The sequence below is a fragment of the Pelophylax lessonae genome (genome assembly GCF_965119305.1).
Source record: "Pelophylax lessonae genome assembly, chromosome: 8".
Taxonomy (NCBI): Eukaryota; Metazoa; Chordata; class Amphibia; order Anura; family Ranidae; genus Pelophylax; species Pelophylax lessonae.
The window spans coordinates 8,355,868-8,424,519 of record NC_138775.1 but is presented as its reverse complement, the minus strand read 5'-3'; the positions used below and the strand labels follow the sequence as shown (position 1 = coordinate 8,424,519).

At 44.6% G+C, this 68,652-nt stretch overlaps 2 protein-coding genes across 2 annotated transcripts; one reads left to right on the top strand and one right to left on the bottom strand.

The window, feature by feature from the left end:
• The first annotated feature begins 8,069 nt into the window (after positions 1-8,069).
• Positions 8,070-47,761, top strand: LOC309561507 (aminoacylase-1A-like). Its single transcript, XM_082265461.1, has 15 exons — positions 8,070-8,190; positions 13,564-13,648; positions 15,211-15,279; positions 17,072-17,175; positions 19,892-19,986; positions 21,310-21,386; positions 21,546-21,635; positions 21,792-21,848; positions 30,366-30,439; positions 34,037-34,086; positions 38,816-38,960; positions 39,367-39,435; positions 42,763-42,842; positions 43,670-43,730; positions 47,426-47,761. Exons 2-15 carry the CDS (start codon positions 13,564-13,566, stop codon positions 47,588-47,590), a joined length of 1,221 nt encoding a protein of 406 aa, XP_082121587.1. The 5' UTR covers positions 8,070-8,190; the 3' UTR covers positions 47,591-47,761.
• A 17,319-nt stretch (positions 47,762-65,080) lies between these two features.
• LOC309561501 (proto-oncogene Mas-like) lies at positions 65,081-66,569 on the bottom strand. The gene has a single exon (XM_082265455.1). It carries the CDS (start codon positions 66,470-66,472, stop codon positions 65,330-65,332), a length of 1,143 nt encoding a protein of 380 aa, XP_082121581.1. The 5' UTR covers positions 66,473-66,569; the 3' UTR covers positions 65,081-65,329.
• Between the last annotated feature and the right edge of the window lie 2,083 nt (positions 66,570-68,652).

Here is a 68,652-nt window from a genome sequence, read left to right as displayed (position 1 = left end):
TGTCGCGATTTTGCCCCACCCGGGACCGGCTCTATGACTTCAGCCCCCTGCCTGCTGAAAACGGGTCACAGGAGTGCAGAACAAACTGAACTCCTGTGATTTACAGAAGTACAGCCAAAAAAGCTTTGGCTGTACTTCTCCTTTAAGCAATGTATTCTCTAAATGGAGCTTCCGTGTAACCCTGAAAATAAGACCTCTCTCCTTTTTCTATGATTGCTGCAATATAAGCTCTACCCCAAAAATAAGCCCTAGTTAAAATCCTTGTAAAATCAGTAAAAGTATTATATAAAGTCCAGTGTGTGTCTGTATGTAACATGATTGTAGAAAATACTTTATTTACAGCGCCACTGGGCGCTCATGTGACCCAACGGAGCTCTTTTCCCGGCTGACATCAATGGCCCCGATCCCTTCAGTGGTCAGAGCAGAGCTGACATCAGCAGGGATCCTGGCATCTCCCTCGGCAGTGTTCGGAGCGGGAAAGAAGAGCTCCTGCGGGTCATGTGAGCGCCCAGCAATGCTGTAAATAAGGTATTTTCTATAACATTACATAAAGACACACTGGACATTATATAATCCATTTACAGAGCAGAACAAATGATTTTACAAGGACTTTACCTAGAGATTATATTGGAGATTACAGGGATGTTGACTCCTGAGCTGACAGGGAGGGAGAGGGGGAGAGAAGACAGCTGACAGGGAGGGAGAGGGGGAGAGGAGACAGCTGACAGGGAGGGAGAGGGGGAGAGGAGACAGCTGACAGGGAGGGAGAGGGGGAGAGAAGACAGCTGACAGGGAGGGAGAGGGGGATAGAAAACAGCTGACAGGGAGGGAGAGGGGGAGAGGAGACAGCTGACAGGGAGGGAGAGGGGGAGAGGAGACAGCTGACAGGGAGGGAGAGGGGCAGAGAAAACAGATGACAGGGAGGGAGAGGGGGAGAGGAGACAGCTGACAGGGAGGGAGAGGGGGAGAGAAGACAGCTGACAGGGAGGGAGAGGGGGAGAGAAAACAGATGACAGGGAGGGAGAGGGGGAGAGGAGACAACTGACAGGGAGGGAGAGGGGGATAGAAGTCAGCTGACAGGGAGGGAGAGGGGGAGAGAAGACAGCTGACAGGGAGGGAGAGGGGGAGCAGAGAAAGCTGACAGGGAGGGAGAGGGGGAGAGAAGACAGCTGACAGGGAAGGAGAGGGGGAGAGAAGACAGCTGACAGGAAGGAGAGGGGGGAGAGAAGACAGCTTACAGGGAGGGAGAGGGGGAGAGAAGACAGCTGACAGGGAAGGAGAGGGGGAGAGAAGACAGCTGACAGGGAGCAAGAGGGGGAGAGAAGACAGCTGACAGGGAGGGAGAGGGGGAGAGAAGACAACTGACAGGGAGGGAGAGGGGGAGAGAAGACAGCTGACAGGGAGGGAGAGGGGGAGAGAAGACAGGGAACAAATAAGACATCACCCGAAAATAAGCCCCAATGCATTTTTTGCACCTAAAATTAATATAAGACCCGCGCTTATTTTCGGAGAAACACGGGTAGTATAGGTACTTGAAACTGTCTAGGTATCAGCCTTATGTCATCCCTGCATAGCAGCACTCAGACTGGAAGAGGGAGGAGCAACACTATAGACCACATGCCCGACACAAGGCTCACGGTCTGAATTTGGCCCTCCAGGTCATTTTATGTGGCCATCAAAGCTCTCCTAGAGCTGCAGTAGAGTTCCAGCCCTACTTTGGGCCTCCTCCAGACCCTGCACTTTCTGCTTTCCAGCTTAGACTCCAGCTTCTTACCAGCAGCAACACAAGGTAAGGGGGTGCACTTTGATGTGAGGGAAGGTGGGGGGAGGGACTCTTGACATCTGATGTAAGGGGGTGGGATACTCTGGACATCTAGTATTACAGATACAACTAGCCCTTTGGGGGCAATCATAATGCTGATGCGGCCCTTGAGTTTGACACCCCTGCTAAAGACCAATCAGTTTCTGCTACACTGCACATGTTCTGACAAGCGAGAGAAGATATGACATCATAAGTGTGTTGCTGTTCCTTTAATGTCTGATCAGCAAGTTGGGGTGTGTTCTAGACAAGATGTTCTGGCTGTGCTCTTTGGCAGGGGTGACCCAATCAGAAGACCAGGTGAACAGAATAACAAGAAAGCTATGTCATATTTATGTGCTGTATATTGATTAAGCTCTTTGCCTGGAGTTTAAAACAATCTGTTTCTGAAGCTTGAAGGACATATAAATCAGATACCTATCTATAATAATAATATGAGATTTCATAAACCGAACTTCTGAAGGAATTTCTCCTGGAGCCTACAGGTACCAGCACAGGTCTTTAGCGAGTCAGTTGAGTTCTCAGGTGACCTGAAACTGACAGATGTTAGTAATTGGTCATTTAGAGTGATGGACAGCCTCACTGACCAATAGTAAGGCGCAGGAGTTGATTGGGGGTGGGTCAGACCTCGACTTTGTATGCCAAAGCCGGTATTAGTAATTTTGTATGCCCTGAATTTTGGGCTCAAGGTCCCCTCTATACATTGTTGGTGTCGGTTTGTTGAGGTCACTGACACCCAATGGCGGCCCGTCCATTGGGGGTGCAGGGGCGCCGCCCCACCATCCATGCATCCGGCCCCCTAATCTACATGCAGGGTGCTGGATGCATGGATTCCAATTGGGTTTTTTTTTTTTTTTGAAGCACGTGATTAGAGCCAGGGGCTCCACCCGACGTGTTGCGTCACTGGGCACGTGACTTCTTCAGCATATTTACGACATAGAAAGGGACTAAGAACATAAATTTATGAGTCCCTTTCTTTGCAGACTCAGCTGCACAGGTGAATGAATAGGTAGCGCTCACAGACTTCCTATCCTTCCACAAACTGAAGCATAGCAAACACAGTTTACTATGCTTCAGAGATGAATGGACACAGGAGCAATTGGTACCGATTGTTCACTGTGTTCATTCGGAGAAAAAAGAGGCTCTCCATCTTGAAACATTTTCCTGTGTGCCTAAAGGCCTGTGTGACATTTCTCTGTCTGCCAGTGGGAGAGGAGAGGAGGGAAGTCAGCAGTGCAGCAGGGGAAAGGGGCCCACGGGACAGTAAGTGGATAGGGGTGCAAATGCTAGAACTGATCGCAGCCAGGGGAAGGCAGAGGGGGAAAAGCTGGTAGTGTTGCAGGGGGAGGAACAAGAGGATAGGTGTCTGCAATAAGACCTAGGCCCCCTTTTTTAATTATATAAAAAATGGTGAAACCAAAGAAACTGCGCAAAGGAATAAATAACTAAAGGGGCTGAGTAGCCACGAGAAAAAGCACAAAAGATAAAAATCTTTGAGGAATTTCTTCCCCACTGTGAGCTGCAAACAAAAAAGCTAAAGTGCTGTGACAAATTTAAAGAAGTAGATATATTGCGCTCAACATGTGCCGTACATCAAAGTGCTTGTGCAAATATAAATACTAAATATTATTTGTGGATATATGGGGTTAAAAAGTCTCTATAATAGCTTAATATCAAATAAAAAAGTCCATAAAGCAGCAACAATGAATCAATAAAAGTCCATGAAGCAGCGACAATAAATATGATAAAAGCAAAGACTTGATAGCAGTGTTAAAAGCCTCCACCTCCACACTTCCACCCAGTGTTCAAGCAAGGTACTTCTTACCAGAAGTATATGACCCCTTGATTATAGGGGGTCACATAGACATTTAGATCCAATCTATATACGATCCTTAGCTCCAAATTCCCATAGTCCTATGGTAAGCTCTCAGACCAAAAGCAGGATCTCAATACGGACCTGTCCTGTTCTGGAGGTTGATGTGGAGCTCCTCTGGTGACTCTTCTATGGTTGGGTGACTTCTGACTCTTCCCAGCACGGTGACCGGACATGAAAGGGGAAATCTCTCTCAACTCTCGGCTTCTCTTCCTCCTGCTCACAAGTGTCCACAATCAGGGGAAAGTTCCCCTTAAAGTGTCATTCCACCTTGTGGGGGGTCCTAGGCCTGCTGGGAAGAGTCAGCAAAATCTCCCCCCCCCCAAAAAAAAAAAAAAGAAATTGAGCACTAATCTGCATGCTTACCCCTAAGCATAAATTCCCCCTCCTTCAAATACAAATCCGCCCCCTGCTGAAATCCCCTTTCCAGCACAAATATATGCCCCCCAACCACCCCCAGCTCAAATCCTTTCATTCCCTATATGCTCCCAGCTCAAATCTACCGCCCGCCTGAAAAAAATTCTGCTTTCATAGCACAAATACACCCCCCTCCACTCCAAATCCCCCTCCCAGCACAAATTCTCCACTTCCCCCATCCTAGCACAAATCCTCCCCCCAAATTTCCCCTCTTAGCACAAATCACCCCCCAAAAACAATTCCCCTCCTACCACAAATCCCTTCTCCCTATCATATTACCTTTTCATTCACATACCTCCCAAAATTCCCCCTCTTAGTACACATCTTCTTCCCCCATCCCCCTCCCAACACAAATCCCCTCAAAGCACAACTCCTAGCAGCACACCTCCCCAAATTTCCTCTCCAAGAACAATTAATATCCCCTGCTTCCCGCCAAATTCCCCCTCCCCCAACCTCCTTGTGGTGCCTCCCCCCCCCCACCTCACATGATACCACAGTGCCCAGGGCAACCATCCCTCATGCCCACTCCTGTCAAGGCCCTGATGCATGCCTATGTAGCAGGGAGGGTAGCAGTGTTCATCTGAGAACCAGGATGAGTCTGACTGGTAGGGGGTGCCACCCATCCGACATGTGCTGGCCTTGCTCCCTGCATTTCACCTGGCAGGGTCTCTCATGTAGGCTGTAGGGTGCCCCATGACCTGGGGCTGACTGACAACTATTGGCCCAGGGGGCAGTAACAAACCAGAGGCCATGGTGCAACAACTCGACCTCCTTCCCACTTTCCCTCCTCCTGGCCTCCTGCTGACCCACATTCTAGGCTGTAGCTCCACTTCAGGTACTCTCTACTCACTGGTCCAATCCGGGTTCCCAACCTGGCCAGCAGGGGGCAGTTGGGGGGGGGGGAGCTGGGACAGCTCGGTTAGGGCTGCCTGGGGGAGGTGAGTCTCCAGTGGGACATGGGACCGACTTCTGCTCAGACAGTTTACACCATCCATGCTGGGGGGGAGGCTGCGCTCTGTCCTTGTCTTCATCCCACACTCAGTAGGTCAGCGGTGGGGACTTTTTACTTCTCTTCACCAGGAATCCTTTAGGCATGTCTGTGGCAGAAGTGGTGGAGAATTTTTATGGTGCATCAGAGCGGCCTGGGGGGGGGGTGCAATTGCCCCCCTGCCCCCTGGCCCAGTCTGCCCCTGCCCAAGATTTCTAATATCGGTCCTGATCTCTCCAGTGGGGACACAGATAGCTAAATATACTTAACCATCCCCCACTCCGTCCATTTTTTATTATTTTTTTTCTTTAGGTTTTGCTTTGTAGGAGAACACAGTGTCCCGGGACCCCAGAAACAGGAACTTCATTCTATGTGAAGGGTGACTGTTATTTCTGGAACCACGTGTCCATGCTGTGCAGCCTGCGTCCATATAGAGAGCGTCCGCCAACACAAATAGGAATGGATTCAGTTTATACAAAGAATATGTAAAATGTTACAAATTTCTCCAATGATTTCAGACACAGTTAGCAATTAACCACCTAAGGCTTGGAAGGTTTTACCCCCTTAATGACGAGGCCATTTTTTTGCAATACTGCACTGCTGTTTTTCTTTAATGGACAATTGCGCTGTCGTGCGACGCTGTACCCAAATAAAATTGCCTTATTTTTCCCACAAATAGAGCTTTCTTTTGGTGGTATTTGATCACCTGTGTGATTTTTATTTTTTGTGCTAAAAAAAAAAAAAAAAACAATATTTTTTACTTTCTGCTATATAACATTCCCAATAAAAAAAAATAAAAAAAACTAATTTTTTCAGCATTTTAGGCCAATTAGTATTCTGCTACATATTTTGTAAGCCTATTTTGATTGGTTTGCGCAAAAGTTTTCACGTCTACAAACTAGGGAAAAGATTTATGTCATTTTTATTTTTTTATTTTTGTTATTATTTTTAATGGCGGGGATCTGCGATTTTTAGCAGGACTGCGACATTGTGGTGGACAGATCGGACCCCTAACTGACATTTTTGACACTTTTGGGGGGACCAGTGACATTACTACAGTAATCAGTGCTAAAAATATGCACTGTTACTGTAATAATGACACTGGCAGGGAAGGGGTTAACTCAGGGGCGATCAAAGGGTTAAGTGTGAGCCTAGACCAGTGATGGGGAACCTTGGCACCCCAGATGTTTTGGAACTACATTTCCCATGATGCTCAAATACACTGCTGGGTACAGGAGCATCGTGGGAAATGTAGTCCCAAAAACATCTTGGGTGCCAAGGTTCACCATCACTGGCCTAGGGGGTGTCTACTAACTGTGGGGGGGATGGGCTTGTGAAATGATCACAGAAACCTGTGATCCTAAATAGGAAGAACGCAGGAGCTCTGTATTGATTCCAGAGAGAACAACGCTCTACAGCAAACCATTGTTCTCTCTAAGCATGGAGAGATTGCAGCCGCCAGCACCGTGGATCGGCTTCCCCTCTGCCTAATAGGGGCGCGCATGCGCCTCCGACTGCGCGCACGTGCCCCCAGGAGCACTCCCACGAATCGATGTACCTATACATAGGTTAGCTCAGCCAAGCCAGCCTGCCACCAGTATATCTGCGGTCGGCAAGTGGTTAAAGAAAAATCATGTACATATATGTGATTTTGCACTTAAGGGCCGCCCTGCCGCAGTGTATGTACGGTGGGCGGTCCTTAAGTGGTTAACCACTTAAGCCCCGGAAGATTTTACCCCCTTCCTGACCAGGGCCTATTTTGCGATTCGGCACTGCGTTGCTTTAACGGACAATTGCGCGGTCGTGCGATGCTGTACCTAAACGAATTTCACATCCTTTTTTTCCCACAAACAGAGCTTTCTTTTGGTGGTATTTGATCACCTGTGCGATTTTTTGATCACGCGCTATAAACAAAAAAAGAGCGTCAATTTTGCAAAAATAACAATATTTTTCACATTTTTTTTATATGAAATTCCCCAAAAAAAAAAGGAAAAATTTAAATTTTTTAACATTTTAGGCCAATTTGTTTTCTGCTACATATTTTTGGTAAAAAAAATAGCAATAAGCGTATTTTGATTGGTTTGCACAAAAGTTATTGCGTTTACTAACAAAGGGAAAGATTTTTGTCATTTTTGTTGTTTTTTTTTTTAACGAGTAATGGCGGCGATCTGCGATTTTTTTTTTTGCGGGACTGCGACATTGCGGCGGACAGATCGGACCCTTGACTGACACTTTTGACACTTTTGGGGCTACCAGTGACATTACTACAGTAATCAGTGCTATACATATGCACTGTTACTGTAAAAATGACACTGGGAGGGAAGGGGTTAACTTTATTGGAGAGGGAGGGGTTAAGTGTGTCCCTAGGGGCGTGTTTCTAACTGTGATTGGATGTGGCTACTTGGGTAAGAACAGAGATCAACGGTCCTACATAGCAGAACTGTCTGATCTCCATTCTTACACAGGGGAGAATGACAGGAGGCTGTGTTTACATTAGCCGCCTGCCTTTCTCCCGCTCTAACGGACAATCGCGAGTGACCGGCAGACATCGGGTCCGCCGGGCACACGCGCGGGGGGGGGTCCGTGAGCGAGCGGGAGCGCGCCTCCGGCGGCGCGCACTTGCTCCCCAGAGCCTCACAGGCTGGCGACGTAGATCTATGTTAGGCAGTTGGCAAGTGGTTAAATACCGCCAAAAGAAAACTCTATTTGTGTTAAAAAAAAATGATAAAAATGTCATATGGGTAGAATGCTGCATGACCGCGCAATTGTTATTCAAAGTGGGACAGTGCTGAAAGCTGAAAATTGGCCTGGGCAGTGTCTGGTATTGAAGTGGTTAACCTAAAAATAATCTGATCACATGACTAACAAATATAATAATGAATCTCTGTTGTCACCTGTCGGTATTTATAAACACATCTCCTTAGTTTGGGATTCTCTCTCTCTCTATTTATAGTTATTATTATGAAGAGTTACATTGTAACAGTTGTGTGTCTGCAGGAAGGAGGAGATCGGGGATGGATTGGTGATGCCTGCCTGGCTCTGGTATATAGAGCTCTGCACAGGGTGGAGTAATGATCACAGAAGGTTGGAGCAGTGAGTAAGGGGACAGAGGGGGACAGGAGGGTGGCACTGTGTGTGGCTGGTAAGACCACAGCCGGGGGGGGGGGGTTACAATGTGTGGTGATCTCTGCAGACTTGGGGGGGGGGGGCACAATGTAGCAGTTGCCTGTCTGAGCTGTGACATTAGAGGCTGCTTGTCAGCAGTGATAGAGGATACAGCTGGGAGAAGGGCTGAGAACTGACCCCCCCCCCCCCTCCTGGGGACAGTTTTAGTGGTCTGTGATTGGCTGAGTTTGGGGTCAGCTTCAAGTGTAGGGAACTGGAGAAGCAAGGAAGCCCCTACAGGGTAAGGCATGCTGGGACATGTAGTTCATTGTTGTGTTGTGCAGGGGGTGATAGAGCTCCATGACTCCCATGCGGGGACCTGTACTTTATTGTCAACACTGAAACAATGGGAGGGGGGGGGGGGGCATTAATAAAAATGGGTCATGCTGGAACTTGTAGTTCCACACCAGGAACTCATTATAGTTAATAAAAAAAAAAAAAAAAAAAAAAAAAGTAGTATTCAGAGGGCCATGCTGGAACTTGTAGTTCCACACCAGGGACTCATTATAGGGTAACAAAAAAGTATTATTCAGAGGGCCATGCTGGAACTTGTAGTTCCACACCAGGGACTCATTATAGGGTAACAAAAAAGTATTATTCAGAGGGTCATGCTGGAGCTTGTAGTTCCACACCGGGGACTCATTACAGGGCTGAAAAGGTGATATTGAGATGGGCATGCTGGGAGCTGTAGTTGACTGTCAACCCTGAAGCTGCATGTGTTTGGGGGGGGGGGGGGGGGGGGCGCTATACAGCTAAATGGCTCTACAATGGTTAAGAAAGTATTGATGAGATAGGGCATGCTGAAATTTGTAGTTACACACCAGGCACTCATAGGGTTAAAAAAGTATTATTGAGGGGGTCATGATGGGACCTGTAGTATATTGTGCACCCTGAAACTGCATGGGTTTATCTACACTGTGTGTGTGTGTGTGTGTGTGGGGGGGGGGGGGGGGTGATACAGCTCAAAGGCTCTGCAATGGTTAAGGAAGTATTAATGACTATGAGGGCATGCTGGAACTTGTGGTTCCTCACTGTGGACTCTCATTGTAGGACTCGGCTATTTGGGGGGGCAGGGGTCTAGTCCAGGCACCCACCGGAGCCACAGCTGGGGGGGAAACATGACACAGCAAAACAAGAAACAATATAGCAAGGATGGTGGGGGAGGGGCATACAGGATGCAGAGTATCAACAGGTGGAAGTTTTGCTGGTGCCTTACATAGAGTTGTTAGTTGGACAAATCGGGGTCATTCTTTAGGTCCCCAAACACTTGATTTTTTTTATTTTTTTTTTTTTACTCATCGGGCGATGTGAGAGATTTACTGTTATCTCTTGCATGCGTCTTGGAAAAAAGTAAATTGTTTTTTTTTTTTTTTGCGCAACAATGCACATTTTTGACCCTATAGATTATCTATAATTTATATTTGGCCCTATAGATTATGTATAACTTATATTTGGCCCTATAGATTATATATGAATTATATTTGGCCCTATAGAGCGCATGAAGACCACATAAGGGCTCATTTAGGTGCTGCGTTTAGTTTATGCGCCCATCTAAACGCAGCACTATAGTAATCAATGGGAAATACACACCGCTGCATTCACATAGCGTGCAGAAACGCATACTTGTGTAGTCATTAATTGGAATGGAAAAAGAATTGGAATCACAGTATGCATCGAATCGCATCATAAAGATGCCTAAATGGGAGTGCTTTGGGTGCTTTTTGTATGTAGGATTCTCCTGCCAGCCAGCAAGAACCTGCGTTCCCTGCAGACAATATCCATACGCTCGTGTGAATGAGCCCTAACAAAAAAAAATGAAGAGGCGCACGTGTGACCTGCGCAAGGGGTGTGTCTGTGGGAGATTGTTGCAGGGAACTGTATAGGTGCAGAATTCCCCAATCACAGGGCTCATTCACAACGGGGAGTAGACCAAATGTCCCCCCCCCCCCCAGGGAGGATTATAAAGCTGGCCATACACATACAAAAATCGTTCAAACTAATTTCCAAAAAACGAACCCTCGGCCATGTGAGCGAACAATCACGCCCTCATGTAATGACTGATAAATCGTTCAATGATAAATTAATCAGTTTTTTGTTCGTTTTTTCACATATAGTAAACCCCCCCTCCTCCCTTTCATCGCGGGGGGTTACATTCCAGACCCACCTGCGATCAGTGAAAATCCGCAAAATAGAAATACAATATTCAACCAGTTCTGGACTGGAAGGATTTTCCCCCTTAACGACCAGGCCATTTGTGCCATTCGGCATTGAGTTACTTTAACGGAAGTTTGCGCAGTCATGCGACACTGTAGTGAAATAAAATTGATGTCCTTTTTTTTCCCCCACAAATAGAGCTTTCTTTTGGAGGTATTTGATCATCTGCGCTTTTTTTTTTTTTTGCGCTATAAACAAACAAAAAAAAAAAGTGACAATTCTGGAAAAAATATATATATATAATTTTTTGTTTTTTTTCACGTTCTGCTATATAACATCCCCCCCAAAAAAATGTAAAAATCAAAATTTTTTTCATCACTTTAGGCCAATTTGTTTTCTGCTACATATTTTTGGTAAAACAAAATCGCAATAAGCGTATTTTGATTGGTTTGCGCAAAAGTTATGGCGTCTACAAACTAGGGAAAAGATTTGTCATTTTATTTAGATTTTTTTTTATATTTACTAGTAATGGCGGCGATCAGCAATTTTTAGCGGGACTGCCACATTGCAGTGGACAGATCGGACCCCTGACTGACATTTTTGACACTTTTGGGGATACCAGTAACATTACTACAGTAATCAGTTCTAAAAATATGCACTGTCACTGTAATAATGACACTGGCAGGGAAGGGGCTAACCTAGTGGGTGATCAAAGGGTTAAACGTGAGCCTAGGGGAGTGTTTACTAACTGTGGGGGGAGGAGCTTGTGAAATGATCATAGAGACCTGTGATCCTATATAGATGGATCGCAGGCGCTCTGTGATCATTTCAGAGAAAACGGTCAGCTGTGATTACAATAGCTGACCGTCCTTCTTCTCTCTCAGCGGGGAACGATCGCGGGTGCCTCAGTGGTCATCGCGGCCGCCATCGGCATCGGCTTCCCTGCTGTGTCAGTTGCACGCTTGCTCCCCCCCCCCCCCCAGCACCACGCGTGTGACTGATGTGCTACTACGTCGGTTCGCACAGCCGAGCCAGTTTTACTGCGGCAGGCGGTCGGCGAGTGGTTCAATACACCCTAGGCATGTTTTTAGAACTTTCACTGTACTTTTAAAAGCATTTTAAGGTCTTTAAACACACTTTTAAAACAATAGAAACACATTTAAACACATAAAAGATATTTAGAGAGAGCAAACACATCATAAAATAGTCAAAGACTCAGGCTACGTTCACATGTGGGCGTAGCGGATCGCAGGCAGAATCACAGCGATTCTGCCCGCGATCCGGAAATCATTGCAAATCGCGGGACGCCTGTGCGTTGCCCGTGATTTACAATGGCGCCCCAAACGCTGTGCGATGCCCGTGATTTGCAATAGCACCCCAAACGCTGTGCGATGTTGCCGCGATTTCCGCCTGCCGAATCGCGGTAACATCGCGCAAAAAAAATCGCGGGACGCATGACGCCCCAAAGAAGCTCTTGTACCTTTTTTGGGCGTCATGCGTCCCGCGATTTTGTTTGTGCTATGTTACCGCGATTCGGCAGGCGGAAATCGCGGCAACATCGCACAGCGTTTGGGGTGCTATTGCAAATCACGGGCAACACACAGGTGTCCCGCCATTTGCAATGATTTCCGGATCGCGGGCAGAATCGCGGTGACTCTGCCTGCGATCCGCTATGCCCACATGTGAACGTAGCCCTAAAGTTATGCGGCACACCGTATACTGTAGGGAGACACGCTGAACTGAGACAGAGCAAGGCGAGCAGCGAGATGCTTCTAGAAAACAGCCAATCAGGGGCCAAGAAAACCATACTGACGCTCTGATTGGCTGAATGGGTACGTACGGCTTTTCTATTGTGACGCGCAAGATATGAACTCATAAACAATGCTGCAAATGCCGCGAAATGGCGAAAATATATACAATATCAAAATGAATATGAACTGCTAAAACTGAACCGCGATATAACGGGGGTTTACTGTGTACCGAGTGCAAACAGTTTGGATGAGAAACTCATTAACCTTTCAATTTATTCTTCGTTCGGCAGAAAATTTCCAAACTTGTCCTTTTTTTGTTTTTTTTGTTTTTTTTTTGGCTCAAAAACGTCACAACTGATTTGTGCCCATTAACTGGCCGAGAAACTAAAGAACTGTTCAAATGACCGAATTTTGGCCGATTCTTCGTATAGTGTATGGCCACCATAAGTCCCAATACTTTGTCCACGCAGCAATTTATTACCATTCCAATCAGATAATCAGTAAATTAAAGTGCATAGTCCTCTGAGGAAATGCAACATTGAGAGGCACCGCCCCTTTTTGCAAGCATGGAGTGTATGAAGAGCCTGCAGTGCTTGGTGATGATTTCATGAAATATATATATATATTAATTTTTTTTTTTTTTTGTCGACGGTGTGTATGTATATATTTTTTGGTGTGTGTGTGTGTGTGTATATGTGTGTGTATATATATATATATATATATATATATATATATATATATATATATATATATATATATATATATATATATATATATAATTTTTTTTTTTTTTTTTTTTTCAGAATTGTCACATTTTTATTGTTTCTAGCGCAAAAAATAAAAATCGCACAGGTGATCAAATACTACCAAAAAAAAAAAAAGCTTGATTAGTGTGGGGGGGGGGGGGGAAACATCAATTTTATTTGGGTACAGCGTTGGGTACCATACAGTTGTCAGTTAAAGTAACGCAGTGCCAAATCGCAAAAAATGGCCTGGGGTAAGTCCTTCTGGTCCAGAAGTGGTTAAGGATCATTATTTTTTAAATGGAGGACGAATAAAGGGTGAATCTCCCTAACCGGGGCACAGACAGCAAGAAAGACCCGACGGGGTTCTAATCCACTCTTCATTCCTATGATACATTCTGAACCTGTAGGACATGCTGGGACTTGTAGTTTCTTCATAGGTAATGCTGGTTAGCCCTCTATTAAGACAAGAACTGGCACTGCCAGGGTTAAGCAGGGTGTGTCTGGCAGGCGTTGGGGAAGGGTGTCTGTAGGTTTGCCAGTCTCTTAGCTGTGGTTGGCACGGCATATACGGAGAATATTGGATTTCTGAGTACAGTTGGAACGGTTGACATTTCTCTACATTTCTATACTGAGAGTCTTGTTCTCCGCAGATGACGACCCCCCCGGAGAACCCCTCCACCGCTCGCTTCCAGGAATATCTGAGGATCCGCAGTATCCAGCCAGAGCCCGACTACGGTAAGAAATGGCGTGCCGCCAATGCAGCTCCCCCCCCCCCCCCCCCTTCCCGGTCTACCGCTGAATATTGAACTCTGTACAAAGCGAAGATCGGAGCTCTGCCAAGGAAAGTTCAGCGCTCGCTCACTGTTAAGTCTGTTTGCTGCTGAACCCCAACAATCCGCTTCTCTTCCTTCTGGTCCGATAAAGCCCTACTCTAGTAAACTGGAATATGATCCATTGCGGTGGAGCCCCTCCTGATGAGTGGGCACAGATCCTCCCTCCCCCCCCCCCCTTATTTGCTAACATAGATTTTGCCCCTCGAAAAGCCATTATTGCTTTAATAAATCAACCCCCCATAGTGAGAGGTTAGGCGGATACAGGGTGGCAGACTGGTAAATATTTGCTGACCTTCAACCTCTGACCCTAAGCTGAGGATGGAGCTTGGAGAAGCTCAATATGGCAGAATGGGAATCCTGCAAAGAAAGTGATATAGGATTATCACTGGATGCTCTTCGAAGGCTTCCTTTTCTTTTCTCTTCCCTATTTTCTCTTGTTTATTTTTTTTTCGCTCTTTCTCTCCTGCTCTCTTTGGCATGCCCCCGCTCTCTCCTGCTCTCTTTGGCACTCTCTCCTGCTCTCTGTGGGGCTCCCCCGCTCTATCCTGCTCTCTGTGGCGCTCCCCTGCTCTTTCCTGCTCTCTGTGGCGCTCCCCCGCTCTATCCTGCTCTCTGTGGCTCTCTCTTGCTCTCTGTGGGGCTCCCCCACTCTCTCCTGCTCTCTGTGGCTCTCTCCTGCTCTCTCCTGCTCTCTGTGGCTCTCTCCCGCTCTCTGTGGCTCTCTCCCGCTCTCTGTGGCTCTCTCCCGCTCTCTGTGGCTCTCTCCCGCTCTCTCCTACTCTCTTTCGCTCTCTCCTGCTCTCTGTGGGGCTCTCCCGCTCTCTCCTGCTCTCTGTGGGGCTCTCCCGCTCTCTCCTGCTCTCTGTGGGGCTCTCCCGCTCTCTCCTGCTCTCTCCTGCTCTCTGTGGGGCTCTCCCTCTCTTTCCTGCTCTGTGGCTCGCTCCTGCTCTCTGTGGCGCCCCCCGCTCGCTCCTGCTCTCTTTGGCGTGCTTCCACTCTTTGGCGCGCCCCTACTCTCTTCTGCTCTCTTTGGCGTGCCCCCGCTCTCTTTGGCACACCTTCACTCTCTTTGGCGCTCCCCGCTCTCTCCTGCTCTCTTTGGCGCTCCCCGCTCTCTCCTGCTCTCTTTGGCGCTCCCCGCTCTCTCCTGCTCTCTTTGATGTGCCTCTGCTCTCTTTGGTGCTCTCCTGCTCTCTGTGCTGCTCCCTGGCTCGCTCCCGCTCTCTTTAGCGCGCCCCTGCTGTTTGGTGCGCCCCTGCTCTCTTCCGCTCTCTTTGGCGTGCTCCCGCTCTTTGGCGCTCTATTCTTTGACTCGAAGCTGAAGTTTCAGGCTGGGAGAAGCTGAATAATGGGGGAAACATGTAAATCCTTCATACAGAACCCTGCAGAGAAATCTATGTATATAGTATTTATAGTAATTTTAGCGGAGGCACTTCATGGTTATTCTTTCTTTTTGTGTTACAGATGGAATCAAATGCTTTCTATTCAAAGCAGCAGAAGAGATCGGACTGGAGAGTAGAATACTGGAGGTCTGTACACTGAGCAATCGGTTTAATTTATCAAAGAGTCTGAAAGGGACGGCAGAGTTGGGCGGCGCGCTCCACGCCTACTTTAAATCTCTACAGCTTAAAGCTGAGCTCCGGGCACAAAACATTTTACTGAAATCTATTCTTTAATAGCTACAAGGGATATAAATCCCCTTTGTGTGCACAAAATGTCTTTGCCAACCCAGTTATTACCTCTTAAAGTAGCAGTGACATCATCATTGTGCTGTACATAGACTATGCAGAGAGCAGAACTGTAGGAGGAGCTCAGCAGGCTCCACCCCCTGCAGAAAAGTGCAGGAGGGGGAGCTGAGACAAGAAGACGCCACCATATTTGTTCAGGCATAATCCAGGGTCGCCATCTACTTCCTGCACTAAGATGTCGGTTTAGAGATGACAGTCATGTAAATCCTGGTGTTTGTGTTCAAAATTGTCCTCATTGGCAAAAGTTCCAATGTTGCAGTCACTGGAGGAGGGGGAGACTGAGGAAATACTTCATCTTGCCTGCAGCAGACAGCTTCTCAGCCTGGACAAATCACTGACTGGGGACCTGACCTCAGTCACTGACTGGGGACCTGACCCCAGCCTAGGCAACGTCACTGACTGGGGACCTGACCCCAGCCTAGCCAAATTCACTTTTACTGGTGAGCTGACCTCAGCCTAGGCAACGTCACTGACTTGGGACCTGACCCCAGCCTAGCCAAATTCACTTTTACTGGTGACCTCATCTCAGCCTAGGCCCAGATTTACTGCTACAAGGCAGCCGTTCTGTGCAGAATCACATGTGTCTATATACGTGATTCTGCAGGTCCGCCTACAGGGCGCTGGCATGCCACTTCTGGTGTGATTACTCGCAGCAGAAGCCAATCAGCGGGGGCCGGCCAATGACTGTCCACCGGCACCCACTGATCGCTGGGAAAAGACCCAAAGTGGAGCTCTGCCTATGTAAACAAGGCAGAGCTCTGTTCTGATAGGGGGAAAGTGATGGATTTTGCATCCCTGCAAAGCACATACCGGAGTAAAAGCACCACGCAGTATACCTAAACACTGGCTAGGCACACATTTAACCCTTTCATCGCCCTAGATGTTTAACGCCTTCCCAGCCAGTGTCATTAGTACAGTGACAGTGCATATTTTTAGCATTGATCACTGTATAAGTGTCAGAGTCCGATTTGTCCACCACAATATCGCAGTCCTGCTATAAGTCGTTGATCACCGCCATTACTAGTATAAAAAAAAAAAAATCAAGTGTGTGTGTGTGTGTGTGTGTGTGTGTGTGTGTGTGTGTGTGTGTGTGTGTGTGTGTGTGTGTGTGTGTGTGTGTGTGTGTGTGTGTGTGTGTGTGTGTGTGTGTGTGTGTGTGTGTGTGTGTGTGTGTGTGTGTGTGTGTGTGTGTGTGTGTGTGTGTGTGTGTGTGTGTGTGTGTGTGTGTGTGTGTATAATATATATATATATTATACCATAGTTTGTAGATGCTATAACTTTTTTGTGCAAAGCGAACAATCTACACTTTATTGGGATTAATTTTTATTTTATTTTTTTTTCCAAAATTGGCGTGTTTTTTTTTTTTTTTCCTTTTTTATAGCGCAGAAAAATGCAGAGGTGATCAAATACCACCAAAGAAAAACTCCATTTGTGTGTGTGTGTGTGGGGGGGGGGGGGGGGGGGGGTAAACGGCCTGGTCATGAAAAAGGGGGGTAAATCATCCGGAGGTCGGGCGGTAAAATGTATGTAATGTGTATATATAATATTTCTGTCTGATTTCTGGTCGTCTCTTGTAGTTTTTCCGGGGAAGCCCATCGTCATCCTCACCTGGACAGGGACGCAGCCTCACCTCAAGTCGGTCATCCTGAATTCTCACACAGACGTGGTCCCCGTGTTTGAGGTGAGGAGGGGGGTGGAGGGGCACTGGATGTTATCAATGATCATCCTGCTGATAATTATGGATAAATGAAGGTGGCTCCGGTCACTCACTTCCTTCTCCAGCATATCGGGGACTTTAAGGGTGAGTTTGTCCCATGGAGCTCTCAGATGTCCTTCCTTTTTGTTTTGTTTTTTTTGTTACCAGCCAGGGGAGTCTTCTTTCCTATGTTTCGGAAGAGGAGTCTCCATCCTCCTGCTGCAATTGGCGACCCTGCACTGTAGTTTTACTGCTGCAGTCCGGGCCAGGAAAAGGGGTGGGCAAGGAGGTACACTGTGGTATTATGTTAAGGGGGGGGGGCACTGCAAGGGGATTGGATTTGTTGGGAGGGGGGGCAGCAGGGGATAAGAATTTTTCTAGAAGGGGAAACTTTGAAAGGTATGCTAGGAGTGCTGATTCAGGGGGATTGGTGTTGAGGGGGGGATTTGGGGGGGCTTGTGCTAGAAGAGGAGATATGGTAGGGGAATATTTCTCCTAGGAAGGGAATTTTTTTGTTGGGTGGGGGGGTGCGCTAGTAGGGATGATTGGGGGGGGGGGGGGTAATCGTGCTAGCAGGAGGGATGGGAGGGAAATTGTGCTGGGGTGGGGGATTTTAAGAGGGGGGAATGTGTACTCAAGAGGAGAAATTTGAGGGTAGAGGATTTGTGCTAGGAGGGGTGTTTTTGTTTTGAGGGGGCGCATTTGTCCTGGGGGATGAGGGGGATCTTAACAGGGGAGTGGACTTGTACTGGGGGGGGGGATTTATGGTGTATGATGTATATAGTAGCAGAGCATCCCACAGAGAGCTGGGACAAGTCCTGTTGTACATCTCCCAGGCTCCTCTCTTACACATTTAGGGATCTCTGATCCACAATCCAGTTCAGGTCTTGGTCCTCTCCCCCAGGCCAGTTTAGGCTCACCTGGGACAGACAGCCAGTGCTCTCAGCCTGGGAACTCAGACAACTGCTGTCTGTGAGAGCAAGAGCATAGCTCCCTACTGTCCCTGATTTGGAACAAGGTCCCTCTGTCCCTCTTTACTCCTCATTTGGGTCTGATCTATATAGTTGTATATAAAATGCACTTTTTATCTTTCAAAAAGTGTTTCACAGTGCCAAACCTTTCATCCGATTTCTAAATTGTTGCATTTGTAATTTTCAAAAGCCAAAATAAAGGAATAGTAGTGGTAAAAAAAAAGTACTTGTGGGTTTAACCATTTTTTTGTGTATATAATTGTCCTTTAGGGGGTGTGGCAGGGGGTGTGTCCCATACCTCCATACTTTTGCTTATAGGTGTCCCTCGTTCCCATCTCAAATAGTTGGGAGGTTGGTAAAATCTTACAAGCTGTATATGTGGAAGCTGGCCAGCTGTAGGCTTGCTCAGCCTGTTAGGTAGGACCTGTATACTTTGTATAGTTCGTGCCGAGACATGGTTAGGTTTTTATTTTGCAATTTTGTTCCTGTTTGTTTTTTCGGAGACAATGTACAGCACTGTATATAGATTTGTATATATCACAAAAAAAAAAAAAAAAACTGCACTGTTTGTCACTACCTTCTTGGATTTGGTATCTGTGCCTGAGAGATTGCTTATCCCAGGGAGCTTTGCACCCGCTACCTGTTCCCCAGCTTACAATAATATAAATTAAAAAATATACGTGTGTGATTTTTACATCTCCGGGTAGGGGGCAGTGTGCGCTTTCCCACTTGACTATCATTGGTTGCTGGGCAATGATTTATGGACGGGACCCACCGATCATCGGAGCGAATGACAGGAGAGAGCTTTGTGCATGTAAACAACACAGGGGTCTCTTCTGACAGCGGCGATGTGCTGGTTTTTGTTTCCCTGCAAAGGAATAAGGGAATAAAAACCGGCACATCCCTTAGTGAAAGTAGCACACAGTAAACTTGGTTGGGCACACGTTTAACCCCTTGCTTGCCAGTGTCATTAGTACATAGTATTCGCACTGATCACTATATTGGTGTCACTGGTGATGTCCGTGGCAGCTGGTGTGTGTGTGTGTGTGTGTGTGTGTGTGTGTGTGTGTGTGTATATAGGTATGTATATGTGTGTGTGTGTGTGTGTGTATGTATGTGTATGTATATGGGTATGTATATGTGTGTGTGTGTGTGTGTGTATGTATGTGTATGTATATGGGTATGTATATGTGTGTGTGTGTGTGTGTGTGTGTGTGTGTATATATATATATATATATATATGTGTGTGTGTGTATATATGTGTATATATATATGTATATACTCTATCATTATTCGTAGGCACTATAACTTTCACGCAAACCAACCAATAAATGCTTATTACGTGTTTTTTTTTTTTTTTTTTTTTTTTTGTTTCTTAGCAGTATTTATTTTTGTGTGTGTGTGTATAGAGATAGAGATATATACATGTGTGTGTGTGTGTGTGTGTGTGTGTATATAATATATATGTATGTGTATATAAATTAAATGTATATATGTTTTTTTTTTGTTACAAATGTTTGGGTACAGCGTTGCATGACCCCGCAATTAAATTAAAAAATTGTCAGGTCAGGAAGGGGAGTAAATCTTCTGGAGCTGCAGTGGTTAAGGCAAATTCCAGCTGGGAGACCTTCTTGGAATGCCAGCATCGTACCTGGGATGGAGGAATGGGACGGAGGAATTGGCTATGCCTGTAAAATAAATTAATAAAACATAACTGTATCGTGTTTCAGGAGTTTTGGACCCACCCTCCATTCTCCGCCCACAAAGATAAAGATGGAAATATCTATGCAAGAGGGACGCAGGACATGAAATCTGTCACTATCCAGTAAGTCAGTAGAGCGGTGGGGGCAGTGGGAGGGGGAAGGTTTCGGTGTGGGAGAGGGAGGGGTTTGGTTCGGCAGTGGGGAGGGAGGGGTTTGGTGCAGATGGAAGAGGTGGTGTTTGAAGTAGGTGAAGAGGGCGGAGTTTAGTGAAGGTGGAAGTGGAAAGGGTGGGGGTTTGCAGGTGGAAGAGGTGGAGTTTGAAGTCAGGGAAGAGGGTGGGGTTTTGCACAGGTGAACAGGGTGTGATTAGGTACAGGTGGAAAAGCTATGGTTTGAAGCAGGTGAAGAGAGTGTGGTGGAAGAGGCGGAGTTTGGTGCAGGTGGAAAGAGTGGGGCTTGGTGTGGGGGAAGAGAGGGTGTTTAAAGCAGGGGAGAAATCAGGGTTTGGTACAGGTGGAAGAAGTGGAGGGGGTGACCCTTAGTGCAGGTGGAAGCGGTGGAGTCTGAAGTAGGTGGAGAGGATTGGCTTTGGTGCAGGTGGAAGAGATGGTGTTTGAAGCAGGTGGAGAGGGGCGGGCTCTGGTTCAGGTGGAGAGGGGCGGGCTCTGGTTCAGGTGGAGAGAGCGGGCTCTGGTTCAGGTGAAGAGGGGCGGGCTCTGGTTCAGGTGGAGAGAGCGGGCTCTGGTTCAGGTGGAGAGGGGCGGGCTATCTGGTTCAGGTGGAGAGGGGCGGGCTATCTGGTTCAGGTGGAGAGGGGCGGGCTATCTGGTTCAGGTGGAGAGGGGCGGGCTATCTGGTTCAGGTGGAGAGGGGCGGGCTATCTGGTTCAGGTGGAGAGGGGCGGGCTATCTGGTTCAGGTGGAGAGGGGCGGGCTCTGGTTCAGGTGGAGAGGGCGGGCTCTGGTTCAGGTGGAGAGGGCGGGCTCTGGTGCAGGTGAAAGAGGTGGAGTTTGGAGCTGCAAGGGTATGGTGCTGGCAGAAGAGGCAGGGTTTGATACAGGTGGAGAGGGGCGGGCTCTGGTGCAGGTGGAGAGGGGCGGGCTCTGGTGCAGGTGGAGAGGGGCGGGCTCTGGTGCAGGTGGAGAGGGGCGGGCTCTGGTGCAGGTGGAGAGGTGGAGTTTGGAGCTGGAAGGTTATGGTGCTGGTAGAAGAGGCAGGGTTTGATACAGTTGGAGAGGATGGGCTCTGGTGCGGGTGGGAGAGGACGGGCTCTGGTGCAGGTGGAAGAGGCAGGGTTTGATACAGGTGGAGACGGCGGAGTCTGGTGCAGGTTGAAGAGGTGGTGTTTGGTGCGGGTGGGAGAGGCAGGGTTTGATACAGGTGGAGAGGGTTGGATTTAATCGCTCTCCCTCCCCTCTCTCATACCTTCACTTTCTATTCTATAGGTATCTGGAAGCCATCCGCCAGCTGAAGGCTGAGGGAGTTCGATTCCCGCGTACCATTCACCTGACCATGGTTCCAGGTGATGTACCCTGGGGTGACATGGGAGGGGGGGGGGGGGGGGGGGTGTCGCATACAGGAAAATCTTTTTACATGGTAGCACAGAAGAATAACCGCACACCACTGCTACTAAACGGCATTAGGAAATGACATTATTTACCAACCTGTATCTCTATGACAGATGAGGAAATCGGGGGTCACACTGGGATGGAAATCTTTGCGGAGCACCCTGAATTCCGAGCACTGAACCCCGGAATTACCCTCGATGAAGGTATAAAATATAAAACTCCTCTTCCTGTATACTGGTGTTATCTCCTTTCCTTTATCTGCCCCCCAGTCTCTCCCCTGATTCTCTCTTGCTCTTTTCTTCTTCTTTTTTTTTCTCTTTTCTCAAGCATTCTCTCCTTTTTGCCTCTCCCTTTTTCAGGTCTTGCGAACCCCTCAGAGGAATTCAGTGTATTTTATGGAGAGAAGTGTGTATGGTGTAAGTAATTTTACCTTTTATTAGTAATCCATAAAATGGTTAATAAAGTAAATATAAAATTGAAAGTGCTAAAAAAAAAACAAAAAAACAAAACACCTTTTAAATAAAAATAACAAACCTGTCATACCTTATACTTGGAATGGTTTTGCACAGAGAATCTCTGATCCTCCCTCTCTACTCGGGTCCTGACCCTCCCCAGTGTTCCTGGCTCCACCCTGTAGCCCTCAGGGAGAACCCCTAAAGAGGGTGAATCTCTCTAACAGGGGCACAGACAGCAATAAAAATTGACAGTGGTTCTAATCCATCTCTGCTCCACCCAAAACTAAAATAAAAGTTTGGCATTAGTTATACTTTAAACAGGTTCCGGACCGCCCGCCGCACAAGCGTAAGCCGACGTAGCCCTATGTTGATCGCGCGCTTGGTGCTGGGGGGCATAGATGCCGATGCACGGTGGCGGTGATTGCCGCTGGGCACCTGCAATCGCTCCCCGCTGAGAGAGGACGGTCGGATGTTATAAACACAGCTGACCGTTCTTCTCCCTGGAATGATCACAGAGCGCCTGTGATCCTTCTATATAGGAACACAGGTCTCTATGATCATTTCACAAGCCCCACGCCCCCCCCCCCCCCACAGTTAGTAAACACTTCCCTAGGCTCACATTTAACCCTTTGATCACCCCTAGGTTAACCCCTTCCCTGCCAGTGTCATTAGTACAGTGACAGTGCATATTTTTAGCACTGATTACTGTAGTAATGTCACTGGTCCCCCCCCCCCAAAAGTGTCAAAAATGTCAGTCAGGGGTCCAATCTGTCCACCGCAATGTTGCAGTCCCGCTAAAGATTGCCGCCATTACTAGTATAAATAAATAAATTAAAATGACACAAATCTTTCCCCTAGTTTGTAAACGCGATAGCTTTTGCGCAAACCAATCAAAATACGCCCATTGCAAATTTTTATTTTTTTTTCAAAAAGGATGAAAAATTGTTATTTTACTTTTTTTTTTTTTTTGCGAATGTTAGATATTTTTTTTTTTTCAGAATTGTCGCTTTTTTTTTTTTTTTATGTTTATAGCGCAAAAAATAAAAATCGCACAGGTGATCAAATACCACCAAAAGAAAGCTCTGTTTGTGGGGAAAAAAAGGTCGCTGGTTTTATATTGATTCAATGTCGCACGGCCGTGTTAAAGTAAAGCAATGCCACTTATGGCCTGATCATTAAGGGGGAAAATCCTTTCGGTCCAGAAGTGGTTAAATAAATATTGAATATAATGTACATCTATATAGAGCTATAAATAACCCCCCCCCCCCCCCCCCCCCCATAAAATATGACCACCTCATTGCTTCATATAGAATTCTAAAATTCGGTTGCGGCATAAAATCCTTTCCAATATATTTGATAAGAAGGGGAAAAGAGGGTTAAGAGAAATTATTCTGAATCTAATGTGAAATATGGGCGGCGGGTGCAGGGAGGGGCTTGTGTCTGCGCCTCCCTGTTGATGGAGCTTTAACTTTGGGGTGGTCAGGGTGATATTCTTTGTGTGGGCCTTTTGGCTAGTTTTCCCCTTGATTTAGTAGTGGGATTGTATCAATCCATACTGTGATACATTGTTTTAGGAGATCCTTTTTATATTACGGTTATTTGCGGGTGTTGCATTATTTTCAGCAGAATGCACTTCTTACATCCAGATTAATATTTTTCAGTTTTTTTTTTTTCCTTTTTTCAGAAGTCTTTACACAGCTTAAAAAGTCACAGGATTTGATCGGATCCTTGAGCTGGCCATACATTATACAATTTTATTACATTCTCTTTAGCATAACTTTCAAGTAGGTAGTGTGAGGTCTGGCCTGATTGCATACAAATTGAAAGTGTTTAGGTTAGACCTCCTATTATATAGTTTTGGTAAGTGCAGAAACACAAACACTAAATAAATAAATAAATATATATTAATTACAGTATCTCACAAAAGTGAGTACACCCTCACATTTTTGTAAATATTTTATTCTATCTTTTCATGTGACAACACTGAAGAAATGACACTTTGCTACAATGTAAAGTAGTGAGTGTACAGCTTGTATAACAGTGTAAATTTGCTGTCCCCTCAAAATAACTCAACACACAGCCATTAATGTCTAAACCGCTGGCAACAAAAGTGAGTACACCCCTAAGTGACAATCTCCAAATTGGGCCCAGTTAGCCATTTTTCCTCCCCGGTGTCATGTGACTCATTAATGTTACAAGGTCTCAGGTGTAAATGGGGAGCAGGTGTGTTAAATTTGGTGTTATCGCTCTCACTCTCATACTGGTCACTGGAAGTTCAACATGGCACCTCATGACAAAGAACTCTGAGGATCTGGAAAAAAAGAAAAAAAAGAATTGTTGCTCTACATAAAGATGGCCTAGGCTATAGGAAGATTGCCAAGACCCTTATACTGAGCTGCAGGATGGTGGCCAAGACCATACAGTGGTTTAACAGGACAGGTTCCTCTCAGAACAGGTAGACCAAAGAAGTTGAATGCACGTGCTCAGCGTCATATCCAGAGGTTGTCTTTGGGAAATAGATGTATGAGTGCTGCCAGCATTGCTGCAGAGGTTTAAGGGGTGGGGGGTCAGCCTGTCAGTGCTCAGACCATACGCCGCACACTGCATCAAATTGGTCTGCATGGCTGTCGTCCCAGAAGGAAGCCTCTTCTAAAGATGATGCACAAGAAAGCCCGCAAACAGTTTGCTGAAGACAAACAGACTAAGGACATGGATTACTGGAACTATCTCCTGTACACTGATGAGACCAAGATAAACTTATTTGGTGTCAGATGGTGTCAAGTGTGTGTGGCCGCAACCAGGTGAGGAGTACAAAGACAAGTATGTCTGCCTACAGTCAAGCATGGTGGTGGGAGTGTCATGGTCTGGGGCTGCATGAGTGCTGCCAGCACTGGAGAGCTACAGTTCATTGAGGGAACCATGAATGCCAACATGTACTGTGACATACTGAAGCAGAGCATGATCCCCTCCCTTTGGACACTGGGCGGCAGGGCAGTATTCCAACATGATAACGACCCCAAACACCTCCAAGATGAACACTGCCTTGCTAAAGAAGCTGAGGGTAAAGGTGATGGACGGGCCAAGCATGTCTCCAGACCTAAACCCTATTGAGCCTCTGTGGGGCATCCTCAAATGGAAGGTGGAGGAGCGCAAGGTCTCTAACATCCACCAAACCCTGTGATGTCATCATGGAGGAGGGGAAGAGGACTCCAGTGACAACCTGTGAACCTCTGGGGAACTCCATGCCCAAGAGGGTTAAGGCAGTGCTGGAAAATAATGGTGGCTACAAAAAATATTAAAACTTTGGACCCAATTTGGACATTGTCACTTAGGGGTGTACTCACTTTTCTTGCCAGCCATTTAGACATTATTGGCTGTGTGTTGAGGGATAGAAATAGCAGGGCCCTCTACAGACTACATGCCAAGGCCCCCCCAAGAAAATATTAAAGCTATATTTTGATAAAAATACATTAAAATCATTATTAGCAAACACAAATGCAACATACATCTGTGCGTGTGTGGGAACGGGGGGGGGGGGGGGTGTTGGTTCTCATGCACATGGGTACTGGAGTCTGTACAGTGGAAATCGGGGGTTAATTTATGTTGCTCGAGCCGCCTGGAGCCATAGGCGTGCGCACAGGGTGTGCCAGGTGTGCCTGGGCACACACTAATCACCTCTTGTGGTGCAGATTCCCCCTGTTTAGACCCCTGATATTTCACCAAAGCTCCCTAACTGTGCTAACAAAAAAAATAAAATTGTAAAAAAGAATAAAAAATAACAATAGAACTACAGACACCGATCTCTACCCTACTGGCACCATCAGTATATATACACACGGATATGTGTTTGGGCTGTGGGGTGCACACCCTAATGCACACCTATGCCTGGAGCAGTAAGAACACAGCTGCAGGTCCTAATCTGACAGGTGTGGGGGTGCAGATGTATGGCCCAAACAAAGACAGTGTGCATTTGGGTCCACTCGCCTGCACACCTGTCCAATTAGGGCCTACAGCTGTGTTTGTACAGGTGCTGCATCCCCATAGAATGACAGGCGGCTCCAGCCCAACCCCCTCGTTCACCTGTGGAAATGAGCCCTTAATTATATTTTTCTAACCTAATAAAACCGATCTCCCCAGCGGTGTGCTCTCATTACTAAGAGGGATTCCATCTTCGTCTGGTCTTCTCTCTGGGTTTTTGGGCTTCAGTCGTTTGGCCAAACTGCGATGATGTAACTCCCACGCATGCACGCGGGTGGCGTGGTCACAGCACAGCTCTCTCAATAGATGGTATGTCATCCATTGAAAGCGCAGTGCACATGCGCTGGTGCTATCACCGGCTCCTACGTTTTAGGAGATATTCATTGTACCTACTAGAAAGTCCTATTCTAGGCTTGCCTGTAGCTACAAGATAAAACTCCTTCCAGATCAGTTAGTAAATGGGTAAATAGAAGGAGATGATCCATGGATACAGAGGGAACTGACAGTGTAGAGGAGAAGAAGCAAAGTTGCATAGATCAGGAAGCAGTCTGGGGGAGAGGAGTGGGAAGCCCAGCTACCTGAAGCACACTAAACTGCACTGGGACAAGATAACAGGCAGCTATGGAACAACAGTGTAACAGTAAATACTTCACCCTATGGCAGTGATGGCGAACCTTGGCACCCCAGATGTTTTGAAACTACATTTCCCAGGATGCTCATGCACTCTGCAACGTAGTTGAGCATCATGGGAAATGTAGTTCCAAAACATCTGGGGTGCCAAGGTTCGCCATCACTGCCCTATGGGAATGCAGCTGATCAGCTGTGACTTTGTCAGGAAGAGCAATGAGGGAGAAAGATGAAAAAAATATACGGCTGGGACAAGGAGTATAGGAAGAGAAACAAAGTTGCAGAGCTAACTTTAAAACCAGGGCTTGGAGGGCGGGGGGCACACAGGGAGGGGGATTAGTGAGGCACAACTGTCTTAGCAGATAAAAGCTGGCAGCAGGCAGAGGGGGAGACATCAGCTTTCAGCTGCTGGAGGAAGATTTCTTTAAATCTCCATCACAAATCCCAATCCTTGTGTGGGCCCCCCTGTGTGCTCAGGCTTCCTCCAAGAAGACTGTTGGTCCCTTCCCCCCTATCAGCCTCCCGTGTGTTGAGTTATTTTGAAATTTACACTGTTATACAAGGTGTACACTCACTACTTTACATTGTAGCCAAGTGTTGCACAGACAGAGCCCTACAAAATGACCTCCAGCAGGCCACTGGTGTGAATGTCTCTGACCAAACAATCAGAAACAGACTTCATGGTGGCCTGAGGGCCCGACGTCCTCTAGTGGGCGCTGTGCTCACTGCCCAGCACTGTGGAGCTGGATTGGCATTTGCCATTGAACACCAGAATTGGGAGGTCCGCCACTGGCACCCTGTGCTTTTCACAGATGAGAGCAGGGTCACCCTGAGCACATGTGACAAACTTGAAAGGGTCTGGATAAGCCGTGGAGAACGTTATGCTGCCTGTAAAAATCGTTTAGCATGACCGGTTGGGTGGGGGGTCAGTGATGGTCTGGGGAGACATTTCCGTGGAGGGACGCACAGACCGCTACAGACTAGACAATGGCACCCTGACTGCCATTAGATATTGGGATTAAATCCTTGGACCCATTGTCAGACCCTACGCTGGTGCAGTGGGTCCTGGGTTCCTCCTGGTACAGGACAATACCCGGCCTCATGTGGTGAGAGTATGCAGCCAGTTCCTGGAGGATGGAGGAATTGATACCATTGAATGGCCCCCACGCTCGCCTGACCTAAATCCAATAGAACACCTCTGGGACATTATGTTTCTGTCCATCCAACACCACCTGATGCATCTCAGTCTGTTCAGGAGCTCAGTGATACCCTGGTCTAGATCTGGGAGATAACACCCCAGGACCGTGTGTTGTCTTATTAGGAGCATGCCCTGGAGTTGTCAGTAGGGGTTCTACCTTCTATCCCTTTTTTTTTTTTTTTTAAACCAAACAAACGTTTATTGAGTTAAGCACTGCATGTAGACATACAATAAAAAGCATCATCAGATAGTTGCATAAGTACAATACCATATAGCCAAATATTTCAAAGTTCACACTGAGCAAAGAGCACGAGAGAAAAAAAAGAATGGGAAGGAAAATGGCTTGCTGTAGCCAGAACTGGACTATGAACCCCAGCTAAAACATAATAGGGGCCACGGGCGCGGACCCCGCAAAACAGCCGTAGCGCGCGGGCAGAGGCAGAAGACTCCCATCCACCCCTAAGTCTCACAGGTGTCAGGGGCCTCCAGCCATCTATCCCATATTTTGTTATATCTCTTGGGGCAACCCCTATTTACCTTTATCCCTTTAAACCAGGACACACACATTAATTACACAGGTTCTGTCTCAATTACAATCTGTGTAATTTATATGTACCCTGGTTTAAAGGGATGAGGTGGCAACTCTAGTTGTCAGGCATGCATACAAGCACATGGGGGCCATACAAACTACTGAGGACCATTCTGAGTTGCTGCAATGAAATTTTAGCAAAATGGACTCGCCTGCTGCATCATTTTTTCACTTTGATTTTCGGGGTGTCTTTGAATTCAGCCCTCTGTAGGGTGATAATTTTCATTTCCATCAAACAATGTGGAATCCTTTCCTTCCTAACACATATTACCCAGTCCATACCAGTATAGATCCGAAAACACATTACCCAGTCCATACCAGTATAGATCCTAACACATTACCCAGTCCATACCAGTATAGATCCTAACACATTACCCAGTCCATACCAGTATAGATCCTAACACATTACCCAGTCCATACCAGTATAGATCCTAACACATTACCCAGTCCATACCAGTATAGATCCTAACACATTACCCGGTCCATACCAGTATAGATCCTAACACATTACCTGGTCCATACCAGTATAGATCCTAATACATTAACCAGTCCATACCAGTATAGATCCGGCTGACACTTTACCCAGTCCATACCAGTATAGATCCTAATACATTACCCGGTCCATACCAGTAAAGATATCCAGCATGATTGTTTATCCCATTAAGATCTGATGTGTTTTCAAAGTGTACCTTTAAATTTTTTGAGGTGTCTGTGATCCTGCGCAGAGCTGCCACCCTGTAGCTGTAAAACTGCTATAGGGCAAATGGCAAGTGGATAAAGATTGTATTAACAAAATTGCAGTCGTCCAATATATCATCCTGTTCTCAGACACAAAACACAGCTAAATAAATATGGAGGAAACTGCTATGACCGGTGATGGGAAAATAAATATGGAGGAGGCTCCTATGACGGGTCATGTGATGGGATAATAAATATGGAGGAGGCTCCTATGACGGGTCATGTGATGGGATAATAAATATGGAGGAGGCTCCTATGACGGGTCATGTGATGGGATAATAAATATGGAGAAGCTCCTATGCCAGGTCATGTGATGGGATAATAAATATGGAGGAGGCTCCTATGACGGGTCATGTGGTGGGATAATAAATATGGAGGAAGCTCCTATGATGGGTCATGTGGTGGGATAATAAATATGGAGGAGGCTCCTATGACGGGCCATGTGATAGGATAATAAATATGGAGGAAGCTCCTATGAGGGGTCATGTGATGGGATAATAAATATGGAGGAGGCTCCTATGACGGGTCATGTGATGGGATAATAAATATGGAGGAGGCTCCTATGATGGGTCATGTGGTGGGATAATAAATATGGAGGAGACTCCTATGACGGGTCATGTGATGGGATAATAAATACGGAGGAGGCTCCTATGATGGGTCATGTGGTGGGATAATAAATATGGAGGAGGCTCCTATGACGGGTCGTGTGGTGGGATAATAAATATGGAGGAGGCTCCTATGCCTGGTCATGTGATGGGATAATAAATATGGAGGAGGCTCCTATGCCTGGTTGTGTGATGAGATAATAAATATGGAGGAAGCTCCTATGACGGGTCATGTGATGAGATAATAAATATGGAGGAAGCTCCTATGATGGGATAATAAATATGGAGGAGGCTCCTATGACGGGTCATGTGATGGGACAATAAATATGGAGGAGGCTCCTATGACGGGTCGTGTGATGGGATAATAAATATGGAGGAGGCTCCTATGATGGGTCATGTGGTGGGATAATAAATATGGAGGAGGCTCCTATGCCAGGTCATGTGATGGGATAATAAATATGGAGGAGGCTCCTATGACGGGCCATGTGGTGGGATAATAAATATGGAGGAGGCTCCTATGCCAGGTCATGTGATGGGATAATAAATATGGAGGAGGCTCCTATGATGGGTCATGTGATGGGATAATAAATATGGAGGAGGCTCCTATGACGGGCCATGTGGTGGGATAATAAATATGGAGGAGGCTCCTATGACGGGCCATGTGGTGGGATGTGACTCTTCTAAGGCAGTGTTCATCAGTCATAAATGAGATTGCTCTCACTTTCTGCTTTCTGGATCTGCAGGGATGACCGTTCATTGCAGAGGAGACCCCGGACACGGCTCTCGCTTCATTGAGAACACCGCCGCCTCGAAACTTGTGAGTCTCCTTCACTCTTCATTAGAGTATGTCAGGGCATAATAAAAATAAAAGTTCACCTTCAATACTCTGCAATACATGCAGGCCGAGTTCACTGGCTGCAGCCATTTTGAATGGCTAAGGTGCTATGACGTCACGCCCAAGGCGCGGAGCCGTAAAAGGACGGCACGAGTAAACTGTCCCTTCAGAGCGCATGCACTGGTGATGTCACCGCCTGCAGAAACATTTAATATCTCCTAAACGGTGTAGGAAATGTTTCTTGTACCTACAGGTAAGTTTTTTATTATAAGGTAGGTCCAAGTGGTGTTCACTACCACTTTACCCATTTCAACCCCAGAAGATTTTATCTCCTTTAACCAGTTCTGGACCGGAAAGGATTTGCCCCCTTAATGACCAGGCCATTTTTTGTGATTCAGCACTGCGATACTTTAGCGCAGCCTTTTTCAACCAGGGTGCCGTGACACCCTGGTGTGCCTCTTGGGTTCTTCAGGGGTGCCTTGGCAAAATGCCTAAAAATTGCAACAATTAGAAACATGTTTTTACATTGCAGCATTACAATCCTGGGCACCATGCGGGTCAAGCCACTGACATCCTGACAACCAATGACATCACTGGTTAATGAGGAGAATGACCGGTGCTTGCATAGAATCCTTCTTTACTCCTCCTCTTCCCCTCTTCATCAGCACTGGGGTCACATTAGCAAGTAGAAGATGGCTGTTACCCTCCCCGTGGTACACTAGGCTGTACACGATCGTGACGCTGGGCTCACCTCGCAAGGTGGCTCTCTGGTTTACACGTATTACTTGATATTGTATACGTTTACATACTTTGGGCTAGTCATATCCTATATCCTGACACGTTTTCATCATGCTCTACATATGTCCTTTCTGCCCGCCTGCTGGTGCGCCCTCAGCTCCCATGGGGGACACCCCAAGTCCACACAGTTTCAGTACCAATTTAGTACCATCACAATTTTACAAACATCTACTCCTGATGAAGTGGCAATGTGCGTCCACGAAACGCATTGAGGTTATGATGTTTTCCATATACCTAAATACCTAATCACCTGGAATTTCAATATTCTATGATGTGAACATATTCAATATTATACTACTTTCTGGAATCAGCATTGCTGTCTGTCTGAATTATGAATTTGGAGTTGCCATACCAGCTTGTCATTATCTGTGCAATATGTATTTACTCCATGTTGTTTTTACTGCAATATTTATCAATTTCCATATTTATGTACCTATGCCCTATGTGGATATATGTATTATTGATGACCTACATCATTAAATTATGTTTCTTTGTTACTATGTTGTGGACCCACTTTTACAATCATTCTAGCCATGTTACGTATCCCAACCATTTGTATGCACTTCATTTAAAGTCCCAACTGTCCCCCCTTTTTTACCTTTTCCCCTATGCTTAGGGAAACTGGGGCATCGGCCCTGTGTATTACATTACTATGATGTTGTTGTTCACACATTACTTTATATTATGTTACAAACCTTGCCGATAGCCTTATTACGTTTTATTCATACTCCCCTTCCCCCAATTCCTTCATGAATAGGGATGGAGGCATACAGCCGTAGGTAGGCGAAGCCTCATTTAAAGTCCCAACTTTTTTCTTTTTCTTTGTTTTTATTAATTTTAGTTTTTTTTTTTTTTTTTTTTTTTTTTTACATTTTAGAATGGGGTGCCTCGAGATTCTGCAGAATTGTAAAGGGTGCCGGGTCTGAAAAAAGGTTGAGAAACGCTGCTTTAGCGGACAATTGTGTGGTCGTGTGACGCTGTACCCAAATAAAATTGATAAAATCGATGTCCTTTTTTTCAACACAAATAGAGCTTTCTTTTGGTGGTATTTGATCACCTGTGCGATTTTTTTTTTTTTTTTTTTTTTTTTTCTCTCTCTCTCTTTAAACAAACAAACAAAAAAAAAAGCGCGACAATTTCTTAGCAGGAACACGAGATCTCCATCATGTCCCCTTGCAGAACGGCGATCTGCCTTGTTTACATAAGCAGATCGCTGTTCTGCCTCTCTTGGGGGTGATCGTGGGTGGCCTGCGGACATAGGGTCCGTCGGACCCGTTGATTGACCTCCTCGCTAGCCAATCATAGAGCGATGGTGCCATCTAGTGGCTATTGAACGAAACGACGTACAAGTACGTAATTTCGTACAATAGTGCCAGTTTGCCACAGTAAATACATGGCAGCCAGTCCTTAACCACTTGCTGAATGCCTGCCACATATATACTGGGGCAGGTTTGTTCGGCTGCGCAAATCGCCGTACCTCTACACCGATCCGCGGGCGCGCTCCTGCCCCCAATAGGCAGCGGGGATGCCGATCCGCTGGGCACCTGCGATCATTCCCTGCTGAGAGAGAACACCAGTGTTGTAAACACAGCAGACCGTTGTTCTTTCTGAAATGATCATAGTGAGCCTGTGATCCTTCTATATAGGATCACAGGTCTCTATGATCATTTCACAAGCCCCTCCCCCATACAGTTATAAAACACTCCCCTAGGCTCATAATTAACCCTTTGATCACCCCTAGGTCAACCCCTTACCTGCCAGTGTCATTAGTACAGTGACAGTGCATATTTTTTAGCACTGATTACTGTAGTAATGTCACTGGTACCCCCAAAAGTGTCAAAAATGTCAGTTAGGGGTCCGAACTGTTCGCCGCAATGTCACAGTCCCGTTGAAAATCGCAGATCGCCGCCATTACTAGTAAAAATAAATAAATAAAAAGACCCCTAATTTGTAGACGTGATAACTTTTGTGCAAACCAATTAAAATACACTTATTGGGATTTTTTTTTTTACCAACAATATGTAGCAGAAAAAAAATTGACCTAAAAGGATGAAAAAAAATTAGATTTTTTTTTTTTTTTTTTTGGGAATGTTTTATATAGCAGAAAGTGAAAAATTATATATATTTCAGAATTGTCGCTATTTTTTTCTGTATAGCACAAAAAATAAAAATCGCACAGGTAATCAAATATCACCAAAAGAAAGCTCTGTTTGTGGAAAAAAAATGAGATCAATCTTATTTGGGTACACCGTCGCACGACCGCGCAATTGTCAGTATCGCAAAAAAATGGCCTGGTCATTAAGGGGGTAAAACCTTCCGGTCCAGAAGTGGTTAAGTGGTTAAAATCACTGCAAGCACATAAAAATGCCTATTGACGTGCCGGAAATCCAATGCGCTCCTAACTTCCTATAGTCAGCTGACAACACTGCATCTGTTCTGAAATCCCAAACAATGTTGGCAGCCTTGCATAAATCTCCCCTGCTGGACTACAAAGCACCCCCCCCCCTCTCCTGAGGATGAAGAGGTCCTTTTGGTTATTTTGCCCTGACATGCACTTTAAAGTAAGGTGGAAAGCAAGATTCAAAGTGCAGTCACTCCTAGTAGCCAATAAGAAGCCATCTTTCACTGATCTGATTACAGTAAGCTAAAAGACGATTGGTTGCTAGAGGTGACTGCATTTTCTACACCTCTCCATGTACGGAGACAGGAGGAGTCTTATAACCTGTAATCCGCCAACCAATTGGAATCTTTTAATTTCACTAATTATTTCTGTTTTTCCAGCATTCCGTCATTAATAGTTTCCTGGAACTCCGAGAGAAGGAGAAGAAAAGGTAATTCCTCGTAATCTGAACTGTGCAGAGTCTGCTAAACCAATCAGGCTGGGTTCCCGCATCGCACGTCTCTCGCAGGCAGTTCACACTGATCTATGCACAGGGCCGCTGATAGGGGGGGGGACCACCAGTCCTCCTGTAGGGGGCCCGGGCACACAGGGGGGCCCCAACTGTATGGTGAATCGGTGCGATTGGGCAGAGGGGCAATTTCAGAAGGAAGCCCTGTGTGGCTCTCTGCAGCAGCTGAAAGCCAGTTTCTCCCCTACCTGCCAGCTTTCAGCTGCTGCCGAGAGAGACACAGACACAGGGCATCATTCCTGTTATTGCTTCTCCAACACCGATCCCCCGTTCTGCCTGCTTCTGATCCCCCACCCTGTTCTGCCTCCTTCTGATTTCCCCCGCATTGTTGCAGGCTTCCCTGTCCTGTAAAGAAATAACAAATCTTAAAAAAAATAATAATGATGTGTGTGTGTGTATACAGTGCCTTGCGAAAGTATTTGGCCCCCTTGAACTTTGCGACCTTTTGCCACATTTCAGGCTTCAAACATAAAGATATAAAACTGTAATTTTTTGTGAAGAATCAACAACAAGTGGGAGACAATCATGAAGTGGAACAAAATTTATTGGATATTTAAAACTTTTTTAACAAATAAAAAAACTGAAAAATTGGGCGTGCAAAATTATTCAGCCCCCTTAAGTTAATACTTTGTAGCGCCACCTTTTGCTGCGATTACAGCTGTAAGTCGCTTGGGGTATGTCTCTATCAGTTTTGCACATCGAGAGACTGAAATTTTTGCCCATTCCTCCTTGCAAAACAGCTCGAGCTCAGTGAGGTTGGATGGAGAGTGTTTGTGAACAGCAGTTTTCAGTTCTTTCCACAGATTCTCGATTGGATTCAGGTCTGGACTTTGACTTGGCCATTCTAACACCTGGATATGTTTATTTGTGAACCATTCCATTGTAGATTTTGCTTTATGTTTTGGATCATTGTCTTGTTGGAAGACAAATCTCCGTCCCAGTTTCAGGTCTTTTGCAGACTCCATCAGGTTTTCTTCCAGAATGGTCCTGTATTTGGCTCCATCCATCTTCCCATCAATTTTAACCATCTTCCCTGTCCCTGCTGAAGAAAAGCCGGCCCAAACCATGATGCTGCCACCACCATGTATGACAGTGGGGATGGTGTGTTCAGGGTGATGAGCTGTGTTGCTTTTACACCAAAAATAACGTTTTGCATTGTTGCCAAAAAGTTGGATTTTGGTTTCGTCTGACCAGAGCCCCTTCTTCCACATGTTTGGTGTCTCCCAGGTGGCTTGTGGCAAACTTTAAACGACACTTTTTATGGATATCTTTAAGAAATGGCTTTCTTCTTGCCACTCTTCCATAAAGGGCAGATTTGTGCAGTATACGACTGATTGTTGTCCTATGGACAGAGTCTCCCACCTCAGCTGTAGATCTCTGCAGTTCATCCAGAGTGATCATGGGCCTCTTGGCTGCATCTCTGATCAGTCTTCTCCTTGTATGAGCTGAAAGTTTAGAGGGACGGCCAGGTCTTCGTAGATTTGCAGTGGTCTGATACTCCTTCCATTTCAATATTATCGCTTGCACAGTGCTCCTTGGGATGTTTAAAGCTTGGGAAATCTTTTTGTATCCAAATCCGGCTTTAAACTTCTCCACAACAGTATCTCGGACCTGCCTGGTGTGTTCCTTGTTCTTCATGATGCTCTCTGCACTTTAAACGGACCTCTGAGACTATCACAGTGCAGGTGCATTTATACAGAGACTTGATTACACACAGGTGGATTCTATTTATCATCATTAGTCATTTAGGTCAACATTGGATCATTCAGAGATCCTCACTGAACTTCTGGAGAGAGTTTGCTGCACTGAAAGTAAAGGGGCTGAATAATTTTGCACGCCCAATTTTTCAGTTTTTTTTATTTGTTAACAAAGTTTGAAATATCCAATAAATTTCGTTCCACTTCATGATTGTGTCCCACTTGTTGTTGATTCTTCACAAAAAATTACAGTTTTATATCTTTATGTTTGAAGCCTGAAATGGGGCAAAAGGTCACAAAGTTCAAGGGGGCCGAATATACTGTGTATATGTATGTATGTGTGTGTGTGTGTGTGTGTGTATATGTATATATATATATATATATATATATATATATATATATATATATATATATATATATATATATATATATATATATATATATATATATATAAATTTTAATGTAAGAAACAATTAAAAAGGGATACTTCACACGGGTTCTCTGTTATGTTTGTGTCCGCTAATAATGATTTTAGTGTATTTTTAGTGGAAATATTGTCTTGATATATTGGGGGGGGGGGGGGGCTTCCAGGTAGGCTGTATGGGTGATTTCTAACAGCAGCCCTGCCTATGCGAACCACTGCGGGTGTCAATACAAAGTTAATGACACCCCCAGTGCGAAATGGTGCAGGAATCGAATGTTCACACCCATGCGATCCAATTCCAGTCTGGACCAAAAAAAGGGGTCTTGTACCATTTTATTTACAATAAAGTAATTTAAACGGAATTACGCTATGAGTGTGTTCCCTTTTCTATGACTCCTGGCCAAGCTGCCATAGTCGGAGTGAGAGCCTGGGCGGTGTCCGGAATGATTATGAACAGGAGTCCATGATAAGGAAAGGGGATCTGATATAAAGCGTATTTAATCAGAGCTCTGGTGAGTTTGTTATCCAAAGGGGAGTGGTTTTCCACGAGGTGTGGTGACGGTCTAACAAACAGCTGTGTTCCTGTAGCCATTACCTACAATCCTAAGAAAACTAATTCTCACCGGGTGTTTATATGGATCCTTTTGTTGATATGTTGAAAGACTGATGAAATTGTATATGATTCTTACTGGCATTTGTGGTAATTGGCTACATAGTTATTATTTTATGTTTAGAATACTTCAGGTTAATTGTTTTTTTTTTTCACAAATAGAATCTAGGATTAGGGGGGCTCCTGCACCCGGGCTGGTTGAGCCCCTTCAGTGTAATTCCCGGTGTATTCCTTCTGCTTGGGCAACCTAGTACAGCAAACAAGCATATGCAAAATATTATATATATATTTTATTTTTTTTTTAAACTTCATGCACCCAAGGCGCTGTACTCGTGTATACGATCGCTCCGCTATATACATGAGTACAGCAATGCACAGCCATTCAACTCGGTTACAGGCTGTACTCTGCACCTGGGCTGCCCAATCCGAGGAAATGTGTTGGAAAGTATGCTGAATAGGCCACCCCACATGCAAGGGTGCTAAGGCTGGGCCGGGGCTAAAGGGGTGCTGGGGGGGGCTATTCCCCCCCCCTCCAGGTTTTAGTTGCACGCCCCCCCCCCCATATCTCAAGGTCTCTGAGAGTGCATCCAGTAGTCCATGAGCAAGTCTGATTGGGGGCAATTGATTTAAGGGAGAACTCTGATTGGGACAATCCATATAAGGGGGTGTTCTGATGGAGACCCTAATCTAAGGGGGCACTCTGATGGAGGCCCTGATATGAGGGGGCGCTCTGTTGGAGACCCTGATGTAAGGGGGGGCGCTCTGTTGGAGACCCTGACGTAAGGGGGGGGCGCTCTGTTGGAGACCCTGACGTAAGGGGGGCGCTCTGTTGGAGACCCTGACGTAAGGGAGGGGCGCTCTGATGGAGATCCTGACGTAAGGGGGGCGCTCTGATGGAGACCCTGACCCCTGACGTAAGGGGGAGGGGTGCTCTGATGGAGACCTTGATGTAAAAGGGGGGGTGCTCTGACGGAGACTTTGATGTAAAAGGGGGGCGCTCTGATGGAGACTTTGATGTAAAAGGGGGCGGGAGCTCTGGTGGAGACCTTGATGTAAAGGGGGAGGGGCGCTCTGATGGAGACCTTGATGTAAAGGGGGGGGTTACTTTTGTGGGGACCTTGATGCAAGGGGAGGAGGCCTCTCTGGTGGGGACCTTGATGTAAAGGGGGGCCTCTCTGGTGGGGGGGCACTGGTGGAGACCTTGATGTAAAGGGGGGCCTCTCTGGTGGGGGGGCACTGGTGGGGACCTTGATGTAAAGGGGGGGCACTCTGGTGGGGACCTTAATTTAAGGGGGGTCTCTCTGGTGGAGACCTTGATGTAAGGGGGCACTCTGGTGAAACCCTGATGTAAAGTGGGACTCTGATGAGGACACCTGATATAAGGGGTTTCAGGTTCTGTTTAATCACCCTCATTTAGTGACAGCCTAATACATGCTAGTGTTTCCCAGGTCATGATCCTGTGTGACGGGGGGCACTCTGGTGGGGACCTTGATGTAAGGGAGGGGGGGCACTCTGATGGAGACCTTGATGTAATGGGGGACTCTGATGAAGGCACAGGTTCTTTTTAATCACCCTTATATAATGACAGCCTAATACATACTAGTGTTTCCCATGTCATGATACTGTGTGACAGTCAGTGACTCACACACAGTGGTAACATTGTGCCCCCTGACTTTTTTTTTTTTTTTTTTTACTTTTTACTGCACCCCCAGATTAGATAGGTTAGATCAAGTGCTCATTTCATTCATTGTACGTTGGTGACATTCCTGAAAAGCCCAAATCCAATCAATGGCCAGGCCTGGATGAGGTAGCCATTAATTGTGAGCATTGATACAGGTTGTCGCACACATACATCACCCTGATGATAGGGATCACTCCTTGTCGGTATGTTTCCCACACATGAATTCCGTTATTTCTCAGGTTGCAGTCTAATCCCCAACTCACTCTCGGAGACGTCACCACAGTCAACATGACAAAAGTGAATGGAGGGGTCTCCTGCAACGTGATTCCCAGTGAAATGTCGGCGACCTTTGACCTTCGAATCCCTCCTACTGTCAACTTAAAGGTAAGGTGGTGATCCTCCCACGATTCTTTTCTCTTATATTCAGCTATAGAATATATGGCCGATGGATGTGAGGAAGTCAGACCTCCTCATGTTCCTGCAGCCATGGTGCCCACATACATGTAATATGATCAGTTGGCCATTTCATTTTTTCTGGGCCTGAACATAACATATGCTGCTATCTTGTGGCACCATCCGTTTTCAATTTATATATTTTATAAATTGTATATTAGACTATGTTTGGCTTGCCTGAAGTTCAGCTTTAAACTGTGTTGCACCCAACAACTAGCATTCAAGCTGTGCAGTTTAGATCAAACACCAGATGATTTCATTTAGTTAAATCTCATGAAAAGCTCCCAATGAAATGATTCTGCCTTTTCCCCCTTGAATGTCACTTTTCTCCTTCCAGGAGTTTGAGTCAAAGATCGAGGGGTGGTGTCTTGCGGCTGGTGATCAAGTGACCTGGGAGTACCACCAGGTGAGTGCGGCTCTCTAGTGGGGTGATTAGGTGACCTGGCAGGATCACAAGGTCAGTGCTCTAGTAGGGTGATCAGGTGACCTGGTAGTAGCACCAGGTAAGTGGGGCCCTCTAGTGGGGTGATCAGGTGACCTGGGAATACCACCAGGTGAGTGCGGCTCTCTAGTGGGGTGAGAATGTGACTTGGGAGTACTACCAAGTGAATGTGCTCCCATAGCAAGGGTCATCCAGGTGACCTGGGAGTTTCACCAGGTAAGTGCTCTAGGTCAGTGGTCCTCAACCCTGGTCCTCAGGGCCCACTAACAGGCCAGGTTTGCAAGATAACTGAAATCCATCCCAGGTGATATCATTTGCTGCTCAGTGATTGCAGTACTCTAGTCTGCATCTTCCCAAAGTAATACTTAAAATCTGGCCTGTTAGTGGGCCCTGAGGACTGGAGTTGAGGACTACTGCTCTAGGTGACCTGGTAGTCGCAACAGGTAAGTGGGGTCCTCTAGTGGGGTGATCAGGTGACCTAGGAGTACCACCAGGTGAGTGCGGCTCTCTAGTGGGGTGATAATGTGACTTGGGAGTACTACCAGGTGAATGTGCTCCTATAGCAAGGGTCATCAGGTGACCTGGGAGTTTCACCAGGTAAGTGCTCTAGTAGGGTGAACTGGTAGTAGCACCAGGTGAGTAGGGCCCTCTAGTAGGGTGATCAGGTGAGCTGAGAGTACAACCAGGTGAGTACGGTCCTCTAGCAAGGTATGCTAGGAGTATCACTAGGTGAGTGGTGTCTTCTAGCAGGGTGATCTGAGAGTACCACCAGGTGAGTGGTCCTCTAGCACGGTGATCAGGTGATCTGAGAGTACCACCAGGTGAGTGGTCCTCTAGCACGGTGATCAGGTGATCTGAGAGTACCATCAGGTGAGTGGTACTCTCTAGTGGGGTGATCAGATGAGCTGAGAGTACCACCAGGTGAGTGGTACTCTCTAATGGGGTGATCAGGTGAGCTGAGAGTACCACCAGGTGAGTGGGGTCCTCTAGTAGTGTGCTTACAAAGAAAGGGGCATGATCTGGGGTAAAGATAATGACTAACCTCCATCCCTAATGAATATACAGAAAAAGAACAATGGTTATGGGAGTTTGAATGAGGTGAGTCATTTGCTAGATATCAGGGTAATATAAAAATCACAGAATATTAAATATTTTATTGAATAATTCTTGGTTTGTACAATAATATAAATATAAATAGACATTCATGGTTCAAAAACCAGACATGGAGTATACAAATTGATATAAATTATTTCAATAGTAATAAATACATTTGTCAAAAACTTATTATACAACATAAACAACATGAAATTAATCTCCAAATGGTATGTCATCATTTCTTGTAGGCTCTACGCGTTTCATGGCTCTACGTCCACTCATCAGGAGCTAGTTAAAAATTAGGTCTGTAAATGTAAACTAGTATTAGAATGCAACAATCTCATATAAGGAATATAACAGATTGCTCCAAAAAAAAAAAAAAAAAAAATTATATATATATATATATATAATTTAATTGTTTTTTTTTTTTGGGAGCAATCTGTTATATTCCTTATATGAGATTGTTGCATTCTAATACTAGTTTACATTTACAGACCTAATTTTTAACTAGCTCCTGATGAGTGGACGTAGAGCCACGAAACGTGTAGAGCCTATAAGAAATGATGACATGCCATTTGGAATTTCATGTTTATGTTGTATAATAAGTTTTTGACAAATGTATTTATTACTATTGAAATAATTTATATCAATTTGTATACTCCATGTCTGGTCTTTGAGCTGTGCATGTCTATTTATATTTATATTATTGTGCAAACCAAGAATTATTCAATAAAATATTTATTATTCTGTGATTTTACATTACCCTGATATCTAGCAAATGACTCACCTCATTCAAAGTCCCACAACCATTGTTCTTTTTTCTAGTAGTGTGTTTAGTTGACCTGGGATTACCACCAGGTGAGTGTGGTCCTCTAGCAGGGTGATCCGCTGACCTGGGAGTACCACCAGGTGAGTGTGGTCCTCTAGCAGGGTGATCGGCTGACCTGGGAGTACCACCAGGTGAGTGTGGTCCTCTAGCAGGGTGATCCGCTGACCTGGGAGTACCACCAGGTGAGTGTGGTCCTCTAGCAGGGTGATCCGCTGACCTGGGAGTACCACCAGGTGAGTGTGGTCCTCTAGCAGGGTGATCGGCTGACCTGGGAGTACCACCAGGTGAGTGTGGTCCTCTAGCAGGGTGATCCGCTGACCTGGGAGTACCACTAGGTGAGTGGGGCCCTCTAGTGGGGTTATTAGACTGTAGCTGAGTTCTGTGTTTGCAGCACAGGTGAAGTATCCTATCCAAGGAACATACTGGAAATGCTGCCCCTAAACAAGCACCTCTCATACTTCCCAGCTTGCAGACAGAAAAGCGAAGAATCAGACACATGGGGTCACTTGGGGGAGTGGGTGGAACATTAAAGGAGAATTTTTCCAAAGGTTGTCCTTTAGCTAATGTCTTTACTGTTTTCTAGATACATTGTTATCTTGATACATTGTAATATTATTTATTATTATTACGGTATTTATATAACGCCAACAGTTTGCGCAGCGCTTTACAAATATATTAAAGGAGATCTCTGGGCACAGCATACACTTTCATTTATAACATTAGCATTGCAATAACAATACAAACAATAATTATTCCTGACAATATAAGCTTATTTGAAAAATCTGTTTTCACGTTGTGAACATTGCCTATCTCTTTCCACAACTTTCTGGACTCCTTGCGTGCTTTGCAGCTTCTCCATATATAAGGACTACATATCCCATGGTAACCTGCTGCCTGCAAGCAGTGATTCCTGTACTGACTCCGCCTCTTGTAGCTCCTTCTCTACAAAGGCGGGCTCCTTGAAATGTGTGACACAGCGGTGCCTGCTTGCTGGGCATAGTGACTCCGTGTCACAGAATTCCAGGAAGTCAATGTGTGGGATCTTCATAAACCTCAGAATGGTTCCGATTTAATAAGAGCAGGCTGAAAATAATGGGAATACAATGCAGAAATGAGGATCAGATTTTACATTTTGACCATAGATGCACTTTGATAATAAAAAAAAAAAAGGTAATCATTTTTTTATTAAATTAATAAATTAAATAAATGTTAATACATTTCAAATAAATAACTAAATGTTAAATACAATAAATAAAATAATTGAAATACAATGTGGAAATATAGGATTTTACATTTTGATTATAGATACACTTGAAAAATTGTAATATTAATGGACGGATGTGAATAAATATCTGTTTTGCCCCTAGAAATGTATGAATGAGAGGATCACCACCCCGGACGACACAAATCCTTGGTGGAAAGCGTTCAGTGACCCCTGCAAGGAGCTGTGAGTAGAAATGAGATCTGTGCTTTACAAACTACATTTAATTTATTTAGACGTCTGCTTTAACCTCTTGTCCACCGGCCCAGGATGGGCATGACGGATAGAGCAGGGGGAGACCAGCAAACGGTCATTCACTGATCTCTCCTCTAATGAATGATCCTGGAAGTGTTGAGCATTTTGTCACTTCCAGGATCAGGCCATCATTCCTGGCAGCGCTGACTGGGGAACAAGCTGATCAAGTGCAATCTGTGCTTGATCAGCTTCACTGAGTTCCATAGGTGACAGAAGGGCTTTAACAGACCTGACCTCTCCTTAAAGAGGACCTGTCATTTCTACTATACCATCAGCCCCCATGTGATAGCAATGCAGTTAAGTGTAAAAAAATAAACATATGATAAATTAAAAATAAATTTCATGCCCCCTCATCCCAGGTACAACTACTTATGTCAGGCGTGTCTAAGTATCACCGTGCATGCCAGAGTGAGAGCCACAATTCTAGGGCCATCATTCCCGGGTTAACTCTAAATTTTGACCTATAAAGACTTCAAAAGCGCCACCTATGGACAATTATGGGTTCTGAAGTTCGTCACAATTTCACAAATGAGCAGTTTAAAGGCTTGACACGTTTGGTGTCAATTTACTCGATGCAACCTACTACTCTATATTGTATCAAATATTGGGTAATTTTTAGTGTTTGTGTGCACTGAAATGATGTGATATAAAAAATGGCAACTCTGCTTTTAGACAATATTTGATGTTTACTACTATATACTGATATAGATATAGGAAGAAGATCTAGAAGGTTTGTTTAACAATGCTTCGATTTTCAGGGATTTGAAGCTGAAGCCGGAGATTTTTCCTGCTGCCACAGACAGTCGTTACATCCGGACGGTGAGTATGGATGAATCTTCTTCCTATCCTCTTGAATGCCGGCTCACACTTTGTCTCCTCACTAGTGTAGTGTAAAGCTGCTTTACACAAGGACTGGTTCAGCAATGGCTTGCTCGGTCTTTTTTTTGTATTTTGTTTTCCTGTATCAAAAAAACCTCAACACAGTATGAGTTGAATATTTCCTCTCTCTACCATTGACTCCCCCAGGTGTTCTCCTCCTAGAATCTATGAATATTAAGTCTAAGATCTACCAGAACACCCAGGTCCTTCTCCACCCGTGATCCCCCCCCCCTGCTGTTCTCCTCCTAGAATGTATGATTTTTAAGTCTATTATCTACCGGAACACCCAGGTCCTACTCCACCATTGACTCCCCCTGCTGTTCTCGTTCTCCTAGTATGTATGATTAATAAGTGTATGCTCTACCAGAACACCCAGGTCCTACTCCACCATTGACTCCCCCTGCTGTTCTCCTCCTCTTTGTATGTATGATTAATAAGTCTATGATCTACCAGAACACCCAGATCCTTCTCCACCATTGACTCCCCTGCTGTTCTTCTCCTAGTATGTATAGTTATTAAGTCTATTATCTACCAGAACACCCAGGCCCTTCTCCACCATTAATTCCCTCCAGCTGTTCTCCTCCTAGAATATATTATTAAGTCTATGATCTACCAAAACACCCTGGTCCTTCGTCGTCATTGACTCTTTCAGCTGTTCTTCTCCTAGCATGTATGCTTGTTCTGGCTATGATCTACTAGAACACCCAGGTCCTTCTCCACCATTGACTCCCCCAGCTGTTCTCGTCCTAGTATGTATTTTTATTAAGTCTATTATCTACCAGAACACCCAGGTCCTTCTCCACCATTAATTCCCCCAGCTGTTCTCCTAGAAAATATTAAGTCTATGATCTACCAGAAAACCCTGGTCCTTCTCCATCATTGACTCCCTCAGCTGTTCTTCTACTATCATGTATGCTTGTTCAGTCTATGATCTACCAGAACACCATAGTTTTTCTCCACCATTGACTCCCCCAGGTGTTCTCCTCCTAAAATGTATGATTATTAAGTCTAAAATCTACCAGGACACCCAGGTCCTTCACCACTGAATCCCCCAGCTGTTCTCCTAGTATGTATTCTTAAGATGTCTATGATCTGCCAGAACACCCAGGTCCCTAAACATGGCGAGGACCATACTCTTGCAGCCCTTATTCCCCCCCCCCCCCCAATTCATGCCTTTTGGAGTTTTGTGCAATAAAAAAACCTTCTAAAATAAAATCTAGTTGAGACTCAACCTAAGCTCCCCTTATACCAATATAGGATCTACAAAAAGTCATGTACATACTCCACCAATGCACCATCCAAACAGCTTTCTTGTGTATAAACAAGGTAACAGACAGTATAAAACCAATTTAAAATCCATATCGCATTTCCCTATCCATTTAATGCTTTAATGAATAAAATGCATGTATTTCTAAATTTAAAATCAATAAGGGGGTTAAAAGCTCAGATGAGGTACCAGAAATAAAAAGTCTATTTTGTTGCACTCCTAGTTCAAATACTGGTAAGAAGCGGAATCTCCCTTTCCATGTCTGATTAAGCATACACTCATAGATGGATAGAGAAATGGCCTTTAACCAGTATGCTTCCATGTGTAGATCATTGGCTGCAAATAGACATGTGCAGAACAAAAAAAGTTGTTTTGATTCGTTGTTTAAATAATTTCATTTAGTTTAACTTTGCTTTCAGAATTCGCTTCGATTCGTTATTCTAAATTTTCTATAGGTAAATTTAGTTTTATTCTTTTTCAAATTCTATTCGAATTTTTAGAATTCGGGGGAATTTAATTAAATTCGACCTAATTTGGAAAATTTTAATTTATTCTAGTTGAATTTTGGAAGACGGTTATATTCTTTCTATTTTCTATTCTAATCTATCCTATTCGAATTTTAGAAGATGGTGGTATATTTTTTCTATTCTACTGTTTTTCTATTCTTTTCAAATTTTGGAAGACAGTTATATTTACCAACAGTCCCTCCAACACTTTATTTATCTTTCACTGACTTCCCTGGGAGCATGACTCATCCATATTTAACCACTTTAGCCCCAGCCCTATTTCGGACACTTTTTGTTCACAAGTTAAAACCAGTATTTTTTCCTAGAAAACTACTTAGAACCCCCAAACATTATATATATTTTTTTAGCAAAGACTCTGGAGAATAAAATGTCGGTCATTGCAAAATTTTTTGTCACGCGGTATTTGCGCAGCGGTCTTTAAAACGCCATTTTTTTGGAAAAAATTTGAAAAATCACATTTCACTGCATTTAAAAAATACTAAACAGTAAAGTTAGCCCATTTTTTTTGTATATTGTGAAAGATGATGTCACGCCGAGTAAATAGATACCAAACATGTTACGGTTTAAAATTGCGCCCCCCCGTGGGATGGCGACAAACTACGGTCAATAGAGATCTCAATCTGCGACGCTTTAAATTTATTTAACGGTTACCAGTTTAGAGTTAGAGTGTAGCTCTTTTTTTTTAATTATTGCCCACGCTCTGGCGATCGCGGCGATACCTCACATGTGTGGTTTGAACAGCGATTTCATTTGCGGCTCGACTTGCGTATACGTTTTTTTTTGTGCGCGAGCTAACGGTGACGGGGACGGCTAAATTTTTTTTTTTTTTTTTTTCCTATTTATTTTTTCTTTTTTTTTTAACTTTATTACAGGTTTTTTAAAAAAAAAAAAATCTGATCACTTTTATTGCTGTCACAAGCAATGTAAACATCCCTGGTGACAGCAATATGTCGTGACAGGTACACTTTATGGAGGGATCGAGGGTCTAAAAGACCCTAGACCCCTCCACTACACTTCCCTGTATGCAAAACACCGAAAACGGCATTTTTGCATACAGCCGTTTTTCAAATCTGCCGCCTTTTGCAGCACAGTAACCCGGAAGTGACGTCATGGACGCCGCCTCCGGGTTACGTCATCGGAGACCCGATCGATGCCGTTTCCGGCATTCATCGGGACTCCATCCAGCCGGCGGACGTGCCGGCTGGGTGCTCGGGGCTCCCGGTGGGACGGTAGCCCCGAGCAAAGCCGCGGAAGGCGGCGGGAGGGGGGGGACGTCCCCTCCCGCCCCCCCGGGTAACGATCGAGCGGCTCCCGAGCCGCATCGATCGTTACCGACGGAAAGCCGACCGTCGGCTTCAAACAACGGTACTGGGATGATGCCTCTAGCTAGAGGCATCATCCCGGTATAACCACTCAAAATCAGCCGACGTAGAGGTTACGTGACTGGTAGTAAAGTGGTTAAGGGTTGGCTTAGCCCCCTGACAAGCTCACTGCCCAGGCATTGGGCAAACTACCATTAGTATGCAGAACAACTCTCCTAGCCTCCACCCTGAGGCTTCAAGAATATTCTCCAACTTTCCAGGATCAGGGGGAAGCACCAGAGAGTTGTCTGTATGAGTCATCCAGCTCTGACCTAAAGAAAACCCTTGATCCAATATAAAGACTCACAGGTTTCAAGCATGAGCCAGACTTGCATTTTCCTGCACTCACTCTAATAGCATACTAGAGAGTGCTGCATGTACATAATATAACTTATTATTTGATTGTTTGTTCTTATCTTCTGATGGCCTCCTCCAAAATGTAACAGTAAAACTTTAACCTGCCCTCTTTGCTCTCCCCAGGCTGGATACGATGCCCTTGGCTTCTCCCCCATGAACAACACCCCCATCTTGCTGCACGATCACAACGAATACTTGAACGAGGGCATCTTCCTGCGCGGGATCGAGATTTATAAACGCATCATCCCATCTCTGGCCAGCGTGCCCCCACTGGTTGGAGAACACTAGCACTAGAGGCCAAAGAATCCACTATGAATGTGCAGGGACTTGGGGACAAGGTCTCTGACAAAATAACTGCACTCAGGGACTCATCGCCAACCCCAAGGACAAAGGTGGTGACTATTTTAGCAAAACCAAATCTGAACTCAGGGCAATAAAATACATCCTAGCTGCTCTTTCCATCTTTGTTTGGATGTCTTCTCTCCTGAGTGTCCGCTTTGCCTCGAAGGACCATCGAACATAAAGTATAATTGGGTTCATGTAAAGGACTGATTATGAGATTCATGGATTAGAATGTAAAAGTTCAATGACCATTAAGAACTGAAAGTCTTAAAAATGATTTGCGTGATTCTTACATTGTTAGTACAAATCTTGCAGCGCTGGGGTTCTGGATTGGCTTCCCAGTAAGAAGACAGGTTGCATAATGGGTGGTGGAAGGGAAGCCATTATTACTCCAGCCAAAACCCGATTAAAGCTTTGAATGGAGCGGGTAAGGGTTAGAACCACCACTGGGTATTGGGTTCTGTCTATGTCCTTATTAGGGATTAGCCAGAGACACAACAGGAAATCTGGAAATAAGGGAATCCCTCCCCCCCCATGCTTGGTCGGGTGTGGAAAGTGGATCTGTCCTGGGACCAATCCTGGTTTTTTTATTCATAAACGACCTAGGGAATGGGACTTCCAGCACAATCTCGGTATTTGCGGATGATGCTAAGCTAAGCAGGCCAATATCTTCTATGCAGGACGTAGAAACCTTACCAGAAGACCTGAACAAAATAATGGGGTGGACAACTACATGGCAGATGAGGTTTAATGTTGAAAAATGTAAAGTAATGCACTTGGGTGTCAGAAATACGAACACAACTTACTCACTAGGGGCGAACCTCTGGGGGAATCTAAGATGGAAAAGGACCTGGGGGTACTGGTGGACAACAGGCTTGGCAGTGGCATGCAATGCCAAGCCGCTGCAAGCAAAGCCAACAGAATACTAGGTTGTATAAAAAAGGGGATTCACTCCAGAAATAAAGAGATTATTCTCCCTCTCTACAAGACTCTGGTCCGGCCACATCTGGAGTATGCTGTCCAGTTCTGGGCACCGGTCCTCAGGAAGGATGTGCTGGAACTGGAAAAAGTCCAGAGAAGGGCAACAAAAATAATTAGGGGAATGGAGGACATCAGCTATGAGGAAAGACTACAAGCACTGAACCTATTCTCTCTGGAGAAGAGACGATTGAGGGGGGATATGATATCAATGTACAAATATTGTACTGGCGACCCTAGCATATGGAAAAAAGTAATTCAGAGAAAGGGAATACAATAAGACACGTGGCCACTCACTAAAACTAGAAGAAAAGCGGTTTAACCTTAAAACTGCGGAAAAGGTTCTTTACTGTCAGAGCAGTAAGGATGTGGAATTCCCTTCCACAAGCACCTATTGATGCTTCCTGCTGATACCACCACAAGCAGTGGTATCAGCAGGAAGCATCAATAGTTTCAAAACTATTAGATGGGCACCTTAAAGACCACAACATAAAAGGGGTATATGACTATCAAATATGGAGACAATCCATAAATAAAAATGGGGGTTTAGTCCCACCATATGGCCATATCGTGCTCAAGCCCACCACTGCGTCAAAGTACCCCATTATCAGTGGGTCCTACACTATCCATGAAAAAGTGGTGAATCCAGCCTCTCTTACCCTTGGAGACAACACTCCTTGCTGGGAAGGTGTGCTAATGCACTGCAGGGGACTCCTCCTATATCTACTTGATAGAGGACACCAATAGAGTACAGGTGTGTGTGGGGGATGGGATGCTCAACCTCATAAGTCTGGTCAGACCGAATACATAATAAACAAGCAAAAAATTGGGGGAGCAGACCCTGAACATGTATATCTAAAGCCGGTGCAGCTATGGACCAAGCAACATGTATTAATTCAAGCCCACCACTGCGTCAAAGTACCCCATTATTATGTATTCGGTCTGACCAGACTTATGAGGTTGAGCATCCCATCCCCCACACACACCTGTACTCTATTGGTGTCCTCTATCAAGTAGATATAGGAGGAGTCCCCTGCAGTGCATTAGCACACCTTCCCAGCAAGGAGTGTTGTCTCCAAGGGTAAGAGAGGCTGGATTCACCCCTTTTTTATGGATAGTGTAGGACCCACTGATAATGGGGTACTTTGACGCAGTGGTGGGCTTAAGCAGGATATGGCCATATGGTGGCACTAAACCCCCATTTTTATTTATGGATTGTCTCCATATTTGATAGTCATTTCTTTTGCATGGTTGCGCTATTCTTTTTTAATATACATGTTGCTTGGTCCATAGCTGCACCGGCTTTAGATATACATGTTCAGGGTCTGCTCCCCCAATTTTTTGCTTGTTTATAAAAGGGGTATACAATGTACGGTGGACAGCAAACTCACACACAGGTTGAACTGGATGGATTGATGTCTTTTTGCAACTTCATTAAACTATTTAACTATGCTTGTTCCAAGGACAGCTGTAAAATATTGACTCCGTTTCCCCCCCCCCCCCCCCCCTATAATCACCAGGACAAAAAAAAAGAAGAGGATGACCCCCCTGGGTAGGGACACAGACAGAAAAAAAAAAACTTGACAGAAGTTCTAACCCTCCCGCCACTCCATTCAAAACCTATCATTTAAATTTTTCAGCTGGAACTTTAGCTTAATTTTTTTTTCATTTTATTAAAAATGTATTTTCTAATCTTTATTTTTCAATAAACTTCTTCATTTTCATAAACTATCCTAAAATAAGCCAGATGATGTCATCACTGTGCAATGCAGCAGATCATGGCTGGTGGGAGGGGCCGGCAGGGGGCTGTACATTCCTTCCTGAAATCATCACAGCCCCCCGGCCTCAGTGCTCCTCCTCTCCAAAGTCCTCAGCCCGGATGCAAGTGGTGGGAGGGGTTATGCAAATGAATTAATGCCTTGATGGATCAGTGTCAGTCTGGGGGGGTGGGCGTTCCTTTACATAGGTAATACCCACAGGTGAGGCTGAGCCTCCATAATTGAAAGAACTGAAATCCAATAAAGGAAAGGGGGCGGGGCCAGGGACAGTAAGGCTAGGGGCTCGGCCTGGCTTGCTGCAGCTTCTATCGCACATTGTGAGAAGCTCACAGTGTGCAGGGAAATCAGAGTTAGCAGGTTCAGTACAGGGGAGGAGCCGGTTCAGTACAGGGGAGGAGCCGGTTCAACTGGAGCTGCAAGGGACGGATACCCGGCCGTATTCAGGTACTAACAATAGTAGCCTATAATGTAGAAAATGTATATTAATGCAGATAGAATTGCAATGATTTTTTAGTAATTTCAGCCCGGAGTTCAGCTTTAAGTGCACATTTAAAAATACATGTGCAATTTTTTAGACCTGCAGTGCAGTTTGTTTCGTTCCAAATTTGAAATTCAGACAAAATTTTCATTATTTGGATGTATCCCGAATTTCCAAATTATAATAGTAATGAATTTTAAATGAATCCAAAATAACAAAACAAAATTTACGATGAAATTTGAGTACAATTCAAATTCGAATCGTTTTCAAATTCAATTCAAACTGTTTTTGAATTCAATTCGAATTTCCAAATAGAATAGAAAATAAAGGAATAGAAAAGAACAGAACAAAATAGAATAGAGAATATAATAGAACATAACCATTCTCTGAAATTCGAATTTCAAACAGCGTAAATTCAAATTGTAATAGAATGGAATAGAAAAAAAAAAAAAACATAGAATAGAATAAATTCGAATTGCATTAGAATAGAAAAAAAAAATATATAAGTAAATATATAATAGAATAGAAAAAAAAAAACAATTGAATAAAATAGAAACAATACAACCATCTTCCGAAATTTTTGAATACAGTAAATTCAGATTCAAATGTAATAAATTAGAAATATAATAGAAAAAAATATAATAGAAAAAAACAATAGAATAGAACAAAATACAGTATAACCATCTTCCAAAATTCGAATAGAATTGAAAATAAAATAAAATGATAATAGAATATAACTATCTTCCAAAATTCAAATTTCTAATAGAATAAAGTTGAATTTAATAGAATACATTTTAATTTGAATAGAAAATTAAAAAATAGAATAGAAAAAAAAACAATATAATAGAATAAATTTGAATTGTATTAGAATAGAAAAAAAAATAGAAATAAATATATAATTAATAGAAAATAAAAGAATAAAAGAAAAAAAAACAATAGAATACAATAAAATAGAAACAATATAACCATTTTCCGAAATTTGAATTTCAAATACAGTAAATTCAGATTGGAATGTAATGAATAAGAATTGGATTAGAATAGAACAGAATAGGTTAGAAAATAAAATAATATAATCGAAAAAAAAACAATAGAATAGAATAAAATGCAGTATAACCATTTCCCAAAATTTGAAAAGAATAGATTAGAATCAAATAGAATAAAATGAAATGGACTATAACCATCTTCCTAAATTTGAATAGAATAGAAAATTAAAATAAAATGATAAAATAGAATATAACCATCTTCCGAAAATTCAAATTTCTAATAGAATAAAGTTGAATTTGAATAGAATAAATTTGAATTTAAATAGAATAGAAAATAAAAGGCAAGTGACAAGCTGCATCTGGTGGTTGGTGGTGAGGCAAGTGACAAACTGCATCTGGTGGCAGGCAACGTGGCAATTGGCAATCCACATCTGGTGACAAGTGACAAGCTGCATCTGGTGGCAGACGCTGAGGCAAGTGACAAGCTGCATCTGGTGGCAGGCAACGTGGCAATTGGCAATCCACATCTGGTGACAAGTGACAAGCTGCATCTGGTGGCAGACGCTGAGGCAAGTGACAAGCTGCATCTGGTGGCCGGTGGTGAGGCAAATGACACGCTGCCTCTGGTGGCAGGCAACATGGCAAGTGACAATCTACATCTGGTGGCAGACGACGTAGCAAGTGACAAGCTGCATCTGGTGGCAGGCAATGTGGCAGGTGACAAGCTGCATGTGGTGGCAGGTGGTGTGGCAAGTGACAAGCTGAATCTGGTGGCAGGCAACGTGGCAAGTGACAATCCACATCTGGAGACAAGTGATACTTGCCACGCTACCTGCCACTAGATGTGGATTATCACTTGTCACCTGCCATCAGATGCAGCTTGTCACTTGCCACGCCGCCTTCCACCAGATGCGGATTATCACTTGCCACCAGATGTGGTTTGTAACTTGCCATGCCGTCTGCCACCAGATGCAGCTTGATACTTGCCACGCTACCTGCCGCCATAAGTGAATTATCAAGCTGCATCTGGTGGCAGACGGCGTGGCAAGTGATAATCCGCATCTGGTGGAAGGCGGTGTGGCAAGTAACAAGCTGCATCTGATGGCAGGTGACAAGTGACAATCTGCATCTGGTGGCATGCAATGTGGCAGATGACAAGCTGCATCTGGTGGCAGGTGATGGTGGCAAGTGACAAGTTGCATCTGTTGGCAGGCGACATGGCAGGTGACAAGTGATGGTGGCAAGTGAAAAGCTGCCTCTGGTGGCAGGCGGCGTGGCAAGTGATACACTGCATCTGTTGGCAGGCGGCGTGGCAAGTGAAAAGCTGCATCTGGTGGCAGGCGGCGTGGCAAGAGACACACTGCATCTGTTGGCAGGCGGTGTGGCAAGTGAAAAGCTGCATCTGGTGGCAGGCAACGTGGCAAGTAACACACTTGGGGCTCCCACTGGCTCTGCATTATGGAGTTTACATTACAATGTCATAAATGAAATATTGCACTTCAATCATCCTGACACCATGGTGTTGTGATAATTGAAGCGAGAACACCAGCCATTGCCCCGGGCCTGGTCCCCGGTGCCATAAAGTTTGGGGACCACAGATGTAATGGATGAATATGGAGAGCAGGCACCCCCGAGAATGAGATAGAAGGGAGTTTAATGTGAATCTCAGCTCGGCTGTCTTTATTCTTTTGGAATGAGGTCAGGTAATTTCTTTTTATGGATCCAAGAGATACAAACGAGGAAGACTCCGGAGGAAAGGCAGAGCCAGTAATAACATGAAATAAAAGGCCAACCCATCCGAGAAGATGAATTACTAGAAAATCAGCAACCAACGCCTAGTGTGAGTTCAATCAGTTGATAATTAATATGGATGCCAACATTCTTTTCTAGGAAAAACATACATCTAGTACATCCAGGACACACCAACTGAGAGATACTCACAGAGCTACTCATACAGTGAAAGTTCAACGTGGGAGGGGGAGAGACACAAACTACTGTAGGAAATCTCACCATTGTGGGAGGGGCAGAGACACAAACTACTGCAGGGAAATCTCTCAATTGTGGGAGGGGCATATATACACAAACTACTGCAGGAAATCTCACCATTGTGGGAGGGGCAGAGACACAAACTACTGCAGGGAAATCTCTCAATTGTGGGAGGGGCATATACACAAACTACTGCAGGAAATCTCACCATTGTGGGAGGGGCAGAGACACAAACTAATGCAGGAAATTTCACCATTGTGGGAGGGGCAGAGACACAAACTAATGCAGGAAATCTCACCATTGTGGGAGGGGCAGAGACACAAACTACTGCAGGAAATCTCACCATTGTGGGAGGGGCAGAGACACAAACTAATGCAGGAAATCTCACCATTGTGGGAGGGGCAGAGACACAAACTAATGCAGGAAATCTCACCATTGTGGGAGGGGCAGAGACACAAACTACTGCAGGAAATCTCACCATTGTGGGAGGGGCAGAGACACAAACTAATGCAGGAAATCTCACCATTGTGGGAGGGGCAGAGACACAAACTACTGCAGGGAAATCTCTCAATTGTGGGAGGGGCATATACACAAACTACTGCAGGAAATCTCACCATTGTGGGAGGGGCAGAGACACAAAGTACAAAAATGTCAACAACTGTGGGAGTTGTTGGGTAGAATTACCACTGTAGCTTTGTATATGTCTTGGTACCTACAAAAGCATTATGTCTCAATGTTGTAATTGGCCTCATCCTCCATCTGTTGTAAGTCTCCCTCCTTATGCTGCATTACATGCAGTGCACAATGTGTGCCTAATAACATGCCTGGTGGTGAAACTGGCAACATTGATGCAAAGATTCAGTTGCTGGAAACCCCAGAGACTAAAAAACAAACAAACAAAAAAACAAACTGGACATAAACCATAATCAATTGTACTGAAAAGTTTTAATAAAAATATATTATTATATAAAAACATAAAAACATAAAAAAGGTAATATAAAAAAAAACATACAATATGTACAGATTTACAGTATAAATATTTATCTACAATAATACTCTATAGTTCTCCATAGATTAGTTATTTGGAAATTACACAAAATATTTAAAACCAACCTATTGTTTTGCTTGTGATGTGCATATGACTAAAACCAGTGCAAAAAAAACAAAACAAAAAAACATTTAGGTTTAGGAGGATAATGATGCAGTGCAGCACACGGGAACTTGTTTATTTATGTGATTTGGTTTCTCTCTTTATCCTCCCCTCCTGCTTAGCGCTAGTTAGTTCCGTCCTAGCTAGACTCTCCATGTTTATTCCAAGTTTCTCAGTCATGGTACCATGGCTGCCAACTGTCCCTGATTTCGAGGGACTGTCCATGATTTGTAACAAAGTCCCTCTGTCCCTCTTTCCTCCTCATCTGTCCCTCATTTTGGTCTGATTTATATAGTTGTATATAAAATGCACTCTTTATCTTTCAAAAAGTGTTTCCAAGTGCTAAACCTTTCATCCCATTTTTAAATTGCTGTATCTGTAAATTTCAAAAGCCAATATAAAGGAATAGTAGTAGTAATATAAAGCACTTGTGAGTTTAACTACCGTAATAATTTTTTTTGTATAATTGTCCTTTAAGGGGGCGTGACAGGGGGTGTGTCCTCTGCCTACATACTTTTGCTAATAGGTGTCCCTCGTTCCCATCTCAAAAAGTTGGGAGGTGTGTGGTACTGGACGTGGAATGTTTGTTACTCTGAGATCTGAAGAGTCCAGGTCTCATTCCCAGCTTGAGTCGTCATGCCCATGCATATCTCTTTGACAATCCTGCCTATGTCTACCTTGTCATTTATTGCTTCCATTCTTTGCTTCTTTTTTCTTGCATCTGAGCTCAGCTGCATAGGAACTGTGGGGAGAAGAAGCAGCAGGACACTGAGCTTCCCAGTGAATGGTTGTGCAGCAGGGGTGTGTCAGAACAAGTGTGATCATTGGAGTAGAGTACACTGAGTTCCCAGCATAGGTAGAGAGCTGAACCGGCTGCACTCTTCTGTTTAGTGTGGTCAGTTTATAATAGGAAAGCAGAGGGACTGGCAGGGACACCCAGGATTTCACATAAAGGAAGCAATACAAAGAGAACAGGACACTCTCTCACGCAAATACGTGGTACAGCAGCCACATATCAGGAATATGAAGTTTAAGTGCCGGTTCACACTACGTCGCTCCGACTTCGGGGGCGACCTGTGAAGTCGCGTGCAGCACGACTTCGGCGCGACTTGCACGGACTTCATAAAATGAATGTCTATGCAAGTCGCCTCCAGGTCGCCCCGAAGTAGTACAGGACCCTTTTTCTAAGTCGGAGCGACCTATTAGAACAGCTCCTGTACCGCACAATGGGAGCGTGACGGACCGCGACTTGTCAGGCTGACAAGTCGCGGTCCAAGTCGGATCAGTGTGAATGCAGTCTTATAGTGTTTTTTTCACCAATGCCAGAAATCTGCCAAGCAAAATAGGTGAGTTGGAAGCTCTGGTGCAAGAGGAGAACTATGATTTAATCGGTATTGCTGAATCTTGGCTTCATTCTTCACATGACTGGGCTATTAATATTCCTGGCTATGCTCTCTTTCAGAAAGACAGGGTAAAAAGGAAAGTTGGCGGCGTCTGTGAGAAGTGATCTCAAAGTGAGTGTGAAAGAGGAAAAATAGACAAGAAAAGGATCAGGCACCCAGGTAATCAATGGTCATGAAATGCTAAAAAGGAGTCTGGACAACCTCTCTCCTTGCACAGAAAGAAAGGGCTGCAAGGGCTGGAACAGTGATAATAATGGGGGATTTTAACTACCCGGAAATTGACTGGAGTAATGGCACTGCTGGAACAGTTAAAGGGCAAAAAATTATTGACCCTTTTACAAGGTCCAGTTTATTGAGGCCCCCCACTAGAAATGATGCTCTGTTGGACCTGGTAATCGCAAAAACATGCAGCGCTTATTACTAAGATTCAAATAAAAAACATCTGGGTAGCATTGACCAAAACATGATTTAACCACTTGCCGACCGCCTCCTGTACATTTACTGCGACACGCAGCCGCTTACAGGCAAAGTGACGTAGTACTAGGTCACTTGCAAAGAGCCTGTAGGGGGCGAGCCGCCGGAGGCACGCTCCCGCCCCTGCTCGTTCCCTGCCTAGCCAGCGCGTGTGACCGGTGGCCCCGATGGCTGCCGGCCACTCGCAATCTCCCACAGCAGAGAGAGAAGGACAGACGGCTGATGTAAACACAGCCGTCTGTCATTCTCCCTGAAGTGATCACAGAGGCTATGCGATCCTGCTATATAGGGTCGCATGTCTCTGTGGTTACTTCCCTAGCCACGCCCCCTAACAGTTAGAATCACGCCCCTAGGGACACACTTAACCCCTTGATCACCAATAAAGTTAACCCCTTCCCTGCCAGTGTCATTTTTACAGTAACAGTGCATATTTATAGAACTGATTACTGTAGTAATGTCACTGGTCCCCCCAAAAGTGTCAAAAATGTCAGTCAGGGGTCCGATCTGTCCGCTGCAATGTCGCAGTCCCGCAAAAAAAATTGCAGATCACCGCCATTACTAGTTTAAAAAAAAAACAATAAAAATTACATAAATCTTTCCCATAGTTAGTAAACGCAATAACTTTTGCGCAAACCAATCAAAATACGCTTATTGCGATTTTTTTTTTACCAAAAATATGTAGCAGAAAACAAATTGGCCTAAAATGTTAAAAGATTTTGATTTTTACATTTTCTTTTGAGAATTTCATATAAAAAAATGTGAAAAATATAATTTTTTCAAAATTGTCGCTCTTTTTTTGTTTATAGCGCAAAAAATAAAAATCACACAGGTGATCAAATACCACCAAAAGAAAGCTCTCATTGGGTACAGCGTCGCACGACCGCGCAATTGTTCGTTAAAATCACACAGTGCCGAATCGCAAAATAGGGCCTGGTCTTTGAGCAGCCAAATCTTCCGGGGCTGAAGTGGTTAATTTAATGTTAGCTGTAAGCAAAAAATGCAAACAGGAAATATAAAAACACTTAACTTTAGGAGAGCAAATTTTTCAAGGACGAGGGCTGCTCTCCAGGACTTAGACTGGGAGGGAATATTGGCATCGATGAGCACAGAACAGAAATGGGAATTTTTCAAAAAGACTGTATATTCCCATAGGCGATAGATTTAAAAGGCTAAAACTAAAACCTATGTGGCTCGCAGTCAAAATTAAAAAAGCTATAAATGATTTAAAAAAATATAAAAACAAAGGAACACTATCATCGATTAAATGTTATAAAGAATATAACAGAATACATAAAAAGGAAATCAATGATGCAAAAATTTAAAATGAACGACAGATTGCAAAAGATAGTAGGACAAACTCATAAAAATTCTTTAAATATATTAATAGTAAAAAGGTCAGGTGTGAGCATGTAGGCCCTTTACAAAATAATCAGGAGTGGGTGACTGGGGACAAAGAGAAGGCAAATGTATTAAATACTTTCTTCAGCTCTGTGTATAAAAAGGAGCATGGGGGAGATCATGACCATAATAGAGGTGTTAGTAGCACAGCCTCAAATGATCCACAATGGCTCAAAAGTAATATGGTCCAGAAATATTTAGACAGGATAAAGATGGATAAAGCGCCTGGACCAGATGGCGTCCACCCACACATCCTAAAAGAATTGAGCTCTGTCATTTCAAAGCCTTTGTTTCAATTTTTTAGGGACTCGTTAGGACTGGAATAGTATCACTGGATTGGCGTAGGGCCAATGTGGTGCCTATATTTAAAAAGGGATCAAAGTCTTTGCCAAGTAATTATAAACCTGTTAGTGTAACTTCTATAGTCAGGAAGATTCTGGAGAGTTTAATAAAAGACCACATAGATGAGTTCTTGCTGGAAAAAAATATTTTAAGCAACAGACAGCATGGATTCATGAAAGACAGAAGTTGTCAAACAAACCTGATTTATTTTTATGAGGAGGTAAGTAAAACCTTGGACAGAGGGGTGACTGTGGACGTGGTTTACTTGGACAGAGGGGTGGCTGTGGACGTGGTATACTTGGACAGAGGGGTGGTTGTGGACGTGGTTTACTTGGACAGAGGGGTGACTGTGGACGTGGTTTACTTGGACAGAGGGGTGGCTGTGGACGTGGTATACTTGGACAGAGGGGTGGTTGTGGACGTGGTATACTTGGACAGAGGGGTGGTTGTGGACATGGTATACTTGGACAGAGGGGTGGCTGTGGATGTGGTATACTTGGACAGAGGGGTGGTTGTGGATGTGGTATACTTGGACAGAGGGGTGGACGTGGTATACTTGGACAGAGGGGAGGCTGTGGTATACTTGGACAGAGGGGTGGTTGTGGATGTGGTATACTTGGACAGAGGGGTAGACGTGGTATACTTGGATTTTGCAAAAGCATTTGACACAGTTCCCCACACACGGCTAATGTGTAAGGTAAGGTCTTCAGGCTTGGAAAGAATAGTTTGTAAATGGATAGAAAATTGGCTAAAAGATAGATTTCAGAGAGTAGTGGTTAATGATTCTTACTCTGAATGGTGTAAGGTTATCAGTGGTGTACCCCAAGGTTCAGTGTTGGGACCTTTACTTTTTAATATATTTATAAATGATATCGGGTCTATTATTAAAAGTACCATTTCAGTCTTTGCAGATGACACCAAGCTTCATTGGGTGACTATTTTGGTAAATGTTAATAAATGTAAAGTTATGCACTTGGGGGGTAAGAATATGCATGCATCATACATACTAGGGGGAGTAGAACTGGGGGAATCTGGAAGGATCTGGGTGTTCTGTTAGATCCTAAGCTTAATAATTGCATGCAATGCCAAGCTGCGGTTTCCAAAGCAAGCAAAGTCCTTTCTTGTATTAAGAGAAGCATGAACTCCAGAGAGAGAGAGAGAGAGATCATTTTGCCCCTGTACAAATCATTAGTAAGACCTCATCTGGAATATGCAGTTCATTTTTGGGCTCCAGTTCTTAAAAAGGATATCAGGGAACTGGAGAAAGTGCAGAGAAGGGTAACCAAACTGATAAGAGGCATGGAGGAGCTCAGCTATGAGGAGAGATTAGAGGAACTGAATTTATTTTCTCTTGAGAAGAGGAGATAAGGGGGGGGGGATATGATCAACATGTATAAATACATAAGGGGGGGATATGATCACCATGTATAAATACATAAGGGAGATATGATCACTGTCTATAAATACATAAGGGGGATATGACCTCCATGTATAAATACATAAGGGTGAAATGATCTCCATGTATAAATACATAAGGGGGGGATATGATCTCCATGTATAAATACATAAGGGGGGGATATGATCTCCATGTATAAATACATAAGAGGGATATGATCTCTATGTATAAATACATAAGGGGGATATGATCTCCATGTATAAATACATAAGGGGGAATATGATCTCCATGTATAAATACATAAGGGGGGGATATGATCTCCATGTATAAATACATAAGGGGGGGATATGATCTCCATGTATAAATACATAAGGGAGGGATATGATCTCTATGTATAAATACATAAGGGGGAATATGATCTCCATGTATAAATATATAAGGGGTCCATATAGAAAACTTGTTGTTGAGTTATGGGGTACTCTTTAAGTCTAGAGGAAAAGAAACAAATACAGAAAGGTTTCTTCACAGTAAAAGCTGTGAAAATGTGAAATAGACTCCCTCCAGAGGTGGTTCTGGCCAGCTCAATAGGTTGCTTTAAAAAAAGGCCTGGATTGTTTCCTAAATAAACTTAATGTAACTGGGTACTCACATTTATAGGTAAGGTTGATCCAGGGAAAATCCGATTGACTCTCGGGGGATCAGGAAGGATTTTTTTCTCCTGCTGGATCAAATTGGATCATGCTTTGCTGGGGTTTTTCACCTTCCTCTGGATCAACTGTGGGTATAGGATTGTGTATATGTGATTGTATGGTTGTGGGTTTTTTTTTTTTTATTGGTTGAAATAGGTGTCCTTTTCCAACCCGACTAACTATGTAACTATGTAAATTGTAGAGGTAAACTTCCTGTGGATGGTGCCAAGTCAGCAAGTGGACATATTGTCCGGACAGACTGGGTCTAAGGAGGTATGTCAATGCACAGAGTGGTATTTCAAAGAAAGCAGCACATGCTGTGTAGAAAACATAATTTTATCGCCCCTGGCATTGAATGAGGTAGGGAGCATGTGGAGAGTTCCAGCATGCCTCGAGTTTTCCTAAAACAGAATGCAATCAGTGTGACTTAATCATAATATCCAACAAGACCAGAAATTCCAGCGCTGGAACTGTGGCAGTCTCACTAATTAATTAATCAGTCACTCCACCCATGGTGCTGCTGTTAGAAAATGCTGAGAACAGCATGACAGTACATGCTGATTCCTTCTTTTGTTGTATAATATCCAACAAGCCTGACTTGTCTTTGTCAAAGGACTCCAGTAAGAAACCCTACAGTGAAAATGGCAGATGGCATGGAGTGAATGTGTTCAGTGTCAATATTAGTTATCATCGTATTGTTGACATGTTCCATTGGCAAGCCAACCAGGCTAGGCTAAAAACCAAACTCTTCCATAACCTCATCATAACAGCCATATTAAAAATCCAAGGGCTTGGATAGAATGGGTAGAAGTGGCTTCATTTCTACAGGAGGTGAGGCTTAAAATTATCCTCCTAGTTTACTCAAAAATAAAGTTAGGAAAGAAACAGGGACGATGTCCACCTTTCCCGCCCATTTCCTTTGGAACGTATTGTTTGTCCCAGCTCTAGAGGAGGCCATTTAAGTAAATCTGACCTAATACCCAAGATATCAAGCTGGGCTAACCAGTTCAAAGCAAACACAAAAAACCCCATTCTTATCTTTAGTTGCCTTCCTTAGCACCTCAAGAGCCCCTGAATTTAAAGCATACAATATACTCTATAAGGGACAACTTTTTATCTCACCATATTTTTTGCTCCAGCTCTACAGCTGCCCTTTCAAGTCATAAGACCCAAAATATCAAGTTGGGTTAACCTGTCCAAAGCAAACCCAAAAAGAGCCCATGTTTATCTTTAGTTGTTTTCCTTAGCACCCCAAAAAACCCTGAATTTGGAGCATACAATATATACAGGCCAAATTTTAGCTCAGCATATTGTTTGCTCCAGCTCTACAGGTACCCCTTCAAGTCCTAAGACCCAAGATATCAAGTTGGGTTAACCTGCTCAAAGCAAACACAAAAAATCCCATTCTTATCTTTAGTTATCTTCCTTAGCACCCCAAGAAACTCTGAATTTGGAGCATATAATATTTACAGGTCAACTTTTAGCTCAGCATATTATTTTCTCCAGCTCTACAGGTACCCCTTCAAGTTCTAAGACCCAAGATGTCAAGGTTGGCTAACCTGTCCAAAGGAAACAAGAAAAGAGCCCATGTTTATCTTTAGTTGTTTTCCTTAGCACCCCAAGAAACCCTGAATTTGGAGCATATAATATTTACAGGCCAACTTTTAGCTCAGCATATTGTTTGCTCCAGCTCTACAGGAACCCCTTCAAGTCCTAAGACCCAAGATATCAAGTTGGGTTAACCTGCTCAAAGCAAACACAAAAAATCCCATTCTTATCTTTAGTTATCTTCCTTAGCACCCCAAGAGCCCCTGAATTTGAAGCATACAAAATACTCTATAAGGGACAACTTTTATTTCAGCATATTGTTTGCTCCAGCTCTGCAGGAACCCCTTCAAGTCCTAACACCCAAGATCTCAAGGTTGGCTAACCTGTCCAAAGCAAACACAAAATAGTGCCTATGCTTATCTTTAGTTGTCTTTCCTAGTGCCCTAAGAGCCATTGAGTTTGGAACAAACAGTATACAGTATATAGGGTCCAACTTTGACCTCAGCACATTGTTTGCTCCAGCTCTGCAGGAGCCACACCAAGCAAACCTGACCAAAGATTTCAGACATCAAGCTGGGCTTACCTGTCCAAAGCCAACACAAAAATAGACCATACTAATCCTTAGTTGTCTTCCTTAGCACCCCAAGAACCCCTGAATTTGAAACCTATTCTATACAAAAGGGCTAACTTTTAGCTCAGCACATTGTTTGCTCCAGCTCTGCAGGTGACCCAATATATAATTCAGTCCATCATGAATGCTGCTGCCAGGCTTATCCACCTTACCAACCGCTCAGTGTCTGCCTCCCCTCTCTGCCAATCCCTACACTGGCTCCCGATTGCCCAGCGAATTAAATTAAAAATACTAACCACAACATACAAAGCCATTCACAACTCTGCCCCGAGCTACATCACCAATCTTGTCTCCAAATATCACCCAAATAGTCCTCTCCGCTCCTCTCAAGACCTCCTACTCTTAAGCTCCCTTGTCTCCTCCTCCCATGCTCGTCTCCAGGATTTCTCCAGGGCCTCTCCCATCCTCTGGAATGCTCTACCTCAACCTGTACGGCTATCTCCTACTCTAGCTGTTTTCAGGCGATCCCTGAAAACTCATCTCTTCAGGGAAGCCTATCACACCGCCAACTAATCTTCCATCAGCTCGTTCCCTACTGTTACAACCTCTTGTAACACCTGCCCCACCCCATTAGATTGTAAGCTCTTCTGAGCAGGGCCCTCTTAATCCTCTTGTATTCTATTGTATTGTAACTGTATTGTCTCCCTCTAACATTGTAAATCGCTGAGTAAACTGCTGGCGCTATAGAAATCCTGAATAATAATAATAATATTAATATATCAAGCTGGGCTAACCTGTCCAAAGCCAACTAAAAAAAAATCCCATGCTTATCTTTATTTGTCTCTTATAGCACCCCCAACAACCTCTGAATTTGGAGCATACGATATATAAGGGCTAGCTTTTAGCTCAGTTTATTGTTTGTTCCAGCTCTACAGCTGCCCCTTCAAGTCCTAAGACCCAAGATATAAAGCTTGGCTAACCTGTCTAAAGCAGACATAAAATAGCACCTATAGTTATCTTTAGCTGTCTTTCCTAGCACCCCAAGAGCCATTGAACTTGGAACATACAATATAAATAAGGGCCAACCTTGAGCTCAGCACATTATTTGCTCTAAAACTACAGGTGCATCTTCAAGTAAGCCTGACCCAAGATATCAAGCTGGGTTAACCTGTACTAAAGGAACACAAAATAATGCCTATGCTTCTCTCTAATAGTCTACCTTAGCACCCCATAAGACCCTGAATTCGGGGCAGCAATATATAGGGCCAACTTCAAGCTCAGAGTGTTATTGCTCTGGCATGCAATTTCAAGTGTGATCTTCTCTGATTATAGGCAGGTGCAATTTGCTGTCTCCACTGCAGGTGGCACCCAATTGCCACGGCAATGCAGAGGGAAAGGAAGTCATGAGGAACCTGGTTCCTCTATGGTTTTCAGAGTTACTGTGGCCATTTTAGGTATAGCAGAATCTACTTTAGACCCTGGTCCCTGGGTTTGGCATGCATGTTTGCAAAGTGGCTAAAGTAGGGAAAGAGCACTAGGGAAAGAGCACCAGCCTATCAGGGAAAGTGATAGCAGCAGGGAAAGGTTCCAGACAAGTAGAGACAGGCTAGGGACTCGCAATACTGTACTGTAGCCTCCCCTTTGGGACTGGACCAGCCAGGCTGCATTCCACCTCCTGAAGAAAGACACTGTTGGTGCATCTTTACCCGCTGCCTCTCTGCATTGAACTGACCTGTGAGTGTTACCCTAGGGGCGCTCTCCCCCTAGGTTGGTTTTTAGTTGGCATTCTCTGCAATACATGTTCTCAGGTTTTCCGCAACCAGACTCTACCCTATATGTTGGTCAACACATTACATTGAGGGATGTCTGGGAAGAATGGCAAATTACTTCAGGGCTGAAGGCTGTAATTTTCTGCGGGAACATCTTGAGTTTAGGGGCCCCTGGAAGCTCAAGAAGCCCCTCTCTGTGTCTGTGTTTGACTGCTTAGCTCAGCTGAGCATTGGTCAGCACATTGAGGGATGCCAGTGAGGCTTGGCCAGTCTTTCTTGGAGCTCCATGGTGCCATTTAGGTTCACTTACTATAATAGTCCATTTAGAAATGTTACACACCAACACTACTTTTGCTGTAAAAGGCAACCTCAAGAAAGCACAAGATCGGTCAAACTGTCTTTTAACATCATTAGTCTCTTCAGTCATTTCCCACCACATAAAAATGTTGGTCTGGGCCTTTTCATTGTCATTTCCAGTTGACTTGTCTTGAAATTCCTCTATGAATATTTCAGTACTTGGTAAATCAAGTTACCAGATGTTGCTGGAAATGTGGTGATTATGGCAAGGTTGGAATGTCTTGATGTGTTATTGGCCTTGCCATTTCTTGTCAGCTTGTCTTGCAATAGCCAAAATCAGTTCATGGCTTGAAATTCATATTTCGATTGCAGCTGGAAAATTGGTGGATTTTTCTTTCACAATGTAATCCAGGAGGCATTGGTAAGATTGGATTGTTTTGTTGTGTCATTGGTCTTGTTGTCTTTCTGATGAAAAATGAATCCTGTCCGTGTCCACCATGAAGGCTCGTTGAAGGGAATCCTTGATGGAACAACATATGTTCTGGTTCCATTTCCTCCCAACAAGAAAGTAGATATAAGGGTTGATGGTGCTGTTAAAGACGAGCCAATATTGACTAATAAAAACTAGTTTGATGGGTGGAACTGTTTTCATATCCCTATAGAACATTAAAAACCGAAAAATATTTAATGGCAACACCGAAAGGATAAAGACAATGACTGCTATGAGGATAATGATGTACAGCTTAGGAGGGTACTCCTGACGGATGGTCTTCCTTACTTTGTAGAGTAAGGTGACACTGGAAATAACCATGAGTGGTAGGCAGATCCCGACCGCAGACACAAAAATCATCACTTCAATTGCTGCACATTCTGGATGATGTTTGATGTAAGCTTCTGGAACACACACAAAGACGTCAAGAAGGCCCTCCAAGATGCCAAGCAACCAGATAATTGCGCACGCCATAGTGGAGAACTTCTTGGGGCGACGAGTGCGATGCCAAAGAGGAAACAGAACAGAGATACACCTCTCCACGCTGATGGCTGTCAGGATGTTTTTCCCGGTATAGACCAGGGGGTAATATAATGTATCCACAAATGTATAGAAAGGACACGTCACATTCAATCCAGGATGTGAGCCAAAGAAATTGCTGATCTGGACCACCAACGTCACCATCACCACTGCTATCAGGAGGGTGTCAGCCACAGACAGGTTGGCGATGTAAACTGTATATTTGTTCCTCCGGATCCTGAAGCAAAGGTTCCAAAACACGGTAATATTTCCCACCAAGCCAAAGACACAAATCCCAAGGAAAACCCCGTCTACAGCAGGGAGCCGCATCTCTGGACCTTCGCTGCACACCCTGGGGTCCTGCAGTATGGTGTCTGTCTCGTTTCCTCTGGTGATATTCATGTTGTCTTTCTTTAATGGTGAGCTCTTTGATGTATTGAAATGCTTTCTTCTTCTTCCACCTGTATCAAATATATGACATAACCATAAATAAAGCAGAATTACTTTTTTATTAGTAATACAGTTATAAGCTGAAAATGCATTCTGTTTCTTTTGATTTCTGTTCTGCCCCACTTTCATGTTTACTATGTGGTTTTTGGTTTCTCCCCTTGTCCTCCCCTCCTGTTTAACGCTAGTAAGCTCATTCCTTGTGTGGGGTTCAGCTTCAAGCGGAGAGTTCGCAGAGAGGTATTCCATGCACCACCTAGGTTTAAGGGCTTCCTGCCCGTGTTTATTGGTCAGGACAAATTTTTGGTGATTCAGAAGTACCTGAAACTCCAAATGAATTTTTTTGAAATTGGGTAAAATGTGTTTAATTTACTCGCTTTCTAACGAATTACAAATTTTTTGGAATGATTCGAATTGAGATCAGTCGAAAAACGATAGACCGATTCAAATTCTGTGGGAAGAATAGCTGGTTGTTAAGGAGCGGGTCGGGAACCCAGTGAGAGCTAAAATGTAAAAAAAGAATGCTGGCAATAGAAAAGTCAGAAATAGAAACAGCGTGGGGTCCCCCCAATCCATAACAGGCCCTTCGGGTCTGGTATGGATTCCAGGGGCTGACTGGCAAGTTTCGGCCCAGGGGGCCAGTACAAGCCAGAGGCCCATGGTGCAGCAACTAGGCCCCTCCCACGTGTGACAATAGTGAATATTAATAAGCTATTGTCACACAACTGGGTGGGCTCAGGGCGCAGTGCTCTGCGCTCCGAGCCCACCCTTTTTTGAAGCCTATTGCAGCCTCTGGCTCTAATCACATGCTTCAAAAAAAAAAAAAAAACCCTATTGGAATCCATGCGTCCAGCGCCCCGCATGTAGATTAGGGGGCCGGGCGCATGGATAGGGGGGGTGGCGCCCCTACGCCCCCAATGGACGGGCCGCCACTGGTAACATAAGGAATCTATCCAAAACTAAACACATTTTTTCTGCACGTCTACTAGACCCTCCCCATTTTTCCATGTTCCCTTAGTCAGTATTAGTACTTGGGCTTAGGAAAGCTATTGTCATCATATACTTCAAAGGACTGACAAAACACCCTCTGTACTGCAATCAGATGAAGTAACATTGTGTTGGATTCAACTTCTGTGTCTCATTGAAGAGTTAAGCTGCCCGTGGAAGATACTGAGGCAGCAAGTGTCCATGCTGTCTGGACAGACTGGGTCTAAGGAGGTAGATCTATACATTATGCGCAGTGCTGAGACAAGGTCAAAAAAGCCAAGGAGTTTCCAGTCACAACTTACCAACCAGCCTGCGACCAACCGAATTAACCTAACAGTATGCGTTAAAAAAAACAGGGGTTTAGTTGCACGCATTTGCAAATACATGCGTAAGCTGCAGGCCCCTGCAAGGCACCCTGATATCTGCAGACCCCGGCAAGGCACCCTGATATCTGCAGACCCCGGCAAGGCACCCTGATATCTGCAGACCCCGGCAAGGCACCCTGATATCTGCAGATCCCGGCAAGGCACCTGATATCTGCAGACCCCGGCAAGGCACCCTGATATCTGCAGACCCCGGCAAGGCACCCTGATATCTGCAGATCCCGGCAAGGCACCCTGATATCTGCAGATCCCGGCAAGGCACCCTGATATCTGCAGATCCCGGCAAGGCACCCTGATATCTGCAGACCCCGGCAAGGCACACTGATATCTGCAGACCCCGGCAAGGCACCCTGATATCTGCAGATCCCGGCAAGGCACCCTGATATCTGCAGACCCTAACTCTACCTATAAAGAGTCTCCACAGTGGGAGCACATGTATTCTGATGGATAGACGGAGGACAGTTGACTGGAGGGAGCCCACCCCTCCTTAAAGGCTGCCCGTGGAAGATACTGAGGCAGCAAGTGTCCATGCTGTCTGGACAGACTGGGTCTAAGGAGGTAGATCTATACATTATGCGCAGTGCTGAGACAAGGTCAAAAAAGCCAAGGAGTTTCCAGTCACAACTTACCAACCAGCCTGCGACCAACCGAATTAACCTAACAGTATGCGTTAAAAAAAACAGGGGTTTAGTTGCACGCATTTGCAAATACATGCGTAAGCTGCAGGCCCCTGCAAGGCACCCTGATATCTGCAGACCCCGGCAAGGCACCCTGATATCTGCAGACCCCGGCAAGGCACCCTGATATCTGCAGACCCCGGCAAGGCACCCTGATATCTGCAGATCCCGGCAAGGCACCTGATATCTGCAGACCCCGGCAAGGCACCCTGATATCTGCAGACCCCGGCAAGGCACCCTGATATCTGCAGATCCCGGCAAGGCA

Excerpts from the sequence above, each read along its gene's own strand:
- LOC309561501 (XM_082265455.1), bottom strand. The coding sequence starts at position 66,472 with ATGAAAGTGGGGCAGAACAGAAATCAAAAGAAACAGAATGCATTTTCA.
- LOC309561507 (XM_082265461.1), top strand. The coding sequence starts at position 13,564 with ATGACGACCCCCCCGGAGAACCCCTCCACCGCTCGCTTCCAGGAATAT. Across the intron at positions 38,961-39,366 it reads CTCCTACTGTCAACTTAAAG|GAGTTTGAGTCAAAGATCGA; the intron begins GTAAGGTGGTGA and ends TTCTCCTTCCAG. Across the intron at positions 43,731-47,425 it reads ACAGTCGTTACATCCGGACG|GCTGGATACGATGCCCTTGG; the intron begins GTGAGTATGGAT and ends TGCTCTCCCCAG.